Source organism: Anser anser (genome assembly GCF_964211835.1).
Source record: "Anser anser genome assembly, chromosome: 4".
NCBI lineage: Eukaryota > Metazoa > Chordata > Aves > Anseriformes > Anatidae > Anser > Anser anser.
In genome coordinates, this window is record NC_139724.1 from 67,767,722 (window position 1) to 67,839,810 (window position 72,089).

The 72,089-nt window shown below is 37.2% G+C and overlaps 2 protein-coding genes across 11 annotated transcripts; one reads left to right on the plus strand and one right to left on the minus strand.

Moving 5' to 3' along the window:
* Nucleotides 1–4,564: 4,564 nt before the first annotated feature.
* On the minus strand, nt 4,565–38,826 carry ACOX3 (acyl-CoA oxidase 3, pristanoyl). 9 transcript variants are annotated; one of them, XR_014584435.1, is made up of 20 exons: nt 38,624–38,809; nt 36,374–36,447; nt 35,387–35,570; nt 33,060–33,293; nt 31,819–31,890; nt 30,538–30,627; nt 29,766–29,909; nt 28,960–29,048; nt 21,292–21,388; nt 20,681–20,863; nt 19,168–19,290; nt 17,674–17,794; nt 17,064–17,183; nt 16,273–16,386; nt 14,492–14,607; nt 11,589–11,763; nt 10,966–11,033; nt 10,251–10,337; nt 7,722–8,909; nt 6,113–6,251 (listed from the first exon to the last, which is right to left on the minus strand). XR_014584435.1 is itself a non-coding variant. In XM_083836275.1 (19 exons), the coding sequence occupies exons 3-19, from the start codon at nt 35,552–35,554 to the stop codon at nt 6,132–6,134; spliced, it is 2,121 nt and encodes a 706-aa protein (XP_083692401.1). In that variant the 5' UTR covers nt 35,555–35,570; nt 36,374–36,447; nt 38,624–38,809; the 3' UTR covers nt 4,565–6,131. The 9 variants fall into 9 exon arrangements, 4 of the variants coding, with proteins under 4 accessions (XP_083692401.1, XP_083692403.1, XP_083692402.1 ...); XM_083836275.1 differs by lacking the exon at nt 7,722–8,909 and having other exon boundaries at nt 4,565–6,251; XM_083836277.1 differs by lacking the exon at nt 7,722–8,909 and having other exon boundaries at nt 4,565–6,251; nt 33,060–33,288; nt 38,624–38,805.
* Nucleotides 38,827–38,876: 50 nt separating this feature from the next.
* TRMT44 (tRNA methyltransferase 44 homolog) lies at nt 38,877–57,573 on the plus strand. 2 transcript variants are annotated; one of them, XM_083836279.1, is made up of 11 exons: nt 38,877–39,264; nt 41,264–41,381; nt 42,231–42,450; nt 43,702–43,770; nt 46,088–46,195; nt 47,123–47,194; nt 50,423–50,529; nt 51,114–51,297; nt 52,416–52,806; nt 53,750–53,866; nt 55,929–57,573. In XM_083836279.1, exons 1-11 carry the CDS (start codon nt 38,880–38,882, stop codon nt 56,159–56,161), a joined length of 2,004 nt encoding a protein of 667 aa, XP_083692405.1. In that variant the 5' UTR covers nt 38,877–38,879; the 3' UTR covers nt 56,162–57,573. The 2 variants fall into 2 exon arrangements, with proteins under 2 accessions (XP_083692405.1, XP_083692406.1); XM_083836280.1 differs by having other exon boundaries at nt 50,423–50,528; nt 51,170–51,297.
* The last annotated feature ends 14,516 nt before the right edge of the window (nt 57,574–72,089 follow it).

Consider the following 72,089-nt stretch of genomic DNA (forward strand, 5'->3'; position numbering starts at 1 on the left):
TAAGATCTTGTCAGTTTAGCAAATGCTTAATCCAATTCATGTATGTGCTACTGATAGATAGAATGCTGAATTTTTATAACACAACTGAACGTAACGCTAACTATAGTGTCTTAGACATGTGTGTGCACATTGTGTGTCACATATACTAAAAAGAAATAAAGAGTTTGGGAACACCTGGGAACTCCTCCAAGAATGAAATCATGTTAGTCTGAAAAAGACTATTTTCTATGAACCTTTTCATTGATATTTATGGTACTGCTATATGCTACTTATTTTCTTAATCGAATTCTGTTTCAGATTTTACATTATTTTGCTTATGATAGCATCACATTCTCCACTTTTTTGTCCTTTTGAAATATTGATATCATATTCCGCAAACTCTAGTGGAATTTTGTTGATACGCTTAAATGTAACAGAAATCAGTAGGCCACTGATCCTCCTAGTCAAGTCTTCACAATCTTTTGTTGCTGGTTGCATTGGTCTGCTGATTTTGAAGTGTTCACCATAGCACACGTCGCTCAACATCCTCCCTCATTACTACTGGACTGGAAAGTACTCCACCACATCCCAGTGACAAAAGCATGTAAGCACAGTGCAGAATCACTTGAGTTCATTTTTGCCCTTTTTGACTCATTATTAACAATTATATATATATATATTTATATAGCTCATTTTTGCTATAGGGAATGATGTCTGCATATAAATTCCTGTTTTGAATCTGACATTTTACAAAGATATTATTACATTGTTAAAAGGTTTCATGCTCCATTGCTAATGTACAGGCTGCCCCCAAACAGCTCACAGAGGTGGCAGGTTCAGTGTGCACTATATATTGGGAGGCATGCTAGTAGTAAGTTGCTGCTCTCTGGATGCCTTAGAAGGTGTCCTGGCCTATGGATCACCTGCTGAAAGCATGAGGCATGGCTCTATCACAGTCTGACCAAAGTAGAGCTCCATGTTGGTCCTTACACGGGCTATTTCAAACTCCTGCTTCTCTCTCTGTGGCAAATACACTGCAAGAAATTGCCCCTTTAAATGGAATTACCATTATCGATTGAGGCATTTTCTCTTCAAAGAACTTACTATTTAAAGATTTCTTTGCATAAAAGGAGGAATAGAAATGGGCATTTTAGGATTTGGCAAACCACGAGTTTTTAGCAAAGCTGTGAAAGCAGAGAAGATGAAAACCAGGTGACACGAGTTGGGGAGGGCACTCTGCAGGAGGATGGAAGAGCACAGGCAGACTGGGGGTGATCGACCACTGGCACTGTGTCTTTGGAGGCTTCTGCAAATCCCAGCAGATGCTGGGTACTGACGTCTACCATGGTCAATTTGCTGCAGGAAATCCACTGGAAATTGTTCCAGCCACATACTCGCTGGACTGGTCTTTGACACGGTGAAAGAAGTTGTGATGGAAGTGGCATTTACTCAAGACAGATTCATGCTGAGGGCAGACCGAACAAGTGCAACCAGACTGCAAAACTTACAGAGAGAAAATGGCAAGGTGACCAGCAAAACTTGCTTTCAGCAAAAAATACATTCATCCCTTGTTCTGCCTCTGAAAAGAAAAGATGTGAAGTGCTCTGCTTGCATTTGATAAACCTGTGACCTGACTTGCTTGGGGAAGGGTGAAGCTTTGTGCTTCTGTTCCCACTGACAGCATTGCAGGCTGCCTGCTGTGCTCGCAGCTGACCCTCCCTGGCTGGAGCTGTCTGTCTCTGATTATGCTGTCACAAGGCTGTCTCATGCGGCGAGCTCCCCTCTGCTTATGGTGCTCCTTAGGCCAGTGAACCGAGCTAAAATGATCTGGAGCCTTACTCTGACCTCAGGCTAATGAGAATTGGGAACAACAAAACAGTACCAAGACCTGTGGAGTTATAATGCTCCGAGAGGAAACACGGGCCCTGGGATGTTCACGTTGTTGCATCTGAGAGGGAACGGTCACGCTGACAGCAGTGTGTGCTAGCATTAAATCACCACTCAGGTCTGAAAACACATTATGTCAGTAAGGAAAATACATGAATAAAAGCAAACAGAAGAGAAACTTGCTACACTGCAGAATGCATGGTAAAACATTTATTACAGTGGGAAAGAGGCTTACAGACAGAAATAGAAGAGCATGAGTCTACGGCTCTACGCAGAAAACAGGCACCTCTGGGAAAGCCATATCCCCAGATCTGAAGCTGTAAAGCTGGTAGGACTTCCATCTGACTCCCTGATCCTTTCTTCTGACACCATCACTCCTACGTGATCGTGACGTGAAATATCCACGTATGTATCTTGCCACACCAACAAGGGAGGTGTGTACATTCAGCGTCCTCATGCACAGGAACAATTTGATTTTTTTTTTTCCTGATAACAAAAAAGCCTTTTTGCTTTAATTGACTCACATCAGCAGAAATATCACATCACAGAGGACAGCAGTTTGAAATACCCTTGGTGGGGAGGCAGCATAACCAAGTCACAAGGAAGAAAAATGCCACTACCCAGGAGACAAGCCGCCCTGGGCACAGGGAAACCTTGTTGATCAGGGATCTTGCAGGCGTCTACTTGAATTCAAGTTTCTGGTGACAGACTTAGCTGCCTTCATGTGGCAGCTCGAAAGGACAGATTCCCATGGCCAAATTGTTTTGGGCTGAAGCTATTTGACAGCCTTTGACCCAGCTCCCTGCCCAAGCTAAAATGTCACATCCAGCCTTATTTGGCTTTTGAACTGGGAAGGAAATGACTTTTCTGTTCAGCCAGAAGTCTCTTTTATTTAATGTCTTGTGAAGAGGAACAAACTGCATATAACAATGACATCTTGTGGTAAGTGTTGAATTATTGACCTATGATTTAGTAGAGAACTGGATGCCAAATTTCATTACATCTTTCTCCCTCCATGCTACTCTGCACACAACTTCTGCCCCTCTGACACACTGGATATAGAAGACCTCTAGAACCTCTGGCTTGTTGCTGACTTCAGAGGAAAATGATATTTCACTTATTTGGTTGTGTTGTGCTGTTCTGGCTTAATATACAGACCAGAAGTTCATAGTGGTAACTGATTAAAGAATACTTATCCAGATATTCATGCAGAAAATATTAAGGCTTTGGTAATCATTGAGTGCAGAGTGCCTTGGAGCCACAGAGTGAGCCTGCTGCACTGTGGCTTTGCACTGTGTGTGAGAGTAAATGGACATAGCCTTTGCTAGCAGCACAGAAAGCCCAACAGCTGCCGAACACCTGGCAGAATTTGCAGAGTCTTGGTGAGCTGCCACCATCACCCCCTGGATGGGGTACAGAGATGTTGGGTGTTACAAACTCCCCACGGTCCCCCATACACCTGCTTTGTTTTTACTTATTTCAGCTTCGGCACTTTGTCATCCAAGGTGTGGTAAAATGTGCAGGTGGCCAACTCCTCCCGTGAATGTATGGGTATTCAAAGATCCCACAAAGCTCTAAACTTGGAGCAAAAAAAAAAAGCCGCATGAAAGACTTGCACAGTTCATATTAGCATCCATAAGCATGACATTTTACTGAGTATCCAATTCTGCCTGTCCAGGATCATATTCTTGCTGGCAGACTCTGCAGTGCTTGCTTTAGTCAAAGTTAGGAGGTTTTCAGTACAAACAGCACACTTCCCTGTCAGTTTGTAGTCCTTATCAGTACGGAGGGGCTCAGCTTTTATCAGGGATTTTGGATGTTGACTTAATAGTAGTCATAAATAAGATTAGCTGGAACTGTTTAGGGATATATTTCTACAGAAGTGATAGGATTATGTTTTTCCTGTCATGTTTGGTAGATAACTTTGGGGCTCAGCGTGTCTTCAGTTCAGTTCTAATGCAACACAGCTGATTTTTCAGGAGTGGGTTTTCTTAATGAAAAAAAAATGTGCAAAACACTCTTTTTCTTCTGGGCTGCAAAGGTCTCACAAATAAACTTCTAGTCTATACACAAGATTTAAATACAGCTCTGTTATGTTTCTTCTTCCCAGATGTGGATAGAGGCAGGAAAAGACTGCATCGCTCACAAAGAGCTGAGAGGTGACGGTGAAATCCCACACGTGTAAGACAGTAAGACATAACGTTGCTGTGATCAGTTGGTAGTAGTGAATGTGGAGTGGCAGATCAGTGCTGCTGCTTGCTCCATTTTGTGCAGCAGGGCATCTCTTCTCCCTTTTGCCCCTTTTGATACCAGAAATCCTGATGTTCACACCGGATATAAGGCACAATGCGCTCTACCTACTACCATCAGGTCTGCACAAACGCAAGTAGTAGACAGCTGCTGGATTTCCCAGTGACACAAAAAATAGATGAAGATAATCATATGACTCCATAATTCTATACAATCTAATCTAGCTGTAGTGATCTAATATGTTCTATGGGATGATACCACCCATTGGACATCCTTAAAAGAAACAAAACTGTTCAAAGAAAATAAATACTTAATACTGATCTGTTTTTCAGCAAAGATGGCTAAACTTTTGACTGTTTCATACAGATCAATAGCTAGAAAAAGATCTTGTGTTGGGACATCCTGAACTGCGGTATTCATTAGAGAAGAATAAAGAACTGAGACAGAAGAAGAAAGAATAGTTCCAATGGAACTACACAAAATATATTTTTTTATTTGTTTTTTACTAAAGTATGTTGAGGGTGATCTTCTTATAGTTGACCATGAATTGCTCTTAAAGTCTTAAAAAAATCTGTTTGGGAAATAAAGGTAAATAAATGTACCTTGAGGTCCTCTGAGAGATCTTGACACTGCCCTTTCAATGCATTCTCCAGCAACGAAATGTTTCCTGAACTCTGTGAGATTTGCATGGAACGGTAGAAGCCTCTACAGAACTACTCGATCATATTGTACCAGTCTGTGAAGACTTACTTTCAAATATTGACATTGCAGCTATTGAGGAAATTGTAAAACTCCACAAAGACAAGGGTCTGATTCCGCTCAAGTGGAATTCAACACTCAGGTATTGAATTCACATTCATTTAATAGCCTGAGTCAAAAATTATCCATAATTAGCCATAAATACTCAACTTTTGAACTGATAAATAATCTCTTTGGCTTGAAATGATTGTTCTTAACAAAAAAAAAAGAAACAAGATTTAGGCATAACAGTACTTCAGTTCATAGACACAATAAAGGAAAAATTAGTTTTTAACAACATATCTGAAACAAAATATTCTGAATTTTCAAAGCTCTGTTAGTCTTTTCCATTTCTGAAGAAAAATGACAGTTAAAAACATTTGACAGTTAATATAGCTGAAAGTTAAAAATACTAATACATTTAATAATGCCTATCACTGTTGTATGTACTTTTAATTCTTTATTTATAATAATTCGAATATGTTCTGACCTAAAACAGTGCAATTTCTGTGCATCAACATATACAAGACTTGATACTAGTTATGCAGCAGCGAAAATGTTATAATCAACAATGAAAATATATACAAGACTTTTGAGTTTGTACTACTACATCAAAAAAAGATGCATGAATCATGTTTGATTTGTTGTATGTACAGATATACACACAATTCAAAGGCAGATTATCTAAAAACCCAATCCTCTTCTTGCATTGGAAGAGCAATTAAGCAGTTTAACACAGAGGTGCATGAAGTAAATCAGAAGAGCTTCATGGTTGTCAGGAATGAATCCTATCTCTTATTGCAGGTTTACCACTGCTCTGATGTTCTTGTCTTTTTCCTTTTCTTCTTCCGATTCTCTTTTATTTTGCTAATATTATCCTAGAATCTTGAAAAAAATAATTTGTTCAGTTTGTTCATATGCCCTGGAGGAAATGTTTTTTAACTATTTAACTTCTGTAATATGCCAGTGGTCAAGAGAGCAATTGGAACACTTCATTTACAGAAACTTTGCAAAGCAACGATCATTATGAACCTTCATTCTTTGTATTTAACTGAGTAAATATGAATAGTGTGCAGATGTGTTGCTCCCACTCCTGTCATTATTATGTTAAGAGTCCTTGAGACCAAGTTGGACCTGATTTCAAAGTTATTTTAAAACTTGGCACTTCTATATGAAAATCTTTCTTTTCAGTGTTTGACATATGGTCTCATTTCCTCCTGATGTTTGAAATATGGTATCCATCTCAGGCCTATCCGGCCTTTTACAAGTTGTTTGGTTTACAATCTTGACCTCAGCCTGCCTGTAACAGGTTTATTAATACAGAATTCTGCCCACCACGAAGGTCTGTTCAGAGCTTTGTTGCCTTGAAGGATCTCTGACCACATATTCTTGTATAACTGAAAAGAAAAAAGAAAAAAAATTACACAGAAAATAAAACCAGGAAAATTTCTACAAGATAAATTACCAAACTTACTGGTTGAAACAAGTCTGTGACTGAATTTTTAGGTAATGAATGTGAACAATTATGTAGATGTAAGAATAAATACAAAGACGAAGCTCAAAATTTCAAAGTACTCTTAACATCAAATATCCATACAAATCATTTAGACCATCTTTGGCATAAGAACAGGGAAATAGTAATCTTTATGATTTTTTTGTTTTATATTTTACAGTAGTTGTATTACGAAAGGTAGAAATTTGGAAGCAAGCTAATTAAGCTAATCTTTGCTCTGTCCAAACCTGAAGACTGTCGGAAAGCACTCATGCATGTCTGTTTTCACCTTTATTTCAACACATTTCTGAACAGTACTGCAACTTCTCTCCCAGATGTGCACTGTTCAGTCCGAGCATAAGAAAGTTCTCTCTTATAAGCAGATTGTTAATTTGTCAATCTTCATCAATTTGCAATTTAATGTGGAACAGTTAAAAAAGGTACATGAGAAGTTAATTCTGTAGAAGTGTAAGTTCAGAAACATTTGGCAGCTCATAATTAACTTAAGCTTAAACCTTTAAATAACATTATAGAAAGGTGAGGAGGGCTGTATCTTCAGCAGTAGAGCTGAATACAGCACAATACCATATTAATTTAGTATAACAGCGGTCTCATACAAAGTGAAAAGCCTTTCATCCACATCAAAAGAAGGCTTGACCCTATATATTTGTGGTGATTTAAATAAATACTGACATAAATCCTCTGAGTATTAAATATATTTTCACCTTGATTATGTTAACTATTTCACCCATTCCAAGCTTGGCTTAACATTGTCTAACAATTTTTAATTAACCTTGAAATAAACACAGAGATAACTTCACATACTTAAACTGAGATTTTCAAAGTTTCTTTTAAATAAAACCTGAAATCTTAATCATTGCTTAAAGCTGCCCATAATAGATTTGGAAGCTTTTCTTCTGCTTATGAACTGTGGCTTGTGGTGAAAGCCACTCCACTTCAGTGCACCATAGGTAATCCTGAATTAAATTCATTTTCCTGTTATGCTTGGACAATCTATTCTGTATCATACTGTAATTTGTACTAAAATGATTGCATTGGTTTTATTAAGTTGCAAAGATGGCACTGAACAAAGAATTAAATATAGACAGTCAGGAGACAGGGAGCTTTAAGTATTTTCTCTGAGTGCGGGATTGGCAGACTTTTTCAAACTAGAGTTGAAAATATATGCACAAGTTATAAACCACAGACTTTGAGGCAGTTCAGAAAACCTCCCTGAATTCTGCAGAACATGGGTTAGATATCACTGCTTGAAATTACTTTCCCAATATAACTCAATCATTTTAGAAAAAACTTAGCAAGCATTTAGTATACTAGGAAGTCAGTAGGGTTTACAGTCCTAATCTGCTTGTCTCACATTGTTCAAGGTCTGTACTGCAATTGATGCTGTGGGTTGTCTGATGGTTTCCAAAGTCTTAATTGCAGGGCTCTTGAGCTGAAGATACAAAGTTGCTGGAATAAACTGACATCATTCTTTTGTGATAGATTTTCTAAACAAAGGAAATTCTGTAAGAAGGGTGTAAACTGCATTAATTTCAGTGATGTATATGGAAATAAATCAGTTCCAAATTCCCAATATTCATCCTTAATAAGTCTACATGGCTTCTGTATTTGTGTGAGTAATCAATCCAAACTTCTTGTTAGAGTGCACAAAATAACCCCAGGTTATTATAATAATAAATAACCCCAGGTTATAGCCAAATCCACCACATGACAGTTTTATCAGTTAGTGATAAGCAATCTCCAGCTGACTGGTAGAAAGGGAGTAGTATTCTAGGAACAGATCACTGTGTACTAGCCATGTATTCTTGGCTATAGCATCCACTGTCAGCTTCTGTTAGAGACGGAATATTGGGTACCAATGGGCTTTTGGCCAATACAGATATTTTTACAGTCTTAGAGATGATGTTCCTTCCCTTAGAATTACATTGGGAGGTTCCCTCCCATAACCTCTTTCATTAATTTAAGCCTCAAAAATCCACAGGAAGGAAAACAAAGCTTCCTATCACAATTACGGTCCTCTTGTTGAGGTGGCTTGATACATAGAGCAAGCCCTTCCTCCTTTATTTGTAGAGACTGTGTTACCAAAGTAATCATTCTGTGAGGTCAGCGTCTCTTTAGAAACATCTGGGCTGCCTTCTGTATTGCTTGATCACCATGGGAACGATGGACAACTTGAGACATAAAGACACAGACAAAGAATATTGAAAAGCATTGAGTACACTTGACTCAGCAATCCTGTCAAACTTCCTGGCACTCTCCCCAGGCTCTAGTGATTCTCTGCAGGGTCTCTCCACACTAAACCAAACTGCTGTATTGTGACACCAATCTCCACGTAATAGTTATCCCACAGCTTGGCTCTGCTGAGTAGGGCTGGCCAGTAAGCAAGAATTTTTGGTTTACTGAGGCTTTGGAATGAAATACAGCTCCTTAAATACGCCAAGAAAAAAAAAATAAAAAAAATCAGAGAGGAACCATGACCTAGTAAAGCCAAATCCATGGTGCACCCACATCCTGCATCCTGCTTGTAGGTCTGGTGACACCTCTGAAAGGATATAGCAGATATAGGTGGATATATAATTTGTATTATATATATAATATATATAAATAATAATATATTCATTTAAGCAAGGAGAGGTGCTCACAAAACACTGTCCCTCACATTTGTATTGAGATCACTGAGACCCCTTGGGTAATGCTGTACCTTGTACTGGTTAGCAAGGGACCCAAACTGCTACATACTGCTTGGTACAACACTTGGGAAGCACTTCATGACAGGTTGTTCCTACATGCTCAAAGCAGAGTAGAAAGGTAAGAGTAAGGAGGAGATGCTGGCTTCTACGAATCTATCATAAATGAAGTAAACAAAACCAGAGTTTCGTAACAACTTATCTGTCACCTTGTGACAATTGCTGCATATATTCTACAATTCTAACAATCCTTAACCTTTGGGGCTTGTGTTTCCTAAGCTATGAATTATGTAAACACACACACTTACATTGAAAGGTTTCTAGGAGCTATGATTAAGTGGGATTTTTAATTATTCCGAGATTGCTAGATGAAAGACAGTGTAAAAGTACTTGGTGAGAATTATTGACTACACAACTGCCAAGGGTTAGAAACATACTGAGTAGATGAATTAATCTGATTGCGGTGTGTGCCAAACTCCCCTGATTTACTAGGAGAATGATGGGAAACTTGAGCGTCAACTTCCTCGACCCTCCCATATATGCAAGAAATTCCAAACAGAGCTAATTTTGGCGTCAAAATGTGCTGGCTCTAATTGTACCTTGGAATATGTGACTTGTTGCTGGATGTATGATGCACTGCTGGTGATATCATACCAATTTATTTTTGTCTTGAAAAATACTTACATATTTGAATTTTCAATTTTCCTTTCTCCTATTAAAATTAGTATTTTATGAAAAATTAAGAGAAGGAACTGATTTCTACACCATTTATAGGTACATCACACAAAACTGGGTGTTAAGTGAATACCAATAAATGCAGCACAATCTTATAAAAAGTCCTAGGCAGAATACATCTTACTAGCTCTCTGAGGTATTAAGCTATATACTAAAGATATTTTACTTCCTAATTAATCTTAGAAGATGGTACAACTTTTTTTTTTTCCAGTTCAGCAGCACAGGTCCCCAAAAGAGCAAATTCAAACAATACTGTAAAACTTTCCGACTGAAGTGTATCTCCAGCAAATAAATTCAAAACGTCAAGCTTTGCTGATGTCAATTTAACTAATATAATTTCTGCTAACAAAGGGTCATCTTTTCTTGCTTAGCTGTGAAGTGTTTTGAATATGTTACGGCTATTTACAGGACACATCATTCTTAGTGATTAGACTCACTAGTACTAAAACAGGTTTTCTTACCTCACCACTAGCTTTACCAATGGGAGAGTTGAGAATGAAGTCAGGAGGAGCAAAGACATCAACAAGGGCAACTGCATCATCTTTCAACTGTTTAAAAAAAAAAGACATACATTTGGCAACTTCTGCAGTTGTCTATGGCTATCAGTGAACTACAGAACAGCATAAAGATTATTTTCATAAAGTACCAGTTAGTGGTAACTTAATAGAAAAAATAATAGTGTAATTGCCAAAAAGAGACTGTATTCTAAAACATATTTCAACCAAGATCATACTGTTTATACACATAAAAACATAGAATTTAGAACTTTAAAGACATAACTTCTAAATTCTTCTTCTAAATTTTATTTACCTGGGAAAAATATGACCCACTCTGAAAAGCTTTTGTGCTGAGAAAAACAATTCATGAGCTAACACAGTAATGAATTAAGTAGCAGTGCATTACAGTATTTTGATGTCTTTCCAATGAAGACTGCAAGACTACAGGTAAAGAGATCATTATTTTGTAAGTTATACCATTTCTCATTTTCTGGTAAATAAGCTAGGACTAGATTCCGGGTCAATGAGTTACTAATCTCTTTACATCAAGTTATTCGGAAACTACTGAGGCAATGTCCTGCTAATTTATCCCTTCAAGTATGGAATATATGCCACATCTCTTTTTTAGTATCTATATACTATATTTTTTAAACACAACAAATAATATTGATTTGCTTACCCTGTAGCAAAGCTCCAGAATAGCATTCTGAATAAATCTACCAGCTTGTTCACCTGAAACATAGCCACCTGCAAATACATTCACAACAAAATGATCAAAGAAACTTAAAGCGGTTAAGATTACACTGATAAAATCCTTTTAGTAAGGAGTTAAAAATCCTTTTAAAAATCCTAAAAACTCTTTTAGTAAGGAGTTTATCAGTTCAGTATTCAAGAGACCAAATGCTCCTATGTAATTGGATTGACTGTCATTTATTAATGAGCTGACTGCAAAACCATTAGGCTAAGACACTGGGAGACTTTTGCATGAACAGGCATCTACTATAACATCTGGCTTCCTATCCTGCTGTCTCCCCCAAGCACTGGGCCACATCAAAACTTGTGAATCCTCCATCACCTCAGAGCTATGAGAGATTCTTCTGGGTTAATTTGTAGCTTCAGATCCACGCTCCTGAAAATTTTGTCCAGAATGAATATTCTACGTTACAAAGGCAGTAAGAAAATGCTGTAATCATGGCGTCCCTCCCCCTGCTAAAATAAAACTTAGGAAAAAAATCCCTAACCTTTAGGTTAGGGCTTTTATAAAGTGACATGTATAATATGTAGTCAGGGAGCTGATCTCACCTTGGTAGAGCACAGCCAGATGTTTACTTAAAGACCAGAGTCCATACAGAGCACTGAGATTCTTAAGCACTGTCTGCAGAGCAGATGGTACGTTGGGATCATGAGTGTAGTCATGGTATCTTTGTAAGACTGTTTGTTCAATAAAAGCAATGGCTAGTGATCGACAGTAGTACACCTTAGGAAAGAGAAGAGAAGGATATTGAGTAATGAAATACAAGGAAAAAATCCTCAGCTGCTGCAAAATGGCATTGCTGTGGTGATGTCAGTGCAGAACTGTTTAGATCTGCTGTTGCAGCTTGAGATTAAAGAAAGTCTAAGAAGAAACTCTAGGAGAAAAAACTCTACAATGTCTTTGCAAAGGTTAGTTATAAAAGACTTCATGAAATGCCCCTTTAGAAATAAGATCCTAATTTTCTACTGTGTTCCACTTTGAGTAGTCTCTTATACCAATCTAAAGGGAGCACAGATTGTATACCTAAAATATACACTGACTTGGCAGTGCATGTTGCACCGAGACTGTATGGGAGCAAGTAGTTACATTAGACAGAAGACCAAGCAAAATCAGGACTGCTAACTTCAGGGTTATTAATAAACCCATTTAACTCTAAAACGATAAAGGATGGTTTACATTTATTTAATATTATGCAGAATTTTATAACGAGGATAAAAATGTCAAAGTTGTTCAGTAACCTACTGAAAACTTACTACAGTCCATTCAAATAATAAAATCTGATCGTGTTAGCATGAGTCTATTCAGTGCAACATGCTTTGAAAGAACTACCCAACTAATCCTTGCCAACTATGAGATCAGAAAGGCAAAAGTCACCACTTAATAGTCACTGTTAGTATGGAATATGAAACTTTAAGTGATTGTACTCATACAGAAAGGCTTGTCAACTTTTTTGTACTTCACCTTTGCTGTATGATGGTGCATATATGTCCTGTCATCAAACAGACTGCTGGCTGAAAACATTTTAGTTGGTGAACAGAACAGGAACATAGAACTGTAATGGCTGATTTGTTGCACTGATGTAAACTGATGTTTGCTCTTATCCCATTTGTTGAATTTGTTTCATTAAGAATTAGTTGATTAGTTTTCCTTTTTTAAAAAATACTTTTATCATCTTTGCTTTTAAATCGATTGTAGGATTTAAAAAAGGCATATTCCAAAGATCACTGCATCTCTACTGATAACTGTACAGTGGCATACTTATGACCAAGCTCGGATACAAGTATAAATTGCAAAATCGCTACTATCTGCAGGTTTAGGGATGACTTCCCCCTTAATAGATAGACTTTTTAATATCAGAATATTGAAATGTCAATTCTTTAGTCAGAATGACATAGGTTTCAATATCCCAAATGCAATATTAACAATTAATTCCCTATTCTTCTCTCCTATAAATTCTATTTCCTTCTTTACCTTTGCTTGCAATTCTGTATTGTTTCTATCAAGCTCCTGGCTGAAAAGAAATGGACCTTCTTGCTTCCTGAAGTTGGTAAACTTCCAACCAGTGTGAGACATCATAGACAAGTAATATAAAGTACTTTCTCCTTTCTGCCTTGGGACCTAAGTTAGGAATCTCTTCCAGATTTCCCATAGCAAGAAAAAATACTATATATTTGTCAGCCAGTGGGCTGACAGAGAAGTGTTTCTTCATGCCCAGAAAGTTTTAAATCAAACATGTATTAAAGCACAGCTTGTAAATCATTTTCAGATACTTTTGAGGCATGTCATTTAAAATAAGAAATCCCTCTGTTCTGAAGATGAATTGTAGGGAGAAAAGAAAACCTAATGACCTGAGGTATATCAAAGCCTATCTCAAAAGCAGCTGTGTGCCTAAATTTCTTTAAATTTTAGCATACTGAAGAGAAGTGAGGTGAATAATCTTAATGCCGCTGTGCAAACTATCCTCTCTGGCCCTGGCACAAGCCTCCCAGGAGCTGGCCAGCTGACAAGCAATCAGATTCAAATTTCTGAAACTTATCTTGCATTCAACTGGAGGGTAATTCTCATTCTGAATTTCACCCTGACGGGCACCTCTAATAGACTGCTTCTAGAGTAAAAAGAGGAAAGTTTTCCTCTCCTCTACCAGTGGTTTTACATAGACCATCCCTTGTTGAAGCCAGACTGGATCTTTCTAGGTGAAGAGTTGAATTTTCCTTCCTGCTGCTTTTTAACGAGCTTTGCAGATAAGGTAAACCACATTGCCCATCTTCAGGGAACAGATCTCCTTCCTCGGTGACAAATGACAAGTCTTATTTTCTTGGATACAAGCCAGTTTCTCATGAAGGTACCAGAAGAATTTGGGGAGCATGGGGATATAAACCAAAATTTGGAGTTAAGCCATTACTAGCTGTTAGAACTCTCTGGTGAGAGAGTGGATCTGCTATTTGTAGATTGTCAACGTTTCCTTTTCAGGTTCCAATGCTTTCAGTCTGGTATCTTTCATGAGTACTTTGCACTATAGAAACTGGAGATGGAAAAGACCTATTAGGTCATCTAGTCTACCTATCTGCCAGAGCAAGATTCTTTCCTACAGTATGTATTTGGCCAAAAGAGCAGATGGAGATGTAATAATCAGATGCCACAGTAGATTTAATAGTAGCAGATTTAGTTTTCAGAAGTTGTGATAACAAACTTATATACACCATCCAGCACATGCCTGCAACTTTTCTGAAAGGAAATATATCCTGGAAGACTTCTGTTGATCATAATCGTCCTCCTTCAATCATGTTCAATACGATTCATATGGACAGGAATTACATGTTATAAGTTATATGACTCGCTGCTTTTTGCTTAAGGAAATTGTACTTCCTGAGACAAGAAGATAAAACTAAAATGATCTGGCAAACCTGGATGAAAATAAGTAAACAAAATAAGAAAGCTAAATAAGCATTACCTGACAGTTGTTTTTTGCCTCAAAATCACTTTGCCCTGACTGCTTCTCCTTTCTCAGCTTTAGGTCACTTTCTCGGAGCAGGTAGCAAACCAGCCACTTATATGCTGCTAAAGGAACTGTGGAAAAGAGAAGAAGTCACATGCAGATTCTACTGCAGTCTAGGTGGTTTTTTTGTTATTTACCTAAGATGAAAAGTGAAGATGTTAATTGATCCATTAACATAACACTTTGCCCATTATTGTAGCTGCAGTAAATAAATGCTGGGTAAAATAGATTAAAACGATACAGTGAAGACCTACTGTACCTGACCATGCACTAGTTCCAACTGTTCCCAAGTTAAAAGACAAGATATGTCTACAGCTCAATTTAGATGCAAGTATTTTCTGATTCGATCAAATTTTTTACCTTGCTATACTCTCTCCCATATTAAGACCTAGGTCTATAAGATACTCATTCTCTTCTGAAAATACAAGAACAGAAGAAGGCACACAATCTGTGGGCCCACCCCCTTCGCAGGTGTGATGTTACATGCTTGCAAAACGCATGATTTCTAACATTGCAAAGGTGGCCAAATGTAATTGTATGTGAATGTACTACTTTGTACGCTTGTGTTACATTTTTTACAGCAGCCTGGAACTATTAAGGGGAAAAGTACTTCAGCATAAAGTCCTTGTAATAAATCCTGACAACATGTGTGTTAGCTGAAGATTTTATGTAGGATATTATCTAGGCAATTATGAGGGTTCACATGCTGCCTAGGCACCTGTTTTAAAATCCCAGCTTCTAACAGAATGCAACAATAAACAGATTCATATATTTTTTAAACTGTAATCTGGTTCAGTGGGAAACACAAGAGAAAATGTTTTAAGGTATCAGTTTGTGCTCTGCTGGACTTCACAAGCTGGAGACATACAACAAAGAAGAAAGCATGCAGTCATTCTGAATTAATCTTTTTCTTATAAGCCTTTATATTTTGAGTTTCTTCATGTTTTCCCCATATCTATTATGGTACCATATTGATACTCTGCATCACTACCTAAAGCACAGTTTTTCTGCAATCATTTGAGCACTGAAGTGGTTACTGAATTTTAGGAACCAATATTATTGTCCCTTATGCATTAAGACTGGAGTTTCTTAATCTAGTATGTTCTCAGTTTCACAAATCCACTTTTGCTCATTTCCTTGTCGTTATCTCATTATCTCTTCATTTCTCTGTTAATTTTTGCCTCTAAGGGCCAATCTAGGCTCACAGTGATACAGAAGTGGGAACAGCATGTCATGTCATACTTGATTATAGTACAGTAAGCCAGGAAAACTGCAGGGAGTTTTCTTTCACCATTACTCTTTTTCCTCCATGCACTCCGAAGCAATTGTCAAGAGTGTACACACTTAAAGCCCTTCCCAACAGATTTCTAAATCATGTGTATCTTTTCCTAAAATAAGAAATTTTAAAATTCCAAGGTACTAACAATCCGTTACCCTCACAACAGTTTCACTTGAAAACAATGATGCAGTGGCAAAAAAAAAAAAAGATTATAAATTATATTTTAGAAGAATGAAAATGGAAGAAAAACAACTGATGCTATCTTTGATTCCAAAATTAAGGCTGGGGATAAAAAAGCATTATTTTGAAATGAAAACTGAAATGCATTTAATACAAAGAAAGTCAGCAAATAGCAATGTGAAAAATATGTAATAAATAGAGGAGAGTGAATCTCCGATCTCTAGATCTGGAAAGAATTTAAGATTCTAGAATGAGTTTAACAACAACAAAAGTCTACCTGAGGAGTCCATGCAGTCTTCAACACTAATGGCTGTGAATTTCCAGCCAAGGATGTGATGGTAGTCTTGCAAGAAGTTTATTGTTCCAAGAGGGGATTCAAAAGGCACTTTATCTGAAATACCAAAGAAAATAAAACTGATTTATGAGAAGATAAATTAGACTCTTTGGAACTAAAAGCCTATTACAAAGCCATGCATACCCTTGAAAGGCCAGATGCAATTAGGACATAATATTTATTTTATTATGGCCTAGTCCAGCCAAATGAGATGGCCGACAAGTGCTGAAAAAAATGACATCACTGCCTATAAGTCCCATAAGATTCAACTCCTATTGCTGAGTTTTCCAGCTGGTGAAAATTACTGCTAGAAAACTGAAACAAAATCATCTGTCTGAAGAACTACACCATGTACCGATGAAGAAGACTGCTACCAAGTTAGGTGGTATGAACTGTTTTAAGTATAATGAACAGAGCATACCCAGACTTAGAATGACTTCAGGAGTAGTTCCATTGAACTAACCTGCACTTCTCAGGGAGTAAAATACTGCTTAACATGATTAAGAATGGCAAAACATCTAGTTAGCTACTGCAAGACACATGAAAAAGTATATTTCTTGCAGCAAGTATCTGTGTATTTGTGAATGTATCATATGATGGAGTCTGTAGCACATTATTTATGCTCTACAGAATGAGTAAATGACTATCAGTTGCATTCAGTATGAAATTACCTCCTAATTCCATTACCTACTCACTGCTGGGTCCAACGCATGATGCCACAATAAAAAACTTACCTCTTATGCAATTCATCCAGCTCATTAAGTAGTTGCTGGTTTGTTGAAGCAGGACGTTGTTATCTCCCTCATATGTGCAGTTTGGATCATTGTCATTTCGGATTTCACCCAGACGATTCACTTAAAAAGAACAAGTGAACATGTTAATGCATCAAAATGCAATGCATCAAAAGGAAGCTAAGAGGGATTAAATAATTATACTGTAACAAAATTTAAGAGTTGTCTGTTCCTGTATATACAGGTATTCTTACAAACGTGTCAGCTTGAAAGTTCACTTGTTAGCTTGTGAAAATGTATACTGTGAAGACTTTAGAGAAGTGTGACATTCAACTTAGAAGAGGAACTTTCCTCTATAAAATCTGCATCTTTACTTCTGGAATTGAGACTGAAAAAGACAGTCTTATTTTGTCCAAATGCTGCTGCAGATACTGCGCAGGTTTAGTTCTTTTTATGTGGTATCAGGAATAAAATTTTAAAATATGAATGTGAGGAAAAATCCCTTTCTAAATATATTCCTAAAATTCGTATACCATGATGCAACAACAGTTAAAGTACATGTGAATATAATCATTTTATTTCTTATTAGTGCATGCAATAGTTTGTGACTTACTTGCAAGGTAACCATGTCCTCCACAAGCTTCTCGACACTCCTGGGCTGCCTGCTGAGCAGTCCAAGAAGACAGTGGTTTGCTGGCAGCACATAAGGCATGAATCTCACGTCCCAAATCAGCCTTGTAAAAACAAGCTACAAGTTAGTAATCATTTTCACGCAAAGTAGGTTTGTGACCAATTAAAGCCATAGCTAAGTGTACTGCTTTTGAAGAAGAAAAAGACTAACCTGAAATACATACATACAAGTTTCTGAGATCTATGTAAGCGCAGAACCTTTTTTTTTTTTTTTGCTGTTCCTCCCCCAAAACAAAAAACAAACAAACAAAACAAAACCACACAAAACAAAACAAAAAACTGCCATAAAAACCTTAGATACTGGCATTCTTATAGGGAACAGGAAAATTTTGTGCCAGGTAATGGATACATGAGTATATGGCTCTGCATTGACACTAATGCTGTTGGCCTTCCCTTGAAAGTGTGCTTGGAATTTCCATACTACATAGATTTTCTAGAGATGTTGGGTTAATACCACCAAAATTGTTTGAGAGCAATTCCCCATTTTTTTTATTTTTTTTTCAGATCTCTCATACAACAAAAGAAGTTCATAAGGATTACTTTCTTAACACTGTCAACAGGCAGATTTTTCTGTTACAATCTGAGTTTTGCCTAAGATTAGTGACTGCACTGGAGACCTCTAGAGATAAAATAACAGATCAAATAATCAAACAGACTCTTCTGTGGTTTGTGCAAAGAGGATAAATTACAATACCCAGCCACTAGCACAGAAATCTATCACAGGCTTTATTTTAACTGGAAAAAACTGAATGTTTAAGTGAGATCTGAGCAATATGTAGCCACTGTGTAGGCCCTTACAGTAAAAAATGTCAAGATTTAAATATATATATATATATATATATATATAATTTATATGCTATAAAAAAACATACTGCAGTTATTTTGGCTGAGAATCAGTCCTTGCAGAGACTGATAGATCAAACTACTTTATAAACGGGTAACTTCTGACGGTCTGTGAGTAGTTGAGAAATTCAGCATTAAAACTCAAAAATATTAACGTTTTTCTCCAAAAGCATATTTCCTAATGCATGAATATGAATTGCAAACTCAAGCCAGACTTGCATAGTTTGTGCAGTAATTAAGAATAGCATCATTTTGGAAAGTGTTTGATATATGCCTCCTGCAACATCATTTTTATAACAGTCATGAACTGAATTTACATTATCATATACTTATGATAAACAATTTGCAAGGGGACATAGTCTTAAATCCCAGTGAAACCAATAAAACTTTAACCACTCCATTAAAACTCATTCGGGAGCTTTTCCAAATGCAACTTTATTAATCCATATTTCTGAGACATTGCTCTATCATTCATGACTGTAAGACAGCCTACTTCTAAGCAGGTCCTTCACTTAACAATTTCCAGTCTGTTGAAGTAACAACGCAGCTAAGAGGAAATGTGCAGATATCTCACCTGCCTCTGACTCCTTTGCTTTGTCAATAAGCCTGCAAAAAATTCTACGAAGTTCTCAAACAGTGATTTGGAGAAATAATCTAAGACATACGCAGCAGCCAAATAAGGAAGAAGACGCCATTGCTGGAATAAAAATTAAATAGATTTGATTGAAAACTGATATACACTTTATAGTTATATATATATATAAACTATCCTATAATTTTGAAAAAAAAACCATTATTTTTCATTTTGTTCAAATTGGAGATGTATGTGAAGTTATGGTGACGAGAAGTTAGCAATAATCATTTATAAACATATAGTTACACTGTTTCAGTCCATGGATTTTATGAATTTGTGATAAACATCCTGTTAGGCCAGTGCAGAAGTTCACTGCAGCTTTGGGGACCAATGACGTATTTTTGCTCCATGTTTACACGATATCTGGCATACCACAGTCCACCACCATGGCAGAGGATGTAACTGTTCCACTTGCTTGTTCATTGCTGAACGTTAAATTAGTAGTGCTCTTTGCATTTTGTGAGGAAAAAAAGGAAAGGAAAAAAAAACAGGTCTGGAAAGAAGAGAAAAAGCATCTTTATATGCAAATCAGATGGAAGCCCATGAAGGAGAAGGGAAACTAATTAAAGAAGCTTTTGTAGTGGAGAAAGAAGGGAATGAAGGTTCAGCAAGCAAAGCCTACAGAATAAGCTGAACCTGAACAAAATAGAGGTTCACAAAGTAGTGGGAAGTAGAACCAGGCTTATTTAGATGAGGTGGAAAGAAGGTAGCTTTTGCTAGAGTTTGTTGAAACACATGAAAACTTACAAAATTGCAAGATTAAATGCAAGCCTGGAAAAAAGGCACCTACTTTGCAAGGACAGAATGGGTGGGTTTGTTATTCTAGCACTTCTTATGTAACAACCTTTCTCATTCAACTGGTCTGAGTTTTCACTATTTTCTAGTTTACCATAACTACTCATTTTATTTTTTCAGACCAAAAGGTTATTTTTCATCTGCATATTCTGTGGAAATAAAGGTTGGCTATATTCCTCTCAAAATTAGTGCTGGCTTGAGGTTTGCTACAATGATTATCACTGGTTTGTATACTTTTAAAGAATAAGGTCTAAAAAAGAGAAAATGAGGATAATAGCAAAAGATACACTGACATTTTTTATGCTAGTTTCTTCATCAGTACTTCTCTGTGCACACAGAAGACAGCCTTTCTCTGAAACGGTTACTATTTTAGAAGACACATGGTTCTAGGTACTTCAGAGAGACACAAATTTATTTATTTATTTATTTATTTATTTCGCTAGTCCAAGAACTTATCTCAAAACTCTGATCAAGCCAAGAGAAGTGCTAAGAGGTCTTAAGCTGCGATGAACACCCAAAACTGCACTGGATCTACACCTCAGATGAGAAAGACAACTTTAATTTCACTAATTTCTGTGTCACTATTTTGATTTGCAGTAGCTTTGAATCTGAGTGTCACTACATAAAAGTTTATAGATGCAAAGTCCAAAGTTTTTACCTGTGTTTGGTATTCAAGAACAGGTATTTCCTCTTCATCAGTTGGTCCAAACTGATGGCGAGTTGCTGAGAAGCGAATGGCTATTGATAAGGCAAGCTTTAAATTGGTCGCAGAAACTGCTGTGATCAGAATTCTGCCGATGGACAAAGATCCAAGAGATGCACTAAAACGCTCTTTAACATCCTAAATGGATAAAAGACACAGAGTAAATGGAGGAGGCTAACGTTTCATTTGCCTACCCCATAAAGATACAACTCTGGAGCATGATCAGAAGACCAGAGGGCTGGACAGTTTTATTTACTGATACAGACAGTTAAGGTGTTCAGAAAAGATCCAAAGCAGTTTCTTTAAAATACTTTGGGACTGATGAGGTACCTCAAAAAGCAAGAAGTCAGTAAAATCAATAAGGTGAATTTAGACATCACTGAAAAGACAATTAGAAAATCAGCATTCATGTTGACACTCTGTCAACAATCATTGAGGTCAAGGTATCTAGTGCTTACCAACATATGAGGCTCATGCTCTCTCTCTTAACCTACTTGTAGCTTTGTATACTTACATTACTATATTAATAGAAAAAAAAACAAAAACAAAAAAACTTTGATTCATACCTTGAAAGAACTTGAGTATTTCCCCTCAGCTGTGACATCTCCAGCTATATTCAGTATGTTTTCTTTAGGTATCCTGACGTTGTGAAACATGGCAAACCTGGTCAAACAAACACACAAGTAATGTAAAATCTACCTTGATATCATGCATATATCAGTGAACCCATCAAGCCAGGTAGGTAATTTTTGGATAGTATGTATTCATACTCAGGCCAGTAAAGGAAATTCAGTATGAGAGATTATTTGCTGTCACTCTTCAATTTGTTTTTCAAAAATTAAGGTGATGCTTAAAAAAACAAACCCTCAGGGTACCCTTTGAGCAACTCCATAAGAAAATAAGTAAAAAACAAACAAAAAAAACCCATACTAACAGAAGGAAGAGCAATATATTCTCTTGGAGAAGAGGGACAGCTTTCTGTGTAGTTACAGAGGTACAGCTTTCTGTGTAGAGACCTTATACAGAGTCAGTGCAATAGACACTTTCAGCGACAGACCATATACCTCTCTGTCTGCATGAACTCAGGAAAGTGAGTTAGCTTGGTATCTCAGTTATCAAAAAGCTTGGGAAGATGAACAATTCAATTCTCTTCTCCTGCTAGAATCAGGCTGGGCCATTCTGATTCCAAAGAATTCCTTGCCACTGATAATTCTACAAAACCAAATGTCTTACTGGTGTACTGAGGGGTTGCTCATTGCAGTCTGGAGATGGTAAATGCATTGGAATAGGGGGACACTTTATTTGTGTGAGTCTAAAATATAGATCCGTGAGGGTCTTCCATGTTTCTTTAATACAAATGAGTACACAGCTGAATTAGTGCACTAAGAAGGAACAGAAACGAGAACCTTCCTTTGCTTGAACTCATACTAGGACTGCTATTCCCTGGAATGTGGCATCTTAAGAAGGAATGACTGACATTGTCTTTTCTAAATTGTGGCACCTTAGCAGCAATAAAGAAGGAAGCTGTTAGAATAGGCAGACTGTCCTAAATATTCATATTCTTCAGGAAGAAAGTGTATGAACTGTTTCACCAAAACGGGCAGTACAACTTGGCTCGATAGGGGTAGTATCTGCTCAACTCACAAATATCTCAGTATCTAATAGCACTTGAAAAGCTGCATATGTAATCAAAGCAAATTCCTTTTGCCTGCCAATACAGGCTGATCTACTTAATAAGGCCCATGAGAGCCAGGTCTTTCACATTAATAAATTACATAAGGGCTGCATTGCTGCATGTGCTTTAAAATTACGAGTTGTTTCCAAGGAAACATATCTGCATACTGAATTTATTCAGCCTTAGAGATACAGGCTATTTTCAAACTTAGCCACAGAGAAAAGCAGGCTATCCTAACCAAGAACCAGCTGCTTACTGGCCTTATACATGTGCTTTATTAAGTGTGAGTTTCAGTGAGACAACACTACATAATAGAACCAAATTCAGAATTTCCAAAAATCTCATATACATCTTTGTTTGTATTTCGTCTGATCACTGAAAACAAAAAATCTCATTCCAAAAAGATCTTTTGGCTAAATTCACTTTCTCTGCTCCCTGTACACCAAATAAAATTAATCACATTTAAGAATGTATAGCAACCCTATTATTTTTAAGCAATAGCACGCACACTAGATAGAATCTGAACTTTTTAAAAATTATTACTCATTACTTTAATTACAAGAGAGTGTGTATGGCAAGGTTTAGGTCCCTGTGAGGCAGACACTAACTGCTGCAGAATACTTGCTTGATATATCTGCCGGTCACAGTAGCTAATCATTGCCATTTCTTACAAGCCATTAGAACAAATGAGAATTTTAAGGAAGAATTTGAGTGATGAAAGGCAGCCTTGCAGATTTTTCTAAAGGATCCCTCCCAAGCAGGAAAATATGCATGGAAGAATGCAATGAAGTATCATTTAGAAAAGCTACTGAATGGTGATAAAAACTGGACTCGTGAGCCAGGTTACAGGAAAAGTTGACTTAACAAAGATATGATACACTCTTTGGGCACAGTTTTCGAAGAAATTTCAAAAGGTTCCAACTCTTGGGACTTCTCTTTGCAAATATATATCTGGAGTATGTTTAGACCTGTGTATGATGACGGCAAGATTCACAGTAGCATTAACGATGAAGACGATAAATTGTCCTTTACAGTTTTACACTGTAGTGATTAGTTCAATTCATTCAGCAAAGCTGTGCAATTGTAGAAAGTCATTATATTGATGTGTGCTTGAAGCTCTGTATCTACTAACATATACATCTTCCATGTAAAAATAACCTCCTTTTAGGAAATGGAAGCCTACTAATATTGAACATGTTGCAGACGTGTGCCAAACAAAACAGCTAGCAAAATAACCTGAACAGTTTTACTCCATTTCTCCAATTGTAATATAAACCCAAAAAGCTAAACCTAGAGCAAGTCTTTATGGAAAGAGAAGATCTTGTAGAAAGTTTTGTTATAATACGTCAGCCATAAGTATAAGGTAGGTAGTTCTGCACCTTATAAAGTGTTACCTAGAATTATTTTGATTAAAAAGTATACCTTCTTATAATCACTATTTTTCATAGCTAGTGAACAAGAATACTAAATTTCCAGTCATTATATAACAACCTATTTTCTTATTGTGAGCATTGATTCAAATAATGCACACTGAGTTTTTAAAAGTTCAGATTTTTTTTTTCAGGTTTTAAAAGTTCAGATTTCTTTCCTTGATATTGGCCATTAAATATACTTTATTTCCTTATTTTTCTGTAAGCTGCTATCAAAATAGAGGCATGTAAAACGGCAAAAACTTTAAGAAGCCAATGAGAGAGATAAAATTAGCAATTAAAAAATCCACAGAAAGCTCCCGTGTGTTAAGAAATATGATATATTGCTTATAAGCACCAATGCCGAAAATAAAAGCAGAACCTTACAGGATCTGGGAGTTAGCCGACGTTACAAAATGACTGCCAACTGCTGTTATGCTCCTTCTCCAAGAATTTTGCTATTTGAAATTATGAGACATGCTGGCCAATTTGAACTTGATATCGGAACATATTAAAAATAAATAGTAAGCTTTAATGAAGTCAATGATCACATTTCTAATGGTTATTAGCCTAGGAAGCATAGTGAATAGACACGGACCACATCTGTCAACGCATTTAGGAGAAAATCTCCTTAAATAATTGAAGAAAAGTAGAAATATCTTACGATAATGGAACTGTATATACAGCCATGGGGATATCAAGTACCAGCAAGTTTGGAAAATGTCTATGTTTCACATGGTGATGACAAGACCATAGGTTTGAAAACTACCCTAATTAGGGACTCTTCTGCACAGCAATTAGCGTGTCTGAGATTAAGACTTCTCTGCAAAAAAGACAGATAGCTGCCACTTTAAATATGTTTCATAATGCTCTAAAGAAATGTGGAATTTTACAGAATCTAGTACACAGGTAAAACAACTGTATTTCATACACTTCTACCAAGATTAGCTGAGCAGAGTGAAGCACTATTCCAATAGTAACATTTTTGTTTGGGTTCTTTGGCCAGTGGTTTAGGGAACATTTCAAGCAAAGTTAATCTTACTGACTTTAAATCATGCAAAAGTAATTCATCTGGTGTGCAGTAATGCTGATAAAAAAGAAAAAAAAAAAAAGAGCAGCTGGAAAAGCCATGAGCTCTTTTTGCCAGTACTAAATTAATAAGCTGTTACCTATGGTACAAATAGCTCAAATATGCTTTCGTGAATTTCAGACCCACAAAAATGCCTGTCCTGCCAGCTTTTATTACTGACTATGTTAGAGATGGTGCAGTGACAGTTCCGTCAATCCTTTTAGCCAGAAACAGAAAGCAGGTGAATGGTATTGGAAATCTGCAAGTCAAGTGATCTCACGGCTGTTTATGAGACACAGTAAACCTTGGGAAGAATAACATTTAAGAGGTTTGGTGAAAAACTTGTAGAAGAGAAAGAAAACAGCCGCGTATTCCAGACTGAAACTCACAGAAAGGTTAAAGTTGAGAAAAGTTACAGAGAGGATGGGAAAAACTGAAACACAGTATTTTAGCTCCAGTTTCTATGAACAAGACTAATCTAAGAATGCAGGTCTGTAGAAGAAATGCTCAACAGCAGTAGTAAAACAACAGAGGCCTCCTAATCCTATCTTAATGGACTTCATGGAGACACAAAAACCCACTCACCCCACAGTTCTTATAGGTTAAGTACCAGTCTGGCAAGGAGTTCCGGATGGTTAGACCCCTGCAAAAGTCAAGAGCAGACACAGCTCTGCTAAGGAAAAAAAAAGGCTGTCTGAAATGTACTACAGATGTGAGGCCCTGTTTCTGCAGGTGATAAAACAACTTCGTGACCAGATCTGAATCCACCTTTCCCCATTAGTACCATCAGTGCCTGTCATTGTGACAGGCATCGCAATGCACTGGCTGTGGCTATGCAGTTTTGAGGTACTTGCAAGTGACAAAAATGAGAAGGGGATAAGGCATTTCTCTTTAGCAATGTGACCACATCTTAGTGATGTGTGCAGCACTGAATGTATCCATACGTCTCACCTTGACCATAGAAACTAAGTGGAGAGGGTGAAATAGGGAAATATCAGTGAAGCCACTGGAAAATCACTGTTTTGACTTAAATTGCAATATACAAGACATGTCTTAAAAAATATTCCTCACAAGGACTAACAGTAGAATATTCAGGTAACTTAAGTTCATGTACAGGTATTTTAACAATTATTTGTATTTTATAGCTGCTTCATCTGTTCTCTTGTTTGTGGCTCTGGTCAGTGGCTCAAAGACAATAAAAACCTCAAACAAGCACAAGCTTGTTATTTCTAGAGAAGCACAACTGATCTCTATGCTTGCTTTCTTATTTACACCCCTATACTGTCACTTTCCCTGTACTGGAACAGCCTCTACTGTGGCCTTGCAGTGAACCAGACCTGACAAATGATCTACTTGAAAACAGACTTTTTTTTTGGTGAGATTAGTTTTCAGACAGTTCCTGTTCCCTAGTTGAGTCCACTGCACAGCACAAATGTTCGTCCCAGCACAATGAAAAAGGCTCTGTGAGAGTAGAAACAAACAACCAAAGGAGCACAGCGTGCAACTTATCTTCAGCAACTACTGCTTTGGATTGTAAAATGAAGCTCCAAGAGACTACTTAGGCTCCAACAGTGTACTTCAGCTCCAGCCTTCCAAGTGAAATAACTGCAAATATTGGGAAATCTAAGTAAGATTTAAGGGCATAAATTCTGGGAAACAAAAATCCTTTGAAGGACTAGGCTTTCATTTAGTCTACACTTAAACTAGCAGTAGCAGAATATTAATGAATTACTGTCACTGAAACTGAAATACTAACAAACACACAATAAATTAACTGATAAATAAATTAGCCAAACATTTAAATGACATAATACAAAGGACTTGAATCTATATGATGTGTGACATCTCTAGTATGCAAGGAATTGCAGGGAGGGCTTTCAGAACCCGCAGTCTTTTTCCAGGAGGGCTTCTTTTACATCACTTACTACTTTTCTGCCCAGCAAATCCCCTTTACCCATTTCCTCTTGGGTGTTGTGTTTGTTTTTTGTTATCCAGAACACTGAATCTAGCCTTGTTGTTAGGGAACACACTGAATGTCGCAGCAGGTTGTATGTGCAGAGAGATCACATGCATTCAATTGTATATGAAAGGTTGTTAAAACTGCTAGTAAAAACCCTTCAGTTTTCTGAAGTCCATCATTAAATTAGATACCACTAACAATTCCTCTTCACCCAGAAGGCCCTTTTTTCCCCTATAACAATTCAGTTGAAATAAACAGCTTTCTCTTTGGCAGTGGTTTGCTGTGTTGTTGATAGCTTCATTTCACTAGTACTTCCCTTATCATACGTTTTGTCTGCTCAACAGACCGTATACACGCTATCAACGTATACAGCTGAACGAACTCCAAGCACGTTTTATAAAGACAGGCATGTTCAGCACTATTTAAGAAACATAATTAAAACTAATTTTCAAACTCTTTCCTACACAGATTCAGCTAAGTATGTTTTCTTTTTCTGAATTGGGAAAGCAGCAGTTTACAGCTAGTTACAAATGAACATGAAATTGTTTCACCACTGATTTGGTGGCAATCATTTACTGATGTGCACTGCATAATGGGAAAGTTTGGTAATGTTAACCATGGTAGACAAAAACATATTGGGGGGGGGGGGGGGGGCGGACATGACAGAAACGCCCATCAACAATTACCAAAGCTCTTGCCTTATGTTCCTCCTTATGTTCCTCTCCTGCACCTCCCATGCATGTTACCGAAAAGCAAAGACCCTGGATCCTAAATACCTTTTTTTTTTTTTTTTTGTGCTTGTTTTTTTTCCCTGATATTTCAATTTTGGGACCACAGTGAACAGCGTATTTCACAGAGTGCTAGAGTACTAGCAACAGGTGGACATTTTTGTATTATAAAAATGAAGACTGAAGCACTTGCATCCCCTAGTGGCAGCCCGATTTATTTTTTGGTAACAAAACATAAAAAAAGAGTCTAAATTTACCTTAAGAAAAAATGTAGTTCTATCTTTAATCACGTATGTATTTATTACACTAAATTTTGTGAATGACAAAAACAAAGGAAAATAATTTAAAATAATTTAAAGTGATTTTTTTTAATGGTCTTCACTCTGACCATTTATCCTAAGCGTAACTCCACGAAAATATATCTGATTTACTTAAATGCCCATGGTAGTTGAACCAGACTTCACACGTACATACGAAAAACTGGCAAAGTATGAGGTAGAGACTAACGCTTTTAATAAAAGCATAATGGGATCTAATTCTTTTTAGAGGAACATATATACAGATTATATGCCAAATTTTCATTTCGTTCTTTTCCTTCCTCATGTTGTGCTTAAAACAATGTTGCTCATTAAGAATGAGCAGCAGAATTTGACTATTTCTACTGAAATATGAAGCTGAATTACATTTGGAATACTCAAGCCCATGTTGCTGTGCCATCTGGTGGCTACAAGTTTGTAATGCAGATGCAGGCAAATAAAATTCCAACAAAAACTCCCAAAGCTCTTTTCCATGCCTCTTCTCACATCTGTCCTCTATAAAACTTCATTTGCTGTATGCTATTTTTTTCTTTCATCCATGTCTTTACGCAACAGAGCATCAATGAGAATTATGTACATACACAGTCAGTGCCATTATTGACACTACTGGTTATTTGGGATATTAGGAAGAAGCTGGTAAAGACAAAAACTACAGAACAACTACGTCCTGCTGGAAAGCCAGTCAAAACCATTACATTACAAAGAAGGATACCTTATGAGATCTACATTTTGCTTACTGCAATGGCACACTATGTAGGACAACAATTGAACAATAAACAAACTGAATCAACAGAAAGAAGTAAATTGGAGGCATAAAGAAGTGACACCCACTAACACACCCTTTACTATTTCAGATTTATTGTCTTTAAACAGAGCTATAAAAATATTTTTTTTTATAAAAATTGCTCTTTTATTTATTTATTTATTATTTTATTTTTTAAGTAACAACAAATTAAAGCCACTAGAAACCTCAGGTCTTTCACTACCTCAGAAGTACAGAGAATTGACACAGGATATTTGCACCACTACACATGATATAATGTAGAATGTTTCTTCATTCAAATGGATGGACTTACCCATTATCCAGACCATTCTGCCCAAGTTTCTTTCCTATGTCACCTACCATGACACCTGGCATAGGTAGGAGAGTTTTTGTATCTCGAATCTGCACAGAAGAGGAAGGAAACATTAGTTCAATTGTGGGACAATTAGAATTCTTGGTTGGACTCTTCAAACAGTGAAAACATTCCCAACCTGTATTCTGTCATTAGTACTAAAGAAAGCCCTCTGATTTTCCAAGCACATAATCATGGATATAACTCATACTTACATATCCTTTCATTCAGGACATAGGTCCCATAATGAAAATTACTTAAGCTAATAACAGTACTTTGTTAAATAAGCCTTAACACAGATCAAACTAGCACTGAAACCTCCTTTGGGTGCACACAGACAGCAGGAATCAACCTAACTTCAGTGTAACAATCAGCTTTGAGATATTCCCTGATTTTGTAGTAAATTCTGTTCAGTCTGCAAACAGTCTGTTTTATTATGTACTACTTTTCACCATAAGTCTCATCCAAGACTTCCAGGACTTCATACAGCATAGGTTATTTCTAATTATATAGGTTGTGTGATAATCTTTAGGCTTCTTAACTCTTCTGCATTTTCCAGCTGCAGAAAACTGACATAAAATTGTCTGTACAACCACCACAAAAATACAGTGAACATTTAAAGATAAAAAACACTTTTTACAATTGCTATAAATGCTGAAGGCATTAATTAAAGTACTGGTCAGACATAAGAAACAGTATTAACAGAAAATCTTTAACACCCCTCACCCACACAGAAAGACAAAAGATTAGCAATATTCCTATCCTACCTGTACAATAAATGAATGTAATCCTTGGCATTGTCCATCAGGAGTATAGAGTTGGGCATACACAACTGCATGGGTGGCATGTTTCCCCATATTACCAACCCAGAACTTTGCAGCTTCAAAGTCAGGTGTATTGATGACAAATTCCTGTAGCCAGCAAAAAAAGGAGCAAAATGATTAAAATGATAAAAGCTATTTAATTCTTTTTCACGGACAAGATAATGTTTTGAAAATATCCATTAACTGCCAATATTTCATTCTGTACTGCGCTCCAACAGCTGAGATCTCTCTTACAGTGTTCAACTTTGGAGAGAATTCATGTGGCTAGGAAAACTTTAAGGAGAAAAAGTTCATGACTTGACTGTAAGGCCTAAATTTCAGCCTTTAAATTGCTCATTAAAGCAGTTAAAAAGGCAAAGCAAAGTGATGGACTTTGAAGCATTTCCTAGATCTTGGGTTAAGGTGAGCTGAGTCCACTGTGGGCTGAAACCTGTGCAGGGACCACCTCCTTCTTGTGCATTTTTCTATGGAGAGGAAGGCTGGCTAACAGTGTGAAAGCACATTTTCCAGTTTGGACAACTAAGGGACCACGAGTAGGATCTATTCTCTAGAATACACATATCCCAAAATGCAGACATAGCTTCAACATTCAGATTTTTGATTACAAGTACTGTGTTTTCTGGATGTAAGAAGAAAAAAAGAATGTAAAAGATGTGAAGAAGTCTAACCTTAGATTAACAGTGTTAAGTATTATTCCTGTGCATTAAGGACTAACCTGAGTGCTACGATCAAATGTGGCAGTGGTCCGTATCCCTTTGGTATTAGTTCCATGGCTAAGTTCAGTCAGAGCAAAACATCCAAAAATCTAAATAAAGAGATAAAAGGCACAATTCAAGACTAGTTTATTAGAGTAATTAAAACCATAAGATGATTGCAATTTCAGCTCTTGGATAGTAACTTGCAATTGCAAGGAAACCAATCAGATATAATCCTAAGGCTACGAAATCTACCTGCAGTAGGGTATAAGATTTTTTTCCTTTCCCGATGGCTGATTTATTCAGACAGGTACAGATTGTTACATCCACTGACTGACAGTTTTCAGCTGTCTGGGCTGAGAGAACTCTTTTATGATGAAAATGGGTGAATCATATGAATATATGCATACACTTGATTCTCCATCAGTATTTGGGAACACCAGCTGTTTGAGGTCACACCGAAATGTGCATATTGCACCCTTTTACCCTAGACTGGTTTGGCCTGTAGTATGTACTCTTAGGTACCAAACCTTTGAAAAACAAGTGAAAACAAAAAATGTAGCAGTATATTGCTGTGTCTATTGCTGAGACATAAAAAAATTTCAGAAGATTCGATAAGCAAGAAGGTGAATGGTTGACAAAGAAACAAGATAAAAAATGATAGAGATACAAAAGAAGCACGATGCTCAGTTTGAGTGCACTCAGGAGTATGTATCTTGCACAATCAATGAGGGTGAGGCAATGAGTGAATGCTGAGCAGGAGAAACTGTTCAGGATTGGCTCTTTCCGTATCAGGTAGGCTGCACTTACTGTACAGAGCACTTGGTCCTGGGTCTCCTTTGGAATCTCTGTGGTGTTTCTGTGGCATTAAGAGATTATTATTTTCTGGTTTATAGCATTTTCTATGGAATATTTACAGCATCATGCCAAGGGCTTGTGCTGCACAGTTTATGATGTAGATGTGGAAGTGTCTGAGAGTTCAAAATTTGCTACCATACTGTTAAAAGACACTGGACAAAATTAAAATTAGTGTAGTGTCAGCAATATTGCCTTTTTGGGAGAAGTTTGCAAACTTTGACTGCATGTTAACTTGGACAGTCTAATACAGACTCAGGAACTGGCATGACAACTAGCAGTGAGAACAGTCAAGGCTCAGTGCTTGAATGTGCTCCTTGGTCTTCTTTTACTTTGCTATTTAGAAGTACCTAGGTACCTAAGTAGATCAGAAATAACAGAGAGGTACAGGTAATGCCATGGTTCTGACAATGCCCAGTTCTCACAAGCTATTCAGAAAAATTTACCTCCATGTTAAAAACTTTTTTCAGTAAGTCTGCAAACCTCATTGAAGCACTCAAAATTGTACCTGCAAATACCTGTAAAAACAAAGAATAATGAATGAAATCAGTAATCCCATGATAGAAAACACTAATATATATGCAATAGTGACATCCATTAAAGAGACCATGGAAAGGTAGGTTACACAGTAAACTACTACTTAGACTATACCTTGAGGAGGTAAGTCAAGAATTGATCTTGTCATGGACCCTTTGCAGAGGATTGAACACTCTCTAAGAGAAAACACTGAGTAGTGAGACCAAAGACTAAATGGCCCATTGCTGCAATATTTTCAAGACAGGATCAACTTTTCACAGTTTGAACCTGTTCAAGCCTTCCCTGCAAACTCTCATAAATGCTTAATGAGCTCACTTTGCACTTTTACATGTGGATATCTCCTTGAATAAAGCAAAATTTTCAGAATATTCTAGCTTGTTTCACAGCAAATGGTTTGGGAACTGAAGGTAGCTGCTTCAGACCCAGATAAGATTACTGTTTTTAAATCTACCTTCAGTTTTTCTAAAGGGATGTTCACATAACAAAACTCCAGACCTTCCCTGCAATGAGTAATAATTTATTAATTCAGCAAATATTATTTGACCACCTACCATAGAACGGCTCGGGTGGAAGGGACCTTAAAGATCATCTAGTTCCAATCCCCCTGCCATGGGCAGGGACACCTCCCACTAGATCAGGTAGTGGGAAGTTACCTATGTTAAGTATTCTTTCTTAAGTATTCGTTCTGAAAGACTCATCCAAGGGGGAACTGATGAACAGAAGCCCAGCCACTGATGTCGGTAATAACCTCTACACTGATTTCCATTCCTTCTGGATTCTGCCCTGAATCAACACACCAGGGCACGAGGCAAGGAAGTTTCTGATACTTGTATATGGAGCTGTAGAAGTTCTTTTGGCTGTGTAGGACACAAAAGATGGAACTGTAGGCATCAAAATACCTTTCTGTAGCTGTGCCCATACTGCTTCACCTTTACTCTCCAGGTAGGATTCCAACAGAGATGGGGCTAAATGACAAAGATCTACCAATGTTATCCCACAGTTCTGTGATTCTTCCAAACAGTTAAACTGAATTTGATTTTTGAAAACAATGGACTGGGAAAAAATATTGCTTTAATACAATAGCAGAAAACAACAGAATTATGGTATTATGAGATACTTAAATTCAAATATATTTTTGAACTGTACTTACACCGCAATGTAAGAAATACTGGAGACACGGAGACCAATCATACATTCCTATGCAGATAACCATATTAAATATCTTTAATGGGTTCTCTATGATCTCTTGCTGAGTAAGAAAGTCATACTCAAAGAGTCTTTTACAGCGCAGGAACGTCAGCTCCTGATACTTCTCACGGCTCAAATCTTCTCCAGGATGATGTGCGAAGACAGGATCATTTTCTAGAGCAGAGAAGATTCTGTTCTTGAGGGGGGAAAAATGACATGAGAATGTTAACACAAAAGCATTAACAAAACAAGTTAATGTTCTTCTAGGATAATACTAGGCCTCAAACTACAATAGTTTGATAGATTCAAGTTTATAAAGGCAAAATCCCACAGAATTAAAAATATATCAAAATTATCTGTCATTATATATACAGTTCATGCAGCTGAATTTTACAAAAGCTCCTTTGTCATGAAGTAGCAAGTGTGGGACTGATTCATTCTGAATGTAAGAAAATGGTTTGTTAAAAGTTACTTGCTTTTTATAACCACTTCATTATTTCACTATGAAGCTGATGGCAGGACTCTAAAGAGCAAGGGCTCTCAATCTGAGAACAAAGGCAAAACTCCAGGGGTAGCATAGAGTTAAAAATACGCTGTAACGGTAAAGGCATTAGGCTACCACAACTGTTCTGTTCCCATGTGAAAGCAGAAGTGTACTCCATTTAATATCTAGATGTGTACATCTTTTAAAGTTTTTAAAAGATTTTTTTTTTTTCTCCCCTTAGTTAAAACCGCAGAATCATAGAACTGTTTGGGTTGGAAATGACCTTAAAGATCATTTACTTCCAAACCCCCGGCCTTAGGAAGGGACACTTCCCACCAGACCAGGTTGCTCCAGCCTGGCCTTGAGCATTTCCAGGGATGGGGCATCCACAGCTTCTCTGGGCAGCCTGTTCCTGTGCCTCATCACCCCCATAGCGAAAAACGTCTTCCTAATCTGTATCCATTTTTAGTTTAAAAACATTACTCCTTGTGCTACCACTACATGCTCTAAAGAGCATGTAAGAAAGTTCTCCAGCTTTCTTGTAGGCCCCTTCAGGTACCAGAAGGCTGCTCTAAGGTCTCCCCGGAGCCTTCTCTTCTCCAGGCTCAACAACCCCAGCTCCCTCAGCCTTTCTTCACAGCAGAGGTGCTTCAGCCCTCTGATCATCCTCATGGCCCTCCCCTGGTCCCAAACCAATAGCTCCATGTCCTTCTTGTGCTGGGGGCCTCACAGCTGAACGCAGTACTCCAGGTGGGGTCTAACGAGAATGCTATGCTACAGCATTTTTTTCACCTCAAATCTCTGTCTTGATGATATCCGCATCTTCTTAAACATATTTCGTGTGGTTTAGAAAAAAAATAATAAAGTGCCTTAGGCAAAATCTTAAAAAAAAAAAAAAAAGTCCTTTTCTCCTCTCTGAAGAGAATGTTGCAGTACAAAGGAAAACAAAACCAAAAACAGACAATTTCCCATGCTCCTCTTTCAAAGTTAGGGTTATTTTCTCTCTATGAACAGTATGATTTGCTCAGTTTTGAAACTCTCAGATGCAGAGCACTTTTTTTTTTTTTTGCATATGCTTTTAAGTATATCAGTTAGATACAGAACAGGACATTTTTGATTTCTTTGATCTTCCTTCTAAGATTTTAATACCTACAGTACACCTTCAATATTAGCTTAAGTCCACATAAATCTACACCACCATCAAAAAAGGCAGTTGTCGCCTCCTACATCTTCTACATCATGCATTCCCACACCACTTTTTGAGCTGCAATTAATCTTTTTTTTTTTTTTTTTTTTTGGTAGGCCGAGCTTTCAGCCAAGTAGGCAAGCTGAAGTGTCCAACACATGCCACACAAACATTAATACAAGCACAGAAGACAGTATGAACTTACATCAGGTCAAAGAATGGCAGAAATACCATGTGGCATAAACTTATGTGAGGTTAAACTAATTGTAAAGCCATGGGATACACGATTTAATGCCTATCATAAAGGAAACTGATAAAATATAGCTCTTAGTTTGGAATGGACAATGAAGCCCTGTAATGTAGCATTTGTCTTTTTTCACTGTATTGATGATTAGTAATGAAATAAGCCTTAGTTGATAGTAAAGTAGGTTACTTAAAAATTCAGTTCTGCTCTGAAAATTGCACGTGCAACAATAATTTCATGCAAAAATAATTTCATGCTCCGTAAGTACAGAGCTCCGTTAGTACATCAAATACTTGGTGCTTGAGAATCACATGTGATTCTACTGAAAAGACATGTACAAAATTAAAACATGCTTACTGTTCTTGCTAAATTTACCTTAAGCTGGATGATATCCTCGCCATCCAGAAACACTGCCATCTCCTTCCAGTTGAAGGAAGCTTTCTTTCGATATTTGCAGAGCGGCCCCTTGGGGAAATCTGGTAGCAAAGTATTCCAGGAACTTTGGTTGCCATCCGCTTCTTTCAGATTCACTGTGGATGCCATTGATAGCTAAACTGTTCTGCACCAAACAAGAAAATATACATCATGAACTGAGGCACTGCAGATGTCTAACTTTTAATAATATAAAGAAATCAAAAGGGTTGTTAACTTAGCCTGTTCAAATGTGTGAATACAGCAGTGCAGAGCAAACTAAAAGACTGGCTGTACATTTTTCTAATTCAACTGACATGGTACAAGCTAAGGAAAAATCAAATTTAATCAAATTTTTTGATCAAATGTAAATGAATTACAAGGCCTTTGTTATTAAAATATGACCTGCACATTTTAATATGACCAAAATATTAAACAGGGACAGTATTGGTGAATATTGCATATTAAGAGAGGTTATTAGATAAAAGATCTAGGGAATAAAATTGCATGTTCTAAATAACATAATGTGAATGATTAAGCCACTTCACTTCTATCTGAAATGCAAAATAAAAAAATATAAAAGCACCCAAACGTGAAGAACAAAACAAAATTCTGTTCAAATACAGCAGATACCAATACTATCTCCACATTACTAGTTAACATTCAAGCAATTCTTATGTAAATGTCATGTTGGTTATGCATTAAGGCTTATTATTGCGTAAGTGAAGTAATAAGCTGTTGTTCACACATAAACAACACAAGTCAGAAGACTTAAGGGAAATGGTAGGAACTCTGCCCTTATCTTCCACTGGTTGAATATATGAATGAGTAACCATGCAATAAAGTCATGTACACCACTGCAAGAAACAAACTCCTGTAAATTCTGCACATTTGCAACTCCTTTGTCTGATTGAAATAAGGCAAGCCATTATGAAAGCAGAATTCCCAAACCTCCAGAATAGTTAGCGTAGTCCTTTGTTAAAGAATTAACTCATGACCATCTACTTTCACACATCTGCAAAGTTCTGGAGAAAACAAAAACAAAAAAAAACAACAACAAAACAAACAAACAAAAAAAAAACCACTGACATTGTGTTTCTGTTTCAAACTTAGCTAGAAGATCTATTTTGGAATACAAACTAAGTTCTCATGCTTTTAAAAAAACAGGTAGAATTTTCTTCATTGTCTAAAGACAGAAACCGTACAAAGACCGTAAACCCTCCTAAACCTGCTTCCAAATGGTTTTGTAATATTCTAATACAAAAAAATACTGCTTTTGCCCTTCCTTGTATTCTGCCAAAATGTTTCTTAAGGCCTGAAGTACTGAATAGTGCATGTTAATTTTTTGAAACAGAAAATTTATTATTTTCCTCTTAATCTTTTTCCTTAATTGATTTTTATTGAGAATAGTCTGTGAAATAAAGTTTTTTCTTCTAACTTATATTTTTCAAAGTCTATATGATTTCTAGGTATGTCAGATGCCACTATATAAACTGGAAGAACTTTTAGATCAGTGTAGGAATGTTACAGCTGAATTTTTCAGGTGCTAGGCTAACATATATTGATTGATTTTAAAATGAAGTTTAGTAATTTCATTTCCAAAATTGGTTGAATAAATCCTGTTTACTAAGACAGGTAACAAAATTTAAATTTGAAAAGTTAAATTTGAAAAGTTAAATTGGAATCTTCCAAGAGGAAGATTCATCATTATTTTCTCAGGAAACAAGGACTTTTCTCCAGCTGGAATTCTTCCTTTATTTGGCAAAAGATGGTGTACTTAAATTCATTAAATAAGAATAAATTTGGGGGACTGAAACTGGTGGTAAGATCAAATGCACTAGTATTTGGCTAATGTCAAGCAGTTTAATTAAGTGAACAGAAAGAACTCCAAAATTATTGCCATAACGGACATTTGACTTAATTAGCTAAAAGCCCAGTCAGTTACCTGGGGTACTAGGAAACGGGGAGCAGGAAAGGTGGAGTGGATAGATTACCGTAGATAACAGTACTGTAAAAGTACAAAGCAAGTATCTGATCAGGTCAGCATGGAATGATATGGTGCCTACCACAGTTCGTACTCATTTAATATTGTCCAGAACTGGGCTAGCTCTCACAGATCCACTTGGCTATGTATACTATATATGCTAACAGTTCCAGGAAGGAGCAGTTCCTTGCAGTACTGAGCAACTGGTTTGGAAAGGACAAAAAGAGAAAAATAAAACCCAAACCCCAGGCACCGAGAAAAAGCATTTAAACCTGAAGCCATACCAACAGACATTACCCTTCTACTGGCAAACAAAAGTGAACTGTAAAGCATTTAAATCAATTTAAATCAATTAAATTAAGCATTTAAATCAATTTAAATCAATTAAATTAAGCTGAAGTTCAAGGCTTCTAGCTCAGAACAGAGAAAAAATGACATCAAAATACTGCAGATATTTAAATATGTGTGTGTGTAAACATTATTTACATTGTCAATCAACGAGACTGTTCAAATAACAAAACCTAAGCATTCATGAAAAGCATTCTTGCATAGCAAAACAAACAAACAAAAAAGCATTTCCCTCTCTGCTTTCCTACAGTGCTTTGATTTAGTTTCGTTCCAAGCAACAACTTCAAAATTAACTAGAAATCAAACCAGGTATTTATTTACACCAGGAGAATGGCAGTCAAAGGACAGCCCCAAGGTGCTATTTCCATCCTTGAACAACTGTATTCCACTGCCAGTTTGAAATCTGCATACGGATGTGGCACAAAACAACAACACAGATTATTTTTAACTCTCTGAGAATTGCTGCTTATATAAGTGCTGAGTTAATTTATTTTTTATTTATTTTTAATGTGGAAGGTGCTCCTGCTGGTAATTCAAGTTCATGACTTCACAACCCCCTTTGAGGTTTCAGTTGCACAACCTCTTTTTGAATTGCCTAAATTAAGCACAGAGGGCTCGTTTCTGGTCGGAAAGCAAAAAAATGACTACACGAGATACCACATTTTACTACAAAAGCGTGCTGACATTTGCTTCTTTGAGCTGGAGGGGTCAGATAGCAGGTCACCTACGGGGTTACAGCCCTAAAACCCCAAGCAGCTTTCCCAGTAAGGAGTTTCTACACCGAGGTACGGCAGTCAGCGCAACTTTGACCTTTAAAAGCCGTAAACACTTTAAAAAACTTTCAGCCTTGCTGCTGGGACCAGAGGTACCTCACACCGTGCTGTTTCAGGGAGGACTCGCAGCAGTTGGCGCCCGCTCCCCACACTGCAGGCTGCTAGGAGCCGCTTCCCTCCCGGCTCGGCAGCCTCCCAGCACCACAAATATTCGGGTTTGCAACCCTTACAGGCAAGAAGACGATGAACGGCCGCTCTATTTACCGTCGCCGTCCCCGCCTCAGGAACTGACGGGAGTAGGACGCGCCCCGTCCCGCCTCTTTCCCCCCCCCACCCCCGCCAGCAGGCGGCCATGGGGCCGGTGGGAACGGTGGCGGTGCGAGATGGCGGCGCCGCGCTGCCCGGCGGCTTCTGGGCGGCGGTGCGCGTCTGGCTGGAGAAGCCGCAGGTGGCTAACAGGCGGCTGTGCGGCGCCGCCATCGATGCGGAGGGGACGGTGCTGCTCGGGGAAGGCGAGGAAGGGTTTCCCCGCCTCACCGCCGTGCCGGGAGGAGGGAGAGAAGAGAGGGCTGCGGAGCTGGGCCGGCTGTGGAGGGAGGTGAGCGGGCACCTGCCGCCCTCCCTCACGGCCCGGGGCCGGCGGGGCTCCGAGCTCCGCGCCGTGCTGAGGACGCTACTGCCCCGGGCGCGGCCCGCCGGGCCCCCTGCCCCTCCGGCGAAGGAGCTGGTGGTACAAGGTGAGCCCCCAGCCCTGGGCACCCCCTCTGTTTGACTGGGGAGGTTAGGGCCTGAGGGAGGGGGGAGAAAATGGCTCATCGTCCCATCTTCCTTAGGGAGGCAGGAAGGGCTGTGCGTCGTGCGGGCTCCTCTCAGAAGCGTCCCCCACAGAAACACTGCTTGTTAATGACAGCCTTCAAGGAGTGACTGTAGCCTTTGAAAATGCAGCTAGTTTTTAAAACTACATAGACAGTTCTTGCATCAGGCTCGTCACGTCCAAATTGCATGTGTCAATTTGCATGCTGTTGGTTTTGCCTCAAGATGAAGCATGGCTTTTTTTTTTTTTTTTTAAGGTACTTGCATTCTGTGGTGGAACCACACTGCAGGAAATCCTGCTAGGACTTAGAGTGGTCTTACTGTGTAAAATTCCTTCTCTGTATCTATGAAGCCTTCAAAAAAGTATATGTTTTAGGTTTGTTTTCTTTTGACGTTGTAAGGTGATGTTCCTGAGCCACGCCTGGGAAGCTTATGTGTAGGAAAAAGCCTAGAAGGTTTTTTTTTTTTTTTTATTAATATGTTTAAAATAGAAAGAGATACTGGAACACTGAGAGGGGTTTGACAAAGGATAGGCTGAGAAAGCAAGACTTAATGTTTGCTCTATTGCTAATCATTCTTTCTCATCTCACTCAAAAATTTTGGAGTCCACAGGTATTTTGGTTTCTTTGTCAATGTAATATTTTCATAGTTCGGAGACTTGCATTTGTCAGTTTTGATGTTAAGTGAAGGATCAGTTTCAGATAGGGAACTTATGTTATTCTAAAGAAATCCCCTTGGGTAAGTATTGCTAAGAGTTTTTTTAACTAGTGCATAAATTAATAATGCATACATATGTGCCATATAGAATAGAGTAAATCCTTTTAGAGTAAGTTTATAGGAAGGATATAGGGAGTAAATTAAGATGGTAAAAAGTAGTAGCATGTGAGTACTAGATTGTATCATGCCTCTTGTGTTTCACTGCAGTCTCATTTGTTTTTATTTGTAAGTTGTTTCAAAAGGATGTATTCTCTCCCTCTCTGTTTTCCTTTGTGTAGGAGTTAACTGATACATGCATGAGTACTGTTAGAAAATGTAACATGTTAAAAGTTGCAGTATATCTTCTTGAAATATTTTAGAAGCACTGAAGGGCATGGCCAGCTGTTACTCTGCTCATCTCAACTTTTCCAAAATCTGTGGTGTTTGGAACTTGAGCATAAGCATTTTATTCCATAGGTGATAGATATTAAGATCAGTAGGGTGGCTGCTGAACATAACTTAGTAGTACGCGCGCCTTTACCTAAAAACAGGTCTTCTCAGGAGGTCTCCTTTCAGAGATACAGTATACTTAATTTAGGTATAGATAGTGTTTGTATGTTGTTATTTTTCACATGGCTACATCCAGGAGCTCTAATTGGGAAATCTGGATGGCGCTAAAACTGAAGAGCAGCTATACTTCATAATTTCAGAGTAGATCCTGTGTTTGAACACAGCAAAAGTGATACTGATATTATTATGGAATACTTCATAATACTGCTCTGATTGCTTATCTAATGTAAGGTTGAGTATGTAAGTCTCCATTAACTTGAAATGTGCATCCCAGATCTACAGATTACTGTGTAATAGGGGAAAGCAGCAGTTTTATTCTAGTATTCTAGTTCTATTCTAGTATTTATACTAGAAAATCTCAGTGTCTGTAGATTTTCAGATGTTTATGTTTATAGATTGTGAATAGTCTCGCTGATCGGCTTTATATCTTTTGGAAAACAACAGGCAGTGGAGTGCGAAGAGTAGATCTGCTTCTCAGTGTGCCTGATGTCTGAAATTATTAAACTGTTTGAATTCTCAAAATTCATCATTGTCCTTGATCTTGCCTCATTAGTATACACTTAATGTAGTAAGAAAACAAAAGTGTTGTGTTTATTTTTTTTTTTTTGGTGCTAACCAGGATGATTTGTACATGTCACTATTTACATATCTTTTCAGATGTTTACAGTGGAACTGCGACCTTTCTGCCTTTGGAGAAAAACAAGGAAGGAAAATACCAGATTAAAAAGTGCAATATTTATCAAATTCAGCTTACTCACATAAAAGATAAAGAATGGTAAGTGAGAGTGGAAGGAAACCCGAGTTATTGTAAGAATCGCATCATGGTTTAGTGTTGGTGTCCAGGTGATTTGGTTTTTATAATTTGTGTGATTAGCAAGTGGCATTACAGGTGTGATCTCAGTGCATAGTGTTCAGTTAAAAACAATACGTAAAATACCAAAATCAACACAAAACAAATCTATTTCAACTTCAAATGTAATATATTGACTGCACATGTATGTGGTATGTGTATCCTCATCAGTAGGAGATGACAATGTCTGTGGTGGAAGTCAGGTTCTGTAGGTGTTAGTAAGGTTGAAAGATGAAAAGGAATTGCTCTTTGGAACCTGCCAAGCTTCAGTCATTAAAATGTGTGGACACCTTGGTCCTGAGTGTTGAAGATGTAGTTGTTCATGCTGACAGCTTACATAACTAACAAAATCTAAATAAATTTAGAGAACGGGAAATAGTGAAATGTACCAACTGATAATATATTTTGCTCCTAATTTTGGTTTGTTTTCATGAGGTACCCACTTGTTAGCATTTGGAATATTGTGGTAAATCAGGTTGTTTATCATATGTGAGTTTTCGGTCATTGTAGTAAATCTAGCATAGACTCTCATATGGTGTTTGAATTAGGAGATAATGAGCTGTCTAACAAAATCTAGGAAAGACTGTTTTATTATTCAGTGACTTTGCTTTTATTTTCCTTTTGTTTGTGCGTTATGTGTTTACTTATTCCTCGGAGAACTCATATGACTTTTTTGATCTTCCAATTTTTTTTTCCACTTTATTATTTTCTCTACTCTTGAGTTAGTGAGGTGTGAATACACTGCATGTCATCAACGTTTATTTTATTTTTAAGGTCTGTGTCTATTGTAGCTCCCTCTTCAGAAGATTGGTTCTCAGATGGAATTACATACCCCAAACTAGCATGGCTTGGAAATGAACTTTTGCCCAAACTGGCTAAGTGGTCTGTGGAGCAAAAGCACAGTGAGTTTAGAAGTACACTCTCACTCATTTCTATAGCAAAGTACAGCAAGGTTTATCAAGAACTTAAAGAAAAATACAAGGAGATGGTAAAGGTAAGTTTAGCAATAAATGTAGTAATAACATGCTTTCCTGCCGTTGTTTTTTGTTTCTGTTATTTGTTTCCTGAAACTGCTTCTTCCAATTTTTTTAAATAAAGGAATCAGTTTAATTAAAAATTATGCAGTATAGTTCGTTGGATTGTTTTTTAGTCTTTACTGCATATGTGGAGAAAAAAGTAGTTTTTATAGTATTTGGAAGAACTGAACTGGAAAATTTTGAGCCAAATTCACACTAAATATCTGGTGGTGTTAGACATGTTCCACAATGTTTGCCTTCGAAAAAGAAATAAGCAGTAGGTCAGTGGATGGAAATACTAAATCATCCACACAACAAAGCATAAGTATAGCATGTCCTTCTACAAAGCATCAAAGAGTCAGGAAGCAACACTGGTTAAATGTCTATTGCTGTATTTACATTTAAATGCATTAATATGCCTTTCTGAGTCAGAGCAGCAATGTTTTAGTCCTGGGGACTCCTAAAAATGACAATGACCATCTTGTACGATGTAATGGGTATTACATCATACATGTAATACATAATTATGCAACAAACTTAAGATACAGCCAAGGAAATGGGTAAATGTTTTTTTTTTGTAAAACATTGTGGAAATGTTGAAAGTTTTCCCTGTTGATGTTTCTGCACTAATAAAAAGGTATGTGTGACAGGTGTGTTTGAATTGTGGGTGAAGTAGTGGGTTTGTTTTTTTAGCTCCGCAGTAGTTTTGTAGCGTTGAACGTTTTAATCTGTCTCAATTTTTTGCTTAGAAAATAGGGATTATACTTTCTCTGTATTTCTGCTTCATGTTTTGATTCTTCTGTTGTGCCAGGATAGTTCTGTCTCATATGTTTGGAAAATAAATTTATGAATACTGTAATTAACAATGATGCACTTAACAGGAGGAATAATATTTTTGCTCTGAGAATTAGAATAAGCAAAAGGATGCCCGCCCTATTGCAGACCAGATGCAGCAGGTTACTTGCGAGGTGTGCATATGGAGCTGTAATGTTCTTGGAAACTCTATTGACTGAAAGCAGACGTCCTTTATACCAATATACTTCTGTGTGATTTACAAAATCTTAGTCTTTGTTTACATTTTTTGTGTATAGTTTTACTCAATTCAAAACGCATGAAGTGTAGAAGTCTATTGAAGAAGATGAGTATCCAGATCATTCTGAGCTCTCTTTGCAGTATTTTAAGATGGCACAGAAAGAAATATTTTTTCTTTTTTTTCTTTTCTCCTGAAGGTATGGCCAGAAGTAACAGATCCTGAGAAGTTTGTATATGAAGATGTTGCCATTGCTACTTACTTGCTGGTAAGTTTTCATTAGTGTTTTCAAGCATAACTTGAACCCAAAGTGGAATTTGTGGCTCAAAGTCTATTCAAATTGAGCTTGTATTAGGATCTTCTTTGGTAGTACCCTCAATGGCATTTCAGGGATTTATATACAGTAACTGATTACAAAAAGTAAGCATTTTATAACAGAATTTGAAAAAACAAAACAAAAAACCCTTTAATATGACATATCAAGGGGGGGGGGAAAGAAAAGCTTTTTTTTATACTGTGGCATACCACAAAAAATAAGCACAGTAACAAAATTAAAATTAGAGGAACATTAACACTTTTTTGAAGACTTGCAGTCTTCTGTCATAGGATTTTTATGTCACACAGGCAAGCTGTAGTTTTTTTTGTTTTAAAGTGGTTAGAACAAAAAGCACTAACGTACCAAAGAAATAATGATTAGACTGTCCAGTTTGGAGATGAGAAGCTACTGTCACTATGTAGGCACATCAATATTTTGACTGCTATCTAGAGTGCAGTAAGAGTATATCTACCTAGAAGTATAATGCAGACACCTGTTGCATCTCCTCTAAATCAGTATTTGTAAACAAGTTAACTCACTTACAGATCTCATTGAGGACTATTTTAGTTTACTAATTGTTTGCTTAAACTTAGAACCTCAGTTCCTTACCCCATAAAAATTTTTAAGATTGTCTGAGGAAGCCTAACTGACACAGGCTGCTCTCAAAACCTTGAATATAACATTGATGTGACAGAAGATACTTCGCTGGATAAATGATCATCATGACATTGGCTTGTGGAAAGAGCTATATAATAGACTTTTATCATTTTTACCACCATGACAGTAGTAGTAGTTGTTGAATGTTGAAAATTAAGTCATGTACATGAGGAATTATAATAGTTGTAGCCCCAGGAAAATTCTGTAATGACACTGCTGAAGAAGTTGTGCATAAAAAATTGCAAGACAGTGTTTGTTTACGGTCATAATGTTTTTTAGTTGAAGTAGAAGTAACTTTCCAAAAGTTATTAAGGTGATCCAATAACTGGCTTGTATAAATGAAAGCTTAATATATTGATAACCTAACCTCCATAACCATAATCAGATATGAATATATAATAACTCATTACTTAGAAATGTTAAATGAGTGATAAAAGGTCCAGTGTTAAATTAATACGGATTTACAGTACTTAAATTGATATGATGAGAGGAGGGGTCATCTGACCCCTTTATTATACTCTGCAGTCATATAAACGTTGCTTATTGTCTAGACACATTACCAGAGAAGTACCTGTTCAGTTTGAATTATAAGAAACTCATCAAGGGATGGAGGATGGGTGTGATCTGAGTAGGAGGCGATTAGAGTTTTCTGGGTTAGTCTGGAGTGCAGAAGTGCAATGATTGCTACATTTAAAAATATAAACACAACCATATAATCATGGTTTATCTGGAACTTCTTTTTCTCTGTCTAAACTGACAAAATAACAAGTAGCAATGTTACAAATACTAATTTTTGTGGTTAAATATTCTTGACAATTTGTGTTATTCGTGGGGAAAATAAGAATCGAGAAGCTACAGAGGACACTCTCATTGAGCAAAAAAGAGTTTGACAGGAGTAAAAGGAGACTAATCCGTATGCTGCAAATATCCTATTATTAAGATTAGCAATTTCCAAATTGCATAACTATGTAGGACTAACTACTTATGTACAGAGCACGGGCTAGAACTGGGCTAAAAGCTTTGGGGTCCACTTCAGCTGATTCAGAATTTGGGGCAGCTGACTCTTGCAAAGTAAATTGCAATTTCTTGCCTAGGCTGTAAAAAGTGATGTTGCAGTTCATAGCCAATTGATTACAAAGGACATTTTGCTTTTTATTTTCATCTCTGCACCCAATTCTTTCTTTTATACAGTGGATATAAAGCCTTCTGTAGTGTCACATGCGGAGATACTGTTGGAAATTTAATTGCTGTTTCCTCATGTTAATCTCTTGTGCCATTTATTTCAGCAGCTTATTTTTACATTTATGCTTTCCCTAGCCCAGCCTATATTAATTTCAACTTCAGGCATTCAGAAATGAGTGGAGGATGCTTAGCACTTGGAAAATGCTCGATACTTTGAAACATAATCTTACTCCTTCCATTAGCAGTTTGAATATATTGTGTGGTTTTTTTTTTCCTTCTCAAGTTGCTTTCTCTTTGAGTGCTGTGGCTGTCTTCTGTCACTTCTTCATTGTCTCCCAGCATTCTGCTTTCATTTCATACGTCTTTTTACTGCTTTCTGACAGGGAAATTTGAGAGTGTAAGCCTAAAATGTTTTCTTTTCTTGTCTTAGATTCTCTGGGAAGAAGAGAGAAAGGAAAAAGGATTGGCCAAGAAACAGTCATTTGTAGATCTTGGATGTGGAAACGGTCTACTGGTTCATATTCTAAGCAATGAAGGGGTAAATAGAGTGCATTTTAAAACAAACAGACAAAAGATATCTTCATTATTCTTGTTTTGCTGTCCTTTGGCAGGCAAATAGTCAAAATTCAGTTAATTCTTGTCATTAGAACAAGACTTTGTTACTCTTCAGTTATCAAAAAAAAAAAGCAGAGCTTTAGAAACCTTTTAATTATTATTAATCTTTTTTAAGTGAAATTGATTATCGTGAAGGCTATTTATTTTTCTGAGGTAAGAAACTAAAAGAGAAAAGAAAAAGTAATGATATGATTTAGTCACATTGTAGATTTATTAAAAAGGAATGGGTAATGTTAACATAAATATTCTTATTTGCAGTAGCCTTTAGATTAGATGTTTTTCATCAAGTTAGTTTTATCAAAACTGAAATCTACTCATCAAGGACTGAAAATGGATTTCTATATCTTTTAAAGCAATTCTAGGATTTTTTTATTTTGAAAAGGCCTAACAACATACTGTGCTTTTGGAAGTGAAAATGTGGCAACGGCAAAATTCAATCTCTTGAGGCATAGTTTTTGAAAAGAAAACAGCAAAAAATGGTCACTGAGAGTCAAGAAAAGTTGGGTCAGTCAGTTTCAGAAAATGTTATTTGTTATTTCTTCCACTTCTGGGATGATACCATAAAAGTTGAGAGCCAGATTTTCAAGAGCAATTTAAATAGGTATGCCCAGATCAATTATCAATGTAGTTATATCTGTAATGTATCCTTTTCTTTCCAGTCTCTTGTAGGAGGGAAACAAGGATTAGAAGTATTCAATTTATTCGTGAAATGATGAAGCTGTGTTTCATTATGTGTCCAAATTTTAGTGTGACTGAAGTAGTGTATGCTAATATGTACATTTAGTCAGCTTGTTTGAGAATTTCTAATAAAATTGGTACTTACAAATGATACTTTGTTCAAATATTTCAGCACTCTGGTAGAGGAATTGATGTGAGGAGAAGAAAAATATGGGACATGTATGGACCAGAAACTCATTTAGAGGTATTACGCAAATGTATGTCAATCTCATTCATTTGTAACATTATTCATTTGTTCATTGCTTCAGACTGTGTTGATGCAAATGTAATTAAAAACACTGGGTTACTGACAATTGTCTAAAGCAATGTGTGGGTTTGGTATGCTGCCATTCATGTGCTAAAGGATTATAAAGTATGATGTAGAGGGGATTAATACAGCAGTGCTATATCATGTGCTTGCTTTTTTGCAATGTACTTTGTTTTTCAGCTGAGAACACTAGCATGATTTTTTTATTGCTTGTGCAGACATGCACATTATGAAACAATCGTTGATTTTTATGGAAGTTCAATAGTGAGCAGCTTTATTTGCACTTTCTGTACATCACAAAATACGTTAGTTTCCAAAGTTGTGAGTACTTTATTCATGAATTAATAACAGAATCACTCTGAAAGTGATTCTGATCTTATAGTGCTCTGTACTCTTTTGGGACAATATTGTTGAACCTCAAAGGAGCCAATTCCTCTGCTGTTCTGACTTCGTGGTAAGTCGTTGCAGTAACAGCCTTCAAAAAAATGGACAGAAAAATGAGTCTGAAAGAGGGATTGTATTTCAAGTTCTCCATTCTTGTTTTTATGAGGACAGGAACAATCTGAGCACAGGCACATTTGCTTCAACTCTAGCTGGTTTTCGTTTGCTCGTTTAAGTGTGGCAGTGATGAACAATTGCCCTTTGGTGGTGAAGTGTTCCTGGTTTCTTGTTCTCGAGACTCCTGGAGTTTCTCACCTTATTCCCTCAAAAATTGTCAGCTTCCAATACACTAAAATACTTTTCTGTCCATAGCTATTCTCTAGTAGGTTTGGTTGAAAGTCAGTTCAACAAATCTTTAAATGCTAACAACTTAACTTTACATCAACAAAAGAGCAGCATCTTTCCTGGTTGGGAGGTGGAACAGTCATGTTGTGCAGCCTTCTCTCTGCCACCCTGCCATTTTACGTATAGACTGCCAAAACTTTCAGATTCCTTTCTTGCAGTCTGCAATCAGATCTTCTTGAAAGGCTTCAAGAAACAATCCAAAACATGAAGCTTTAGTACTCCTTCGTTCCTATTGTGCTATATCAAGTCACTTGAGATCATACCAAACAGCACTTTCTCTTTTTCCTTCATGTAACATACTCCTTTTTCTGCCCCTTTTTTTTGTATTGTGGAAATCTTTGAATTTTGTATGTTTGTTTCATTTTAGAGTCTCACTATTTACAGTTCCTCAAATTTCTTTGCTCACAGGGAAGCTTCTGAGCATCAGTTGTCACTCTGCAGCATGAGGCAACAACAAAAAAGACTTTTTTTTTTTACTTTTTATAAAACATAGTTCACACAGAACACTTGAAAAAGCCAGACAAACTGTAAAAATATCCAAAATACGTATAGAAGGAAACTATAAATTTATTTGGGAGGGAGTTGGATAACAATCAGGAAGGATGATTATGCAAGGTTCCCATAGCCACAGGAGCCACAGAAGGAGAAAGCACCTGCTCACAGCCTTTTGTTACCATCAGAAGTTAATTTTGTTTTGATCTTAATTTAAAGCGTGAGTTGCAGCATGGATATTGGCATTTGTGACATTCAATGCCAATACTAACGATATAAATGAATGTAAGAGGTGGCACTCTGGATCACCAAACTGCTGTCAGATATAGCAAATACAAATGTGATTATGGGTTACTGTCAAAATGTGGAGTATAACACTGGTAATTCACGGTATGCCTAAATTGAATAATCAAAACTGAAATACAATGTAAGAGTAACTTGCTTAACCATAAGAAAACACTTATCGAGCAGTTGTTTTAATATATGCCAACCTTGCAAAAGGAAATTTGTTACGTATCTGGAAATCTATATACATAAGTAAAAATTGAGAGGGATTTGGTACTTCAAGTAGATGATTATATACCATATTGATACTTAAAACACCTAAAACAATGCTTTCTGAAGAGGACAGTTGGGATGGAATTAGAGCTAGTCTGAGAACAATTGGGATGGAATTAGAGCTAGTCTGAGATTTCTGAAATTCCCTATTAGCTTTTTTGAATTCTTTTACAGATAACTGTTTTGCATATATGTGTGAATTTGGCATACATGCTATATATAAAATGAGAGTAAAGGAATCATTTTCAGAATTATTATTAAAGTTATCTAGAGACTTGAATTTGAAACAGGACTGTCTATTCTTCAAATCTGTTCAGTAATTATTGTCAGATTTTTACGTGTTTTTAGAGAAGAACATATTCTTCCATAGTATAAGGAACTTCAAGTATTTTCTTTGCTGAACTTATTTCCTAGGCAGGAACATATTGAGTGTGTGACAAAGACAAATGTTAAAGGCACTCTGGAACTTTTAAAATTTAGCCTGTATGAGCTGTTCGTGCTGTTTGTTTGTTTGTTTTTGTTTCTTTTGTGTTTTGTTTTTAAAGAATATGAGAATAGGGTATTCTTAAGAATGATAACTATCTGTGAGTCAGTATTGTGGTGGCAAGACTCATGTGCTGTCTCCTTATTCCATATGTAATGAAACAACGCAAGCAAAATGCTATAATAAAGTCTACCAATGAAGCCTTCTTTCTCTGACCTATTGCTTCCCTATTTCTACTCCTGATATTGCATGTATCATAGGGTAGCTCTGATACAACTTGGATGAGAACATTCTGGCAAGGTACACAAGAAAAAAAGTGTTGGGCTGGATCAGGTTGGTTATAAACAAATGGTAAGGTTGAAAAGTGGTGTTCTGTATACTTGGATTTAATTTAGGAAATGCCTGTGAAAGAAGAGAAGATAGCAATGAATCAGAACACAGCTTCCCTACTGTGTGAGACTGAGACATAGCAAATGAAGTGAGTCTCTGAAAAACTGGGCCCAGAAATACATGTGATAGGAGAATGGCAAGAAATCATAATCAATGTATAAGATTTGTTAACGTATACTTAGGATGTCAGATACCTTCATCAGACTTATCATTCCACTCTTTGTCTGACCAACATGTTGTGGGTTGCTGTTGCTAAATTAATTCTTTGTAGCAATAAAACATACTGCCTGGCAAAACTGTAAGCTGAGAATAATATTGACGGCTTCTGTGGGTTCTCATTCACCTTGTATTTTTCCTGTTGTAGGATTTTATATTGTTGTTTAGTGCTTTATTGGCAAATAAATCTAAAGAAACCTGTAATAAATCTTACTTCAACTTTTTTTATTTTTTTTTAGGAATCATCTATCATGCCGGGTGACAGTCATCTATTTCCAGATACTGATTGGCTGATAGGAAACCATTCAGATGAATTAACACCATGGATACCTGTAATTGCAGCCAGGTACTTGGTGGAGGTGGGGAAACAGGGGGGAAGGAATAAAAACATAATTACCTGTACGTGCTTGGTGAAAATTGCTGCTTTTGCAGCCACATCAGGTGTTCTCACAAGTTTTGCTTCTTGTGATGCCAATCGATTATTTTTACAAAATGTTTTTTTTGCTGTGGAAAAGCACAGTATTTATTTTCTCATGGAATTCAGTACAGCATTTTGCTTTTGAAGTTCAAACTGAATTGTGTATTTATTCCTTAGACATGAATCTAGTTTTAAAAAAAAATTACTGTTAGTCCTACCTTTCTTTGAACCGCTCTGCTTATCACAACCAGCTGCAATAGTATGATACCTAGAGATTTAGTCCTGCAGACTGTGTTGGTACAGTAGTTTGCTATAGCAAATACTTCATGAAACAGTGACTTTGATTATACTAATAAATTTTCTGAAGGAGGAACATATAAATTGTACTTTGTGAAGCTCTGTCACCTTCATAAAAATTTCCATCATTGCCTGTGTCTGGGCTATTTCTTAAATTTATGTGTGTTATCTGAAATAACTTTCCATTCAGCAGTTATCCGTTATCCTTCCCATAGGTCTTCCTATTCGTGTAGCTACTTTGTGCTGCCATGTTGCTTCTTTGATTTCCATGGAAAATACAGCCGAAGACAAAGCAAGAAGACTCAGTACAGAGAATATCTTGATTTTGTTGCGGAAGTGGGATCTGTATGTGGTTTTCACGTGGAAGAAGACTGCCTTAGAATTCCATCAACAAAAAGGGTAATTTTGGACTCTGTAGGGCTTTTATCTTTACTTTTAAAGATGCTGTCTGAAGTGGGGCTTGTTTTTTTTTTTAAAAAAAAAGGGAGAAAAAACCAACAACTTTTTGCTCAGGCAGCTAGTGATAGGACACAGAATCACAGAGTGGCTGAGGTTGGAAGGAACCTCTGAAGATTATCTAGTCCAACTGCCCTGCCGAGCAGGATGAAGTGAGACAAAGGAGGATGGTTTTAAAGTAAAAGAGGGGAGATTTATCTTAGATGTTAAGAGGAAATTCTTCACTCAGAAGGTAGTGAGGCCCTGGAACAGGTTGCCCAGAGAAGCTGTGGATGCCCCATCCCTGGGAGTGTTCAAGGCCAGGCTGGATGGGGCTTTGAGAAATCTGATCTACTGGGTGGTATCCCTGCCCATGGCAAGGGGATTGGAACTAGGTGATCTTTAAGGTCCCTTCCAACCCAAGCAGTTCTATGATTCTGTGATATTTCTTCATTATTGTTTTGTGAGATTGGAGCATAGTCAGTTGCATTGCTTCAGATAATATGCTTTGAAGATAGATTAAAAATACTCATGGGTTTCTTGGGTAATCTGCTATATTAAAGTTAACATCATAGGTTACAATCCTAAATACAAGAAAGAGTGAAAGGATTTATGGTTATTTATTATACTTGTCTGTAAGATGGAAAACTTTTACACTGTCTTTCTGCCTTTGTTTTTCCATCAGCCTATGCTGGTTAATTTTATTTAACTTTGCTGTTTTTCATGTCACATGGAATTCAAACTGAAATGTTTCTGGAGTAGAAAGTGGTGTTCAGCTCTAATTTTGTAAATAATCTGAGAGTCAGGAGCTCTCTCTTTGGCCTGTGCTTGTATGGCCAAAAAGATGGATTATGACTTGGTTACCGGATTTCTTCTGTAGCACCAGTATTTGAAACCTAAACTTAAAAATGCCCTGAGGCGTTAATGAGCATTGAGTTCTAGTGGATATCTCCTGTACTTTGGTTTAGAAGTCTCATAAAACATATGCTGTTTTATGTCTGGTTGGGGGGCTGTATGTAAGTATGGGACTCTGTTTAAATACTATGATACAAATAGTGATTTACCTATTTCTGCCAAGATAGGTGTGCCTTATTGGAAAAAACAGGACCTATCCAGCTACAGAATGTGCTTTGATTGACAATCAGATAACACGGTATATTCATAATCGTCAGACTTGTGCTGTGGTTACATGTGACAGAGGAGTTGGATTTAATCATAAAGATTGCTCTGATGATGTATGCAAAGAAGCAGCCTCAGAACTTCCTGAAAATGAAATGGAAACTGCTGGTAGAATTTGGATGCCTGGATTTCAACCCAGAGAAAAAGTAGAACAAATCAGAAATTGTGCTGCCCTGCCTCGAGATTTTGTAGATGATGTGGTTCTGAAAGTGGCAAATTTGCTATTAAATGCAGTCCCCCAAAAATCATGTTCTAATACTCACGGTGGAAATATGAATACCTGGAATCAAGGAGGTGAGATTGTCTTTCTGGCAGCGCTTTCCGTTACCTTTTACCTTTGCTGGTGGAGGGTGTTTTTTCCAATGAATTTACATGTTTGTAAATTTAGTAAGTGAAATAAACTTTAGGAAATACCATGACCTGCAAAAAAAAAAAAAACACTTTGATTGCTACTATGCAATGTTTTATTGCACTCTGGGGTGCAAATAAGGTGCATAAGTGTATTTTGAAACTTGTCTTTGCTTGTTTTTCTTTTACTCTATACTTGAGTACTACGGCAGAATCAACTTAAACAGAACTTCTCCCTGTTTCACAAAACATAACTCTGCATCTCAGTATCTAAGTTGGGGAGGATCTAAGTTTATTTTTGGATTGTGACAGAATAACTAGCTATAATTCTTGAATAAGTGCTCTGAAGTGCCATTTAATTACAACATGATTAGGAATTTTTAGTTGGCTTAGCATTAGAATGAAAAGGAATGGAAGTGGCAATTTATTTTATAGGCACTCAGTAAGTTTCATTTTTCTGCACCCATATTTATTATTTACTCACTGTAGTTTGTTATATGCTACAGGATATGCTATGTTATATGCTATTGTTAAAGGAGAATGAGTCATTTTCTTTCTACTACATGCATGTAAACTTCCTACTACGTGCATGTAAACAGTGCTTAGCACAATGAGGATTACTGAAAAAAAAAAAAAGCAGGGAAAGAAAATACGTCTTACTTTGGAAATCCTGACTTGAGACCTGACTTGAGAATGAAAACTACCATTTTACAGACAATATACATATAAAATATACAATTTATGTTTGTGATATTGGGAACACAAAGTTGTTACAGTACTTGTATATAATTCATAGATTCTGTTCATAATTGTTAATTTATACAAAAGTTAGGGTATTCAAGGATTTTAGATATACACATTTTTATAGCTACACTATTATTTATTACAGAAAGCCTTTCCTTGAGAGAAGTAGCAGAACATTTAAATAAAGAGACTTTAAAGAGGCTGAAGAGTGAATATGGAGGCTTACAAACACTGCTCAAGAACAATCATCAGGTATTCGAAGGTAAGGAGTAGATAGGCATTATTTGTTTGGCCTATTACTATTGTAATATTAAGTTACTATTACAAGTTACTATTGTAGTGTGGAAAAATGAGTATTTTTCTCATTCGAGAAATTGAGAAAAACGAGCCCCTTCATTGCTCCGAGATACAGTTAGTAAAGCTTCCTTTTGAATAAGACTGGTAAGGCAATCAGCAAAGAGCTTTCCTAGATCATTTTTGTCTGAAAAGACAGCCCTTCAGTTAAAGTGGCTAATCTAATACTGTTGTTTGACTAGGGAGATTTTTTCCTTTTCTCGTAATGTATTGATGATTTATGGGGCAGTCAAATGCAGAGAAAGTTTGCTAAAGCATTTAATCCAGACTTGGTCTGGCCTTACCAAGCCCTGTAGTATAAATGCTGATGACAAAATAAAACTAGCCTCCTGTAACTGTGGAGCTTGATGTATTTATATAGTCTGTGGTAGTATGCCTCAAAGAGCTCAGTAGCACAATTTTGTGGCTGGCTTGCTTTGTTCATAGCTGTGATGGTGGTGGGTTATTTGCTTTTTCTTTTCTTCTCTCCACTCTTGTCCCCTCTTATAATGTGGTATGGGGGGTGTTTGTGTGTGTGTTTTTTTTTTCTGTTTGTTTTTAATTTGTCATGGATGTTATCTGCATGTTACCTCTGAAGAAAGACTAAGATTAAGACTACATCTTTCTCAGTAACTTGCATCATGTGGAAAGTGCCTGGGACTTCAATAGAGACCAACGTTTGATTGTTTTCTTCAGTAGTCCGTCACTGTAACAAGGGACTTCTGCTAGTGTATGTTGTGGAAGGACCTTGCTCATGCCAAAGAGAACAGAGAAAAACATGGGTAGAGCTCTTACTTTCATCACAAATAGATGCATGCATTCACAAAAAAAACCCACAAGAGTAACTGATCTATGAGTTCTAATAATCTAATGAGATCTACTGATCTGCTTATTTTAAGTCTGAGAGAGATTTTAAAGCACTGAACCCGCTTCTGGATTGGCCTTATGTGAGTTTAGAGCTATTTCTGCATCACAAGGAAACTTGGATGGATAAATTCATCCAGGCTTGAATGTGTGATATTAAACTTTTGCCAGACTCAGTATTTTTTTTGAACTTTTTTTTTTCCAAAATGGTATCAGTTAACTATTCCAAGCTATAAGACTGTGATACAGAGTCATACTGAAGCAGAATATGAAAATAGAACATGGTAACTTAGAAGTGGCAGATTCTTCCCTCTTCACTTTCACTATTGTTTGTCATCTCCTTTTTTTTTTCTCTTACTAACTTTCTTTTATTTTATTTCCTTATACATTTAAGGAGTTGATAGAGTTTCAGAAGTTTGTGTCTGCAGTTTATGGTCCTAATTCATTAAATTAATTTACTTTTTCATTTTTATTTTTTTAAACAGTACTGAATCTTTGTTAACAAACCATTGTGGCCAGCCATTCCATTCATATGAAGGATTAGACTTGTCATTTCTTTGGTGCAGTGCTCTTTTGTGCCAGTTGAACCATTGTCTTTACATTGTCTTTGTCTTTGAACTCTTGTCTTTGCAAGAGCATTTCTGTGTAGTGACAGTATTAAAAGACTTAAACTAGTTTTTTGCTGGTAATTAGAGTTTGAATATAGAGTAATGAAATGTTGAACAAGGAAAGGATTATAGTTCTTAAAGTTCAAACTTTTTTCAGAACTTGCAATCTAAATTCTGAGGATTTTGGTAGAAATTATCTTACCTGATATATTTAAAAAAAAAAACAAAACACATCTCTATGAACCCTCTATGAGGACGATAAAAAGGTGCCTCAAACTATTCAGCATGATGGTAAAACATCTCACAGGGCAATTGATCAATTTTTCTTTAGACCATCTCTATATTACTTCAGTTTGTTGTGCACATCTTTCTATTTCTGTACAAATGGTACATTTGGTTTTGCCTGAGTGATCCATTTGTAGAAAATGTTATTTGCTGACTGTCACTATGCATTTTTTCCAGTATGATTCCCATGGCTGTCTATTAACAGCTGCATTTTTGCTTGTTTTTAAATCTTAGTTCTAAATGGGAGAGTTCATATTCGTGACTGGAGAAAAAAGAAGCCATCAAGGAAAACTAAGCCTGAAGTAAAACGATGCCTTTCAGCTGAAGCATATAAAACACGTCTCTGTTGGTTTTTCATTCATCATCCGGATGGTTGTGCTTTGCCTACTGAATCTTGCCCATATGCTCATGGGACTGAGGAGCTAAGACAGTCTCAGACTATTAAAAAGAAAAAACACATACAGTGATAAAAATCTGCCACTTATGTTTAGGTTTGTGTGCATAACTGAATTTGACTGACTTTGGGACCACTTAGTGCATGAAGACCTGTAAAGTTTGGAGTTTTTTTTCTTATTCCTATGTATCTTATTTTTCTAGTTGGTTTACAAGTTCTGTATTTTAATTCTTTTATTATTGACATGGAAAAGTTACAGTAAAATATATACATACTTTTGGATTTTGTTTATTTTCTTTAAAAGAATGGCTTGTCTGACATGCATTTGTGTAAGTGCAAAAGTTTACACTCTTCACAGTCCTTGATCACATCAAATGTACATGATGTATTTGCAAACCCTAACATTTAGTTGTTTTGTTCAATACTTTCCAGGATGATTTATGGTTTCTTGCTACTCACAGTGTCTCTTGGGAGTAGAAGTGGATAGGCTTCACTCACTTCTGACTTGTGACAGCCTCTTTACTGTGGAGTAACACTAATTATTATCCTTCCTTTCTTGGCCAGAGCTAGTCCAACAAAATGATTGTTGGATTGAAGAATAACTTCCTGGGAAGTTATGGAGGTTAGAGAAATTGCATAGGAACTGATTACAGGACAAGTAGGTTTAGGAGTACGGGTGACTAACACATGTAAGAACTCTGTAAGAGCACAGGGACTCTGAATCACAAAGAATGGAAATAATTGAAGACCAAGCAAATGAACAGTGAAAGATGACAGTGGAAAAGGGTTTCAAAAGTTTCAAAGCCACTTTATTTACTTCCTTTGCTTTCAGCCAACAGATTGCAAAGAACTCTCTGAAGTGTCATGTTCCTCTCTTCCATTTCTCTTCTGATCCTGGAAGAAGTGGCTCTTGGTAGATAACAGCTAACCTAGATTGGTTTTTAATTACATTTTTCTAATGAAAGGGGAATGAAATACATGTCTGACTCACTGAAGTCACAAATACACACGTGGTAAGACTAATGTATTAAATTTAAAACTAACTTTTCTTTGTGCAATGCTATGATAACTAGTATATTAGTATAGCACACTACTTCTATTGTATAGACCCAGTTCCCTAAACTCACCAACATACAGCTCTGTCACAGATTCCTGATGGCTGTTCTTTCAGTTTGGCATCGCTGCAGGTGGCAAGCCATCCAACAAATCTGTACTTTCCTGTTATTTGGAAAAATGGTAAGAGAACGTTCTTCCCCCTCATTTTTGGGTAGAAATGTTAGCCTTGTATAATTTCAAATGTAAATCTCAAGGTAATTGCCAAAAGCTTTTAAAAAAGCTCTATTTTATATCAATGCTGTATCTTGTTGCTTTGTCTGTGATCCACCATCTTAGAATGGCATTAATATAATTGATTTTGGCAATAGATGAAAGCCAGTAGTGAGTAAGGATCAGTTTTATTCTTAATAAAAACCTGTTTACCCACAAGGCATTCGAGCATAAAATCTCAATCATTGATGTGACAGTGTCACTTTACTGCTAGGTTTGTTATCATCACTACCTATTAGTTAATTTAGCCTTATTTGAAACCTTTCGTTGTAGAGGGGAAACGGTTGCTGTTGTAGATATTTCATGAGAGTGAGAGCATTAGAGAGACAGAAGAGTTGGATGACAGATTGTAATCATAGAAATACTGGGATCTAGAGATTTTGTAATTGCATCTGTAGAAGAGTTACAGTTTCAAATAGTCTACAGTTGAATATTCTAAATAGAATAACAAAAAATCTGAGTTCGCTTTCTGTCTTACACCTCAGTAAAGGACTGAATTTTTGTTTTTCATCAAGTCACTGAAATGAAATCACAAGACAGTATTTTCCTTATGGAATGTCTGAATGTATCTTCAGGACAGTCTATTTTCTGGCACATCTCAAACCAGTTCAGTTTTCTGTGTTTGTATCATTTGCATTGTCTATTTATGAAGTTACTGAGAGTTACTTCATGTTATGTTATTAGGTAGCCTGTAGCCCGTCGAGGAGTTCTTACAGCTTGTCTGACAGCAAATACAGGCCTCTAGGCATGCTTTGTAATAAAGTCATGCTGGTCATGAGTTTGGGGGCTTGTTTGTTCAGATTCAAAGTTGTAAATGATAATTAACACTTAAATGATCTTAAGGGCATGCATTTATGAGCTGAAATCTAGCTTTATCTAGCATATAAAATAAGCAAGAGCGAGCAGTCATCAGCTTTGCTGAAGGCATCATAATGGCAAATATTTCAAAGTCAAGAGAGATGAAAAAATCTGAGTCTTACCAAGTGACAGCTAGAACAACTGTTGGGACAGGTGTCCAATGAAGTATCTAAACGTTCAGCATCAACTAAAGTCAGACACTCGCACCTGCTCTGTTATCTTTTGTTATTGCTGGTAACTTCAATTTGTATAACTGAAAGAATATTTTCATAGAAAAATTGTAATTACTTGGGAGTTGACCCAGAATATAATGCCATCATGTTACTACAAGGAATACCCTTCACAATCACCTTTACCTGTTGTAGTATCACGCTGAACATGTAAGGAGCATCTTTTTCCTTTGGTGTGTTGGTGCATTTCATCTTCTGGAGCTTGTTACAGCAGCATACATGGCAATGGTTTCATGACTGGTCTTTGTGTGTTGTGAGTAATTTTTAGTGAACACTGTTATTTGGACCTGCTGAGTTTTTGTGGTTCCTTCCTATTATAATTTAACGTTCATATTTTTCAGGTAGAAATACTTAACTGCTTTAGTGCTCAATTACCATCTTCCAACTGCTGCTTTAAGCCACTTCTAAGGGCCTGCTACTAAAATACTGCCAGATGAAATCTGCTTAGCAATGACAATCCACCTCCCCTCTTCCCTGTCCAGTTTTGTTATAACAGGTTTCAGCAGCTCAATATAGGTGAGTTTAGCTTCAGGTTACTTCGCAGTGGGAGCATTGTAGCAAATTTTTGTAACAGGAAAGATAGATGTTAATGTTTCAGGTACCTGGATCCATCTGCATTAGTTTTCCAGGTAGCCGCCCTGCCCATGTATGTGGTGCTTGTGCGTGCTCAAGGGCAAAGCGTTGGCTGCTGAAGCTGTGTACACCTGCCACGTTTTGGAAACACCGTCATCCAAGCTGCCAGTCAGTCCTGTTGTTTGACAGCTAGCCAGGCACCGTGTAAAAAGACAAAACAATCTTCTCCCAAAAAGACTGCCCTGGATTTTGAGTGCTTTGGTGATTGTTTTGCTGTAGTAGCAATAAGGAAACTGCCTTCACAGCTAATTGATGTTGTGTGGGGGGTGTACACAGAGGTATGACAGCTGTGTATGACTGTCTTTTTCCTTCAAATTATAGGCTTCATGCAAGTATTTTTTTAATGCAGTGATTAAATGTGGAACTGAATGAGGAAGGGAAAATTGGCCTTTTCTCAGGGACAAAATATTGAGACAGTAGAGTTTTCAAGGTGCCTGTCTTTTGGCACTAAATCATACTTTTGTCTGTTTGTTTTCTCTGAATGTGCGACCTTCCCAGAGACAATGCTTTTACTCTGCAGCATCTGTGCTGTCTTCACTGGCCTTTGGTCCATCATGAATTACAGTACTGATATTGCTATCATCATCTCTGTTTTATTATGGAACAGTACAAGTTTAATCATTTTGGTCCTTTTTTTTGTCTTCTATTTTATTATTTATGTTTTCTCAGATTGTTTCAGAGACTTTACATCTTATAGTGAATCTTATCATATATTATCAATGATCTGAACATAATGACCCTTTCTGTTCAGTTTAGCTCAGCAGTCGTATCCTTACTTACATTTGGAATATAGGGAATACTCTCAGTGAGTGTAGTTTAATGTTTTAATGACCAGGTATTTTTGCCCTTTCATTTGGTGTTGTTTTAGTGTTTTGTCTCAAGGTTGTCTCTGATCTCACTTTTAACACTGAAAAATAGAATAGAGAAGCTTCATTAATGGCCTGTGGAAGTACCTTGGTGTGAATCATTGGCGTCAAGTGTTTCTGCGTCGGTGCTGTGCTGCTTTCCAGCATGGCCAGCAGGTGGAGAAACTGAAAAAGAAAGCTGCAGAGAAAGCTGCTCCTTGCAGCAACTGCAGATACCCCGGCTCAGAAGGGCCTGGGATTGCTGCTTGCAGTGTTAGGGAGAGTAGGCTTGTGACTGCATTGCATTTTGTTAGATGTTTTAGGCAATTGGTTCCTTCATCATTCTTCCAGGGTATTCCTGTGTTCTGCTCTTCAAAATCTAACATGTATTTAATTGTCTCTAGGATCTTTCTTCTGTGTAAATTTAATTGAAGTACATTACAGCTAAATGGTGTTATTTTCATAATTGTCCTGATTAGATGGAAGACACTAGGTTATTTCAAGTCATTTCTTGGCAATCTGAAATGCAAATTGTTGTTAAGAAACTGTGTATGTAAGTAATGTTGCACTTTTTTTTTTTCCTTCTTCTGAAATACCATTTTCTTTTCTAAAAATGCCTGTGCTGTGCTCGGTCTTCTAGTGGATGGGAAAAGAAGGGCAGTTCTTACTGACCCTCCTCTACTAGTGAGTGAAAAGGTCCTGAATTGTGCTATGATCGCTCCTGATAAATAGATAGAAATGTCACAATGTTCCCTTTTCAAAGGCCTCTTGGAGTCTCCGTAGTGGCCAAAACAGGGAAATGCTGCACAGTGATACAAATTACTGTCTCCTTAAGAATCCTTATGTGAAGAAGCGTGTTTATGGTACAGTTAAGGGCTTTTGTGAATTCTTCCTTTTTTTTCATGTTAAGTCAACTTTACGAGGTAAATGAATGTTGTGATAGAAAAAGTTGTTTAAAAATATTTATGAACTTCATTCCCCCAAAAGAGTAGTATAAAACTCAATGAGTAGCTAACTACTAAATACCAGGTGTCTCATTAAAAATAATAGAAGTGCTGGTTTGATTACAGATGTTCAGCAAAAAAGGGTGATTAGCAGGGTGCTGGCTGAGCACAGCCAAAGTTACCTTGTTAATTGTGTCTCAGGCATGTAATTACTAGTAGCTCAACTTACTGCATAAGAGCTTGTCATCTTTCCTGCTCTTTGCTACATTTATTGATGTTTAACATCAATTTGCACCTGACACATAGCCTGTAAAGCTTATTTGTGTGGTGTCTGTCACTGATACACTCCTCTTTAAACACTGATGCTTTACCGAGAAAAATGTTTATTTGGATTTGTAAAAAGGAGTTCCTTCAGTTTGTATTACCGTGGTTTCTTTCTGATACTGCTTCACATTGGCTTGGAAAGGGTTATAAAGAAAGAGCTTTGGGGAGAGTTATAAAGAAATTAGGAAGCATTAATGGTGATGATGGGAGTGAAAGAAAATGGATGGTGTTGATGTTGTAAGAACAGCCAACCGAGCAGTTGGCTTGTAGTCGGAGCAATAGGAGAAGGAACTTCTACTGACACCACTTTAGCAATACCTCAGAGAAAGGTTAGAGAGATTCTAACTTTAAATACTTTAAGCCAATATAAATGCCACCTGATGGTCATTCAAGAAAGCTCCAGTTCTGGTCTATCACATCACTATCAATCTGGAGCCAGGTCCGTGGACAATACTTCAGTGCATCACACTGGAACCTGACCCTTGGTCATTGCTCTGCCCACAGGGCAGAGGTACCTCCAAAGCTGGAAGGGAAGCCCCACTGCTCCCATGCCTCATTTATTTACAACCACCTTCTGGTGTAATGGAAAAAGGACAAATCACCTCTTTTCTCCACTGGGTCTGGAACCCAGATTGTATACCTTGCTATGGTAAGCTTTACACAATGCTTTGTATGATACAACAAAACATATTATTAAGGCCCTGCAAAGGCAATGAGCTATTAATTTTTTTGAGATACAGGATCAAGCCTTAACGCAAGTTCAGGTCCTTTTGAACACTTTTGCTGCCATTGCTCACCTATCACAGCACTCCACCTCTGCACTTCAGTAGATTATAGGCTTAACTTTGTAAAATCCAGACATATTTTGTAATTTTGTCAACAGGCAATCAGCTTTGGCTGGAAATACTATTCTTAAATGTGCGCACTTAATGGAAAATCGCTTTTTTGTTTGTTTCCTCTACAAATGATGATTGTCACTGTTTAATCAGCAGTGGAACAGAATCCAGCAGCTCCACACTCTTTTGATGAATAGGGGACTGATATTTGTGATGAAAGAAACAGGATATGCCCCAGCTCATTCTTTGAAGTACTTTCCTTTGTGGATCATTGTTACGCCTTCTGTAGGGTCAGGATGAGTATGCTGCTCTGCATAGGAACTAATTTCTTCCAGGCATCGTGACATTTTACAGACAGCAACATCTACATCTGTGTAGAATACAACAGGGAGTCAGCTGTGTGTTCCTGGCAGAGAAATGTATAGGTTGCTTTTAAATCTCCAAGTACATGTTGAAGAGAGAGGGAGATAAGATACATCCCGGTAGGAGAGCACAACTAAAGGTTTTTAGAGAGGATGAAAAGCAGGATTACACTTGTACTCCTTGGATCTTTCTGAAAGAAATAATTACTGCCTGCATCGCACAGTATATGTCCACAGGCATAGTTCTGGTTGCTGGCTGACACTGAAAATAGAGAGACTGCACTTTTTATTATTGAATATGTCAAGCAGTTCGGCATTTTCTCCGAGCAAGAGGAAGGCGTGCAGGCAGAGATGAGATCCGTGTGCTCAGTTCTTTTTAAGACTTTTTTATAGCATACGTCAAGTAGCTTTGAACAATTCTCCTTTGACTCATTAGCTGTCAGAAGCAAATGTAGACTGCAGGCATAAAACTGTTTCTTTCAGAAAAGAAGAGTGTAGCTGCAGTATAGTCTTCCTCTTTATAGAAGCATCCTTCACATAAATCCAGGCATAAGCGAGCACCAACGCATTAAATGACGTATTTATGATAAGGTAGGGAAGTTTAAAAAGAACAATTCAGTTGTCTAAACATGAAGTGCCACTTGAGATACTGTTATCTCATCTTCTGGTTTCTCACCAGGTGTCCAGCTACTGGCCCAGAGGAATATAAGACCTTCACTGGGTCCTTTATAGAGTCATAGAATGCTTTGGGTTGGAAGGGACCTTAGAGGTCATCTAATTCCAACCCCCCTGCAATGGGCAGGGGGACACCTCCCACCAGCCCAGGTTGCCCAAAGCCCCATCCAGCCTGGCCTTGAGCACTTCCAGGGATGGGGCATCCACAACCTCTCTGGGCAGCCTGTTCCAGTGCCTCGCCACCCTCTGAGGAAAGAATCTCTTCCTTATATCTATGTAATCTAAATCAATGCTTTTTTTAATTTAAAACCATTCCCCTTTGTCCTATCAGTATGCCCCCTGACAAGAGTCCTTTTCCAGCCTTCTTGTAGGCTCATTTAGGTACTAGAAGGCCTCTGTGAGGGGTCTCTGGAGCCTTCTCTTTTCCGGGATGAACAACCCCAACTCCCTCAGCCTGTCTTCACAGGAGAGGTACTCCAGCACCTTGATCATCTTCATAGCCCTCCTCTGGACTCGTTCTAATACATCCATGTCTTTCTTGTGCTGGGGGCCCCAGAGCTGAATGCAGGGCTCCGGGTGGGGTCTCACGAGAGCAGAGCAGATGTGGACAATCCCCTCCCTCACCCTGCTGGCCACGCTGCTTTTGATGCAGCCCAGGACACGGTTGGCTTTCTGGGCTGCAAGCACACATTGCTGGCTCATGTCGAGCTTCTCATCAACCAAGAACCCCAGGTGCTTCTCAGTGCTGCTCTCAATCCATTCTCTGCCCAGCCTGTATCGGTGCTTGGGCTTGCCCTGGCCCAGGTGCAGGGTAAGGGTCTTTATGTGAATTTTGATGACTGTATTAATAACAAGCAATTAAAGATAGGGATGAGCTGAAATAGCCAACTAGATATGACAATCTTTGATTTTGAGCTTTGGAATAGTGAGTCCCATAGGTAGCTGTATGGCCAGCAATTTGCAGTATTGCACTACTTGTTAGGCTCCTTGGATAAAATGTTTCTGATGCAGAATTGAGTTTGTAGGTAGAAAGGATAGTCCCTGGCTGGTAGGAGGCAATTCCTGGGGAAAGAATGAAAGTGAAGGACACAATTATAATTCAGAATGATCTTGATTAATTACATAAGTGGTTTGAAATCAGTGAGATGAAAGCCAGTAAGTTTGAGTGCAAAATACATGAAGTGTTTGTAAGCCAGGAGGGGGCATTATTAATACAACATGGGGAGTTTATGACTGAGTGATGATGGTCACAAACTAAATAGGTATCAGTAGTGTTTGCTGCAAAAAAGGGATAAATTTGATTTTGGGAATTTAAGAACAGGCAGATCATATATAGGAAGCAGGAGGTGAGACCTCAGCTGAAGTAGAGTGTCCAGTTCTGTACTCTGTGGATTAAGAAAGATGTACATACATTACAAGAAGACCACAGGAGATTCATAAAAATGATTAGATATTTAAAGATCAAAGGGCATGATCTTCAGGTGATATAAATCACTTCAGGCTCAATAACTCCCAGAGAACTAAGCTGATTCACACCAGCTGAGGAGCTGATTAAAAGAGTTATTTTTTAAATTTTCTTTCTAATCTAACCTTAACAGGGGCAATTTGCATTAACTTCTCAGTGCCATCAAGTTTTCCCCAAGGCTTACAGGAGAGAATTGAGTGTCATAATTTAACTCACTCTTTTTTCTTTCGTTTTTATCTTAAACTGATTTTTTTTTTCCAGTTTCTATTTTAGCATTATTTAAAAATGAGCACAGTTAAAATGGAAAAAAAGGAAGTACTTTTTTAAATACAAGGCACAATTAACCTCTGAACCGTGCTGTCTCTTGGTATCACTGAAACCAGAACCTTAATAGGATCAAAAAAGGGTAATAGATAATGAGAAAATCTCATGACAAATTAGAGGAAATTAAAATTTGAAAAAAGACTTCAAAATAGAAAAGACCATAAAGCCACACACTTAAGGACATTAGACAGCCTTTTTATAGTATGACATCCTTTCTGAAGGGAGGAAACTGGTTTCTCTAAGACCACGTTGTCATATAGTTGTCCTTAATGAACTTGTCTTACTTTGACACATCTGCTAGCCCTTGTTATATGAAGGATACTGAAGCAGATGGACACAGGTCTCAACATGTCTGGCAATCATATTTTTTCATTATTTGATTTCTGTACAAAATTCTATGCTACTGTAGCTAAGCTCTTAGCAAGGTGGAAAAGCGCTGTGAAAGAGCTGTTTAAAAAAAAAACAACAGTATAGCTTCTTTTTTTTTGGTTTGTGTATACATGTCTGTCTGCATATTAATATCATATTTGTGTTCACCACTACATTGTTTCAAAATCCTTTAGGTACGTTTTTGCGTAGTTGCAGGAGACTGTGTGAGTGGGACGAAGAAAGGTTTCACCAAGGGTTGGTCTAGGAAGAAGGTGGACAGCAACAAAGAAAAGCAGTGAAGGAAGAATGTAAAAGCACTGTTTGAGTACTTAAGGACAAAATCAGAAGTGACAATGTCTAGCTGTATCTAAATCTAGCAGGGAACATTGAAAATTGTAAGAATTATAGAATCATGGAATGGTTTGGGTTGGTGGGGACCTTATAGACCACCTAATTCCAACCCCCCTGCCATGGGCAGGGACACCACCGCACACTAGACCAGATTGCCCAAAGCCCCCTCCAGACTGGCCTTGAACACTTCCAAGGATGGGGCATCCGCATCTTCTCTGGCTCATGTTGAGCTTCTCACCAGCCAACACCCACAGGTCCTCCTGAGAGCTGCTCTCCATAAAAATGGATTCCAAAAAAATGTGCTAGCTGAAAAAGGAAATTTGAAAAAAATGTGCCTGATAGTGAGTGAAAAGCTAGTGACAGGCAATGGAAAAGATGAAATTCTCAATAACCTTTTTCCTCCCTGTTCATAGGGAAGCTTGCTTCCAGACTTCTGGATTTCCAAACTCTTACAGTTTGGAAAGGAGATTGTGACCAGTGCTGGGGAACAACATGTTACAGGCTATATTCACACTGAATTTCTTAAAAATCTGGGTGGGGGTGGATGGGATTCACCTTAGGGTGTTAGTGGAGTGACTATGAGGCTGCTGTCAGTCTTTTATCAAAACTCCTGTTGTTTCCTGATAACTGGAAACAGTGCACACAAAAAAGGCATGAAAGGGGACTGGTGAGCTACAGTTAAGTTAGCCTCATGCTTCTTGGAAATATAATGGAGTGTATCCTTTTGGAATCCATTTCCAAGCACGTGAAGGACAAGACGGTATCTATTTTTTATTATTTTTTTTGAAAAGAACAGTCAATGCATATTTACTGACTGGAAATTTCTGACCATTTTCTTCCGTAAGAAAATGACTAGCTGTGTGGTGGATGGGATGATAGTACATGTAGTATTTCTAAACTGCTAGCATCTCCTAGAAAGTGCAGTGAGAAGTATTAAGGATGTTTCTGCCTAGGGAAAATTGTTTCTCTTCCAATAGGAATATAGAACTAATACAAACTTGCACTGCTGAGGGCTCGTACATAGCACCACAAGCCCCAATAAGAACATCTTTTATCTCCCAGGAAGGTCTTTTCCCAGCCAGGTATGGGCACTTTGCAGAGCAAAATTGGGAACCCCCACACTGTGTTGCAGTCAGTAGCTTTCTCAGGAAAGGTTTGTGCTTGTCTGCTTGCTCGGATCCTGAACTGAGCTGATTTAATACCATGATTAATTTTTTGTGGTACTTTTCTTCTCCCAAGCGTACATATTGCTTTTTGGATCTGTCGGTGACTCATTCCTAATAGCCTAATACTGATGGAGCTATGTTCTGGTGACAAGATATGTGAGCTTTGGTTGATTTCTCCTAAAATTGGGTAGACCCGGGAAATAAAATCTTTGAAGGGAGAGACTAGAATTTCACCCTTACTGGCTCTTTACAGTAATCTTCATTAGATCTTTCCTCAGAATTAACAGTTTAATATAATGATTATATAGCCCAGACTGGGATGCTGAGAAGAGACTTAACTCTTGCACTTTTTAATGTGAAAGTTAAATATTAGATAAGTGGTGTTTCTAATGTCATTTGGGCCTTAGGGAAACAAGAAGTGGTTAACTGAGCTGGACTATTTGGTTGAGTTAATAGATCCTATATGCATTTTAAACATTTTTATAGCTTCTTTCACACATACTTACCTGGAAAGTCTTTCCCAAGCCTCTTGAACAGCAGCACAAAATCTTTTTGTGGCATTTTACAACTACTTGAGGAATGTGTTAATGCTTATTCTAGGTTGTGTGAAAACCATATCTTGCCAAATCCCAGTTTGGGAAATTGCATCTTTTCCTGTGAGATTGAGACAGAGCAATATGTCTACAATGATTTATGGTGCTAGGGGATCTGGCCTAATATCCTAATTAATAATTCTGGTATACACAGGATACAGTCTCTGGGTCCTTTATGATGTGGTCTGACTGTTGGCTTTGCTTAATGCTCTTTGCAAAGAAAGGCCCAAAACCACAGAAAAAAGTGGACTGAGCTGAAGAAAATGAGCCTTCAGTTCCAATTTCAAGCGTTAGTTTACAGGTTTAAAAACTTCACTGTTTTACACTTAGAAAATGTCACTCTCTGATTTTTGAGGTCCTTAGTTCAATTGGAAGAGTCTTCAGGTGGCAACTCCAGGCTGGATCCCTGTTTCCTTTGATTGCTTGTTCATTAAGCTATACTAGATTGAGAGAACTAAGGGCTGTGACTTTCTTCAAAAGATGTACTATGTCTCAGTTTGAAGGTCTTGTTTAATTACTCTTGCAGTTGAAACTGAGTCTTCTTTCCAACTTAAAGTTGTTTGACTTGATCTGTCTAACACTACTTCTTGGTTTGCCTCTGCTTGGCTACAGACCCTGTTTGGATTCAACATCCCTGTAGGTCTCTTCTTGTCCGTTTTAACTCTAGATTCATTTTAAGTCACTGCTTTGTCGACACACCCCCATTCTGTAGGTATGATTTGCATTTTTCTTTATGGATATATGATGTGAGCTTGATTCTATTAAAATATTTTGTGGGCTTGAATTATTTTCTATGCTGAGGTACTCCAGATCATTCTGTAACCGTTCTATCTTTGCTCTTTTTCATTCCACCTGTTTTTGTCATCTGTAATTGTTTTAAGATTGCATTAGCCTTACTTCATAATAATTTATGAAAATTTTTTATATTTTGAAGTCCAGTGTCAGCCCTGGAATCATAGTAAAATTACTTGATTTCCACAGTGTTTCCCCTTTTGTGACTATTTCTAGATATTTGTGGGCCAGTTTTTAATTCATTTAATATGTGCAATGTGTAGTGCTATTTTTAGATCAGGTTGTCATATGCTGCTAAGTCAAGTGCCTTGTAAAAGTAAATATAACTTCAGTTATCTTTTTTTTTAAGGAAAATTGTGACCTCATCAAATAATAAGATCTAGTCAGTAAGATCTGTTTTCAGTGAAATCATAATCAATGGCTGTAATTATATTCCAGCATTTAGATTTTTAATTGGTAAACTGGTACAGGATTTAATTAAGAATCTGCCCATGTTAGATTAATTGGCTTATAGTCATGCAGGCTGTCCTATTTGCCTTTCTTGGAAGTATGTGCACCAATTAGCAATCTTCTGAATCTGTTAAAAATAAACATCAGCAGACAGATATTGCTGAAAGTAGCTGCAGCATGTCATTGGTGTGTAAGAAAAATTTTGAACATCATCAAAATATTTTATCATACTGTTTTCAATGGAAGAAAAAAAAATGAAACATAACAATTAGCTAATATTTAACATGTTGCTTAATACCAGCTTAAGCAAAGCATCTCCTCCTCAAAATGAAATCCTTTTGTCGTGCGTATTTACAGAACATTAAACATAGTTTATAGCAAGTTACCCGTAAAAACAAGATGACAAAACATGGAGCAGGATGAGGATATAATTATTATTTTTGTCCTTATTCTCATCCTCCTTTAAAGTCAAATCAACCTGCATATGCTTGAGATTCAGAGCATGTATCCTTGATTCAGGGATAAATTGAGCATCTGGTAAGAGCAGCAACCTCAACCTCAGTCTTTATATTGGCAGATAATAAAACTGAATCTACTTTAACCAGAAAGGGGCAGTGAAAATCAACAGCTTATGACTGAGAGCCAGAGAGACAGCAGGGAGATCTTCAAATCCGAGCCCTTTGAGGCATCATCAGATGCAGATGAGAGGCAGCCTAGAACTGAGGGGGAATGGGCAGTCCCCAGAGAGGACAGGATTTGAGCTGCAGCTGTCACATAGGTGGAGGAGGAATTATCTAAGCCAAGAAAGAGCACTGAATGGAAATCCTTAAAATAACAGACAAAAGAATAGCACGGCAGAAGTGTGTGCTAGGATGATTAAGAGGGAGCTGATACATATCGGGGAGAAGAAAATGAAGCTATGTGTGAAACCACAGACTTCATTTGATATTAACGCAAAATTAATCTAGCAAGAAATCTTGATGGAGGCTTCCCAGCAGGAAAGAGACCTGTTAAAGGGACAAGCAGGTCACCTGTGTGCATTACAATAAGAAGAAAGCTCTGATGGCATGGGGGGCTATGTGATTGCAATGCCAGGATATGGAAACGTGTATGAAGCTATCTTGCTGGCATGAGGAAATGGTAGTGTCCAAGAGAAACAAACCCACAGTAGCCCAACCCTACAAAAATTCCATGGCAGAAAAGAGAGATGGATTAAGCTCAGTGCTATGCCATAGCACTATACATTTCACTGTATCTTTTGTGGAGCTATGTGATGTCCAGGAACAGGCAGAGACTTCTGTTTACTAATAATTTTGAAGTTGTTTATTCTTCTATTGTACATGTAGGACCAGAGTTTTTGAAGTATGTTGACACAAGTGGCTTTTGAATTTATTGAGGGGCTTATGAAGGGACTTATCTGTTCAAATACCTTTACAAATCTGGTCTTTCAGCTAAAATTTATTTAAGTTTACAAGCCTGTTTCCATTTATTTCAGAGAACTTCGAATTGGGCCTAAGTTCATCTGCTTCATGATCTATTTTAACAATTTTTGCATGCAGGGCATTTATTTATTTATTTATTTTTAAAGTCAGACTGCAAAAACAGTATTTTATTCTATTCAGTACTCAAGGTAATTTGATGACAGATAACACCACTGTTTCTGAACTGACATGTACCTACTCCTCCTTCAAAGAGAAGAATCTGTGTCAACTCTGCAAAGTTGCTAGGACAACACGAGAGAACTTAAGAATTCTCCTCCTCAAAGAGCAGCACTTTTCTTGCTGCTGCATTAATTACATTACTCTATATTTATCGCATAGTTCAGGAGAAAAGTGACAATTAAGCTATGACACTTCTCTGGAGAATTGCCATTGTATTTATAAACAGAGTGAAGATGGGGGCACGTAATCAAAAAGAAATAGAGACCCTTGCCACACTGTGCTATCAATTTTATATTAGATATAGAAAGATATATTTTTTTATGTTAGTTACCTATTTAAGAAGTAATGTAGGATTTGCTTTAGAAGTGATAGGAGTTCTGGCAACACAAAGTTTGGTTTTAAACAGAGCACAGAAACCAGAAGTAAGAGTTGCTTAAGAGTTGCCTTTTACTCTTGTGGAAGGAAATACAGGATAAGATCCTATTGTCAGGTATGCTTGAAAATGTTCTTTGAAATTCCATCTTTAATGTTCTGCCATCATAAAGTGTCAGTTGATCAAAAATGTGAGAAATTTTTCAAAAACAATATTTTCCAACTTGAAAAATACAAGTTTTTCATGATACGTCAAAATATTCCATTTCACTTTCTTGATTTCTGAAATCAGCACCTTGATTTATTTTATTTTTACAAAATAAGGATTCATTTCACCTCAAATATCTTTATAATAATATTTTGGATAGATGAAGTATTCTGAATGTCTCAAAAGAGTCTTCAGGTGATTAGTTGCAGAAAATGTGTAGATCAACTACCTCATCTATGTGCCCAATAGGGAAAGAAGGAAAAATGCGAAGGGTGGATAAACTCACTTTTCTTAGTCTTGCCCCTGTAGACAGTCCAGTCTGAGCTAAGGAATCGTGCTCTGTGATTGCTAAACACATCCCTGGGATAAGCACAGGTGGTGCTCTGTAATACCCTTAATTGAAGGTTATATATGCACCTGCTTACGCTCTTTCTGGAGCAGCATGGCATGGAAGCAATCTTCAGAACTATTGTGACAGTAGGGGTGTACCTTAATTTATTGCCGAGCTGGCTGGCAGATAACTCTCTCTTCCCGGGGAGCAAGAAGAAAGCAAGGAAGGAAGTGCATTTAGATGCTTCCAGAGCTGCTCTTCTAAAACTTGAAGCACTAAGGCAATTAAATTCACTTTGATGCAGTTTGATCATAATTAAAATGGCTGTAAGTATAATTAAACATAACATTTTTTTTTAACTTGAAGCATTAATAAGCAGGTACTTACTAAAAGAAATCAGTATCAGAACACATTTTTTCCTAGAATCTTGCTCTGTTTCTCCTACACTGCCTGTTAGATAGCGCTGAAGGTGTTATCGAGTGCACTGACTATGCTTTTAGACTGTTTGATCAAATTTGTCATTGTACAGTATTATATCAAGTATTGCTTCTGTGCTAATTGTGTCTAGAGGGAGATGACAGGTTTCACAAGTATCTGTAATGGTCAAATACCTCCATGACCCATAAAGATCAGTACAGTTTACTAACAGATTCTAGTTTACATTTTTGGACTATTTCATTTCAAGACAAGCCCTGTTGCTATATTATATTTCTCCAATTAACAACAGGAGATAAAAAATCAGCACTATGCAAATATTCATCTGGGTAGTACTATGGAATTGGAAATAACATAATCTTTGTCCCTACTTGACTTTAAGACAAAATTGTTTTTTTTTCTTCATGTCTTCAACTTGCATTATGAGGTTGGATTGCAACACTAATTATTC

Excerpts from the sequence above, each read along its gene's own strand:
- ACOX3 (XM_083836275.1), bottom strand. The coding sequence starts at position 35,554 with ATGGCATCCACAGTGAATCTGAAAGAAGCGGATGGCAACCAAAGTTCC. Across the intron at positions 29,910-30,537 it reads CATTTGATCGTAGCACTCAG|GAATTTGTCATCAATACACC; the intron begins GTTAGTCCTTAA and ends TGCTGGCTACAG. Across the intron at positions 11,764-14,491 it reads AGGCAAAAAACAACTGTCAG|GTGTACTACTGTCGATCACT; the intron begins GTAATGCTTATT and ends CTCTTTCCTAAG.
- TRMT44 (XM_083836279.1), top strand. The coding sequence starts at position 38,880 with ATGGGGCCGGTGGGAACGGTGGCGGTGCGAGATGGCGGCGCCGCGCTG. Across the intron at positions 47,195-50,422 it reads GACCAGAAACTCATTTAGAG|GAATCATCTATCATGCCGGG; the intron begins GTATTACGCAAA and ends ATTTTTTTTTAG. Across the intron at positions 53,867-55,928 it reads CAATCATCAGGTATTCGAAG|TTCTAAATGGGAGAGTTCAT; the intron begins GTAAGGAGTAGA and ends TTTAAATCTTAG.